General features: G+C 45.3%; 1 protein-coding gene across 1 annotated transcript; it reads left to right on the top strand.

Annotated features, from left to right (window-relative positions):
- Positions 1-35,129: 35,129 nt before the first annotated feature.
- LOC143989161 (vomeronasal type-2 receptor 26-like) lies at positions 35,130-66,531 on the top strand. The gene is made up of 2 exons (XM_077489190.1): positions 35,130-35,249; positions 62,856-66,531. Exon 2 carries the CDS (start codon positions 62,858-62,860, stop codon positions 63,761-63,763), a length of 906 nt encoding a protein of 301 aa, XP_077345316.1. The 5' UTR covers positions 35,130-35,249; positions 62,856-62,857; the 3' UTR covers positions 63,764-66,531.
- The last annotated feature ends 5,558 nt before the right edge of the window (positions 66,532-72,089 follow it).

Below are 72,089 nucleotides of genomic sequence, written 5' to 3'. Positions count from 1 at the left end.
GTTTGCCCCCACCCACCCCCCCTGGTATCCCTAGGAACTACTGACATCTCTGGAATTCCCCACCTCTTCCTTGGCAACATTTGGTCAATGATGTCACCATCATCTTCGTCCCTTCCCAAATATAGATAATGACAGCTTTCAATGGGGTTGCCTCCTGCAGCTAATTACTGGGATCCCCCGCTGGAATTCATGCATATATTCACAAATGGTCCCATTCGTGTTTTGTGAAAGGAGCCTAATAAATACTGAAAATTCAATAGAGCTCCAACGGAAGGCAGGCCCAGGGTGGAATATTAAAAATAGAGCAAACAGAAAAACCAGGCCTGCACAAAATGAAACTCTTGGGCTGGCACACTTGGCCTTTTAGATCTTACAAAACAATATCAATCAAGATAGACATCTGGTATGTTGTACTCATTACTATATTCATAGATAATATGCATCCATAAAAGGTACACTCTAAGCCCTTGTACACACGGTCGGACATTCCGACAAACAAATCCGTCGGATTTTGTCCATCGGATTTTGCCCAAATCTGGTGTTGCATACACACGGTCGGACAAAGTTGTCGGCAAATCCAATCGTTCAGAACACGATGACGTTATTTCGTTACGATGGGACAACGTTCAGGCTAGTAGCCAATAGCTTTGGTCTAGGAATTTAATCAGAGCATGCGTGGCACTTTGTCCGATCGGAATTCTCTACACACAATCGGACAAAGTCTGATCGGACCATGTTGTGGGAAAGTTTTACAGCCCAGCTCTAAAACTTTGTCCGTCGGATATTCCGATGGAAACAGTCCGATGGAGCCCACACACAGTCGAATTATCCGACAACATGGTCCGATCGAATATTTTCCGTCGGAATGTCCGACAGTGTGTACAAGGGCTTAGGTATTCCCTGATATCCCAAAAAAAAAAAACAGCCACCAATGGCTACAATAAGGTTTTTGACTACTCCTAAACTCAATCTTGTTTGATTACAGATTAGCTATGGAGCTATGGATCCAGTCTTAATTAATAAGTTCCGCTTTCCATCATTTTACTGCACAGTCCCTGATGAGAGAGATCGGTTTAATGCCATCATCCTTCTACTGAGACATCTTGGCTGGAATTGGGTGGGCATTGTGTCTCCACAGGACCATGATAGTGAAAGAGTCATAACAGAGCTGAAGAGTCTACTGTTGCAGAACGAGATCTGTGTTGAGTTTGCTATCACTATCAATGAACATATTGCACCTTATCATCATTTAAAAACTATGTACAGAATTTTACAGGCTACCGGCAGTGTTATAATCATTTATGGTGCTGTAGAAATCAAGTATATTTATGATGTCATTCATTTTAATTCCAAGCAAAGGAAAATTTTCATATTGTTTGGGACTTTTCAGATATATGATGAGTTAAACATTACTCTTAATGGTTCTCTGATGGTCCATTTGCACAGCGGGAACATTCCAGGACTGAAGAATTACCTGCTCAGTGTGAACCCTGAGAAATATCCTGACAACCCCATGTTACTGAATGTTTGGAGACAACAATTCTTCTGTGTGCCTGAATCTCTTCTGAATGTCTCCGAATTTCCAGAATTTCCTTGTGGAGAGTCTCATAGTTTTCAATCTGTGGATCTATTTGAATATGATGTGGAAAGTTTCCGCTTCTCTTTCAATGTCTACTCTGCAGTTTACAGTCTGGCACATGCTCTGCATGATACATATTTACACAAGGAAGGGAATGTCTTTAAATCAGATATCTCAAACTGGCAGATGTGGCAGGTAGGGCATATGTTTGGTGTAATATCACACTACAATCTCCTTGCTAGGTTTTATATTCTTAAAACCTCTTATTGATCCTTTTTATTTTAGATGTAGAACATACCACCCCCCCCCCCCCCCCCAACAAAACCTCTTCCCATGTTCATATCCCCAGTTATTCCCAAAACATTCAAAATGTAGGATTTCAGGTATGAATATAGTGGCTAGTGTCAAGCACTAGAATATGCAGCAAATAAACATTACTGAGCAGTGTGTTGTATCTTGCTCCAACATTGTGGGCCGTAGACTCTGCCTGCAGTGTGGTAAAAGTATTAGCAATTTGGGTACCACATGCATGAGAACACATACAACTCTACACCACAGACAATCACACTTCCATTCTCAGCCTGCATTTTCTAGCTCACTGGGTTCCATTCAGAAAATGTGGCTGTCAAAAAGCATAGGATTTTTTTTACTGAACAAGCCGGATGCTGTCTCCCTTGCTATGGAGGGTCCCCCCCCCCCCCACTTGTGTAAGTGGGGGAACATTTGCAAGCATTTGCAGAAGTATGGCGATGGCTATTATGTAATGTATGGGTCCATTGAACGATTGCTCTCGCTTGCAAGTAATCATGTCAGTTCTAGAGCATGAAGGGTTCTGAGGTTCTGCTTAAGTCTTGTTACTATTTCAAAGCTGAACGATGAGGTTCATCTAATAGTGAAATGTCAAATGGAGCAAGCACATGGAGTAGTGGCATTTCAGGAGTGTTTTTTTTTCTGGCATCTTAGGACAAAATTATACTACCTAAATGCCCCAATCTTTGTTTCTTCTCTCCAGAGGTTCTTTCACTTGAAGTGAAGGATGGGCATTTTTGGTTTGTGGTTCGGGCCCTGACCCACAAGCCCAGGCTTTCCCGGGCCTGGGTGGTGCCCCAAGCATTTTGGGGTTCCCCCTTCTCCTTTCCGGGCCATCCATACATGCAGTGCCGGGACAAGGTCATCCAGCACCCAGGGCAAAGATGCCAATCTGCGTCCCCCTTTCCCTTTGGGTTAGGGTCAGGGTGCCCCCTATCCCTGCAATAAACCATTGTGCTAGGGGCAGCCATCCCTCCTGCCCACCCCTTGTCCCGGCCCTGCATACATGGGACAGACACCCTGATGGCCTATCCACAAATCCAGAAAGGTGGATGATGGTCTATTTTCGGGCCTTTTTAAGGGTACCTGAACAAGTTGCTCAGGGTACAGTCTTTTCAGCACCTGGAGCACATTGCATCTTTGATAATGTACTCTCTGGAGAGGCTGGCTGGTTCTTATTCTCTAGTGTTTGGCATTGGTGCCAGCATTAGGTACCTGGGCCTGCTTCTGGACATGGTCCAGGTGAAGCTGGCTCTTCACAAGATGGCTTTCACACCAAGCCGCCCTTGGCGTCGGCAGTAAAACGCTGCTATTTTTAGCGGCGTTTTACCGTTGAATTTGCAGCGCATTTCGGCCGCTAGCAGGGCGCTTTTTACCCCCGTTAGCGGCCGAGAAAGGGTTAAAACTGCCCACAATATGCCGCAATAGTGACGTTTTGCTGGCGGTAATGCAGGAACTCTGCCTTTGCCTTCGTCACATCACAAGAAACTATCTCCTGTGTTCCTGTTTAAAGACTGGCTTTGCTGACATCCCTTCTGGCTACAGATCCTGCTTGCTCTTCCACTATTGGATCCCTGACTCCTGGCTTGGCTGGCTATCCTTTACGATTACTGAACTTTGGCTATGTTTTGACTACGTTTGTTCTTTTTTACTTTTATTATTGAACAAGTGTGATTTAACTGTACTTCTGTCTCGGTCTGTTTTCATGGTTTCTAAAAGGTATCTCTCAATTAATCTCGGCATGCATAGTCATCACCCGGGGGTGGCTATTGAAGCTGTAGCCCGAATCTGGAGCCCATAGCCCTGAGTCTCTTGCTGGAGGGTCCCTGCCTAACCATCAGGTCTCAGCTGTGGCGAGCTGGCAGGCTACATTAGTGGTGGAGGAGAGAGAGACGAGCGTGTGAATGAGCAAGAGATGACATCATCTCGCTCCAACCGCTCCACGTCACTACTCTTCCGCCCTCACAGCTGTGCCACTTCAATGTGGGAGCGATGTGCAGTGGAGAGCAGAGAGATGACATCATCTCTCACTGCCCGCCACACATTAGTGATCTTCTGCCCTCAAAGCGTGGGCATCTTCAATGTCAGAGGTGCGACGGGGAGCAGAGAGATGACATCATCTCTCACTGCCCACCCTGCATTTCCGCTCTCCTGCCCTCACTAAATGGACCACTGCTGCTAGCCTGCCACCAATGCAGCGACAATGCACATTTGGTGGCACTGGCTGGCATGGCAAGTGACAACCCACATCAGTTGGCAAGTGATAACCCACATCTATTGGCAGGTGATGTGGCAAGTGACAATCTGCTAATGGGGGCAGGTGATGTGGCAGGTGACGTGGCAAGTGACAATCTGCTAATGGTGGCAGGTGATGTGGCAGGTGACGTGGCAAGTGACAATCCGCATCAAGTGGCAGGTAATGTGGCAAGTGACAATCTGCAAATGGTGGCAAGTTATAATCTGCAAATGGTGGCAAGTGACGTGGCAAGTGACAATCTGAAAATGTTGGCAAGTGACAATTTGCAAATGGTGGCAAGTGACAATCTGTAATTGGTGGCAGGTGACATGACAAGTGACGTGGCAATTGACAATCTGCAAATGGAGGCAGGTGATATAGCAAGTGACAATCCACATCTGGTGGCAGGCGACATGGCAAGTGACAATCCACATCAGTGGCAAGTTAAAAAGCTACATCTGGTGACAGACGACGGTGGCGTGTGACATGCTGAATCTAGTGGCAGGAGATGTGGCAAATGTCATGCCCAGGGCTCCCACTGATTCAGCATTATGGTGCGTTGAACCACTTCATTGTATATTAGAATGTAACAATAGAAACAATGCGCTTTGATCACCCTGACACCATATCAACCATGGTGATTATGGTCTAGACCAGTGATTCTCAACCAGGGTTCCTCCATAGGTTGCAAGGGGTTCCTTCAGCATTGGGCCATTTCTGCCTCTCGGATAAGTTCCCACTGACACCATTGATCTTTTTAGCTATCTGTAAAGAGGTAATTCTTTCCAATGACCACAAGTATAAGGACCATTCTTCCCACTGACCATCACACTAATGTATCATGAGTTGTAGATTTCAAATTTTTAGCAGAGGTTCTCCGAGATTGGAGAACTTTTTCAAGGGTTTCTCTGTGTTAAAAAGGTTGAGAAAGGCTGGTCTAGACTGGTGGATGTCTCCCCTAAAGTTGAAGACAGGAAGATCTTTTCTCACTTTTCCAGGACATCCAGGACTTTAAGAGACTGGATAGATGAGTTACCAGATCCAGGGATCCTTGAGCATTAGCAGTGGATCCTTGCAACATTGTGGGATCAGTTCTCCCTGAAATAGATATTTTTCTACTGTACAGTTCTTCCATATCTGCATTCACAGGATCTGGGTGAAAAAATAAACTGAGGTTTATCATTACACCAGCTTGCCCCAGGAGAAAATAGTATTGTGGTCTTCCTCTCATCCTTACATTTGCTGGCTTGGACAACAGGGCTATTGAAGAGATTCAGTTGAGAGATGGGGAAGTGCCTGATTCAGTCATCTTTATGCTTTTTAGAGCTAGGATAGCTGCTTTGTGGAAAATGTACCACATGTTAAGGAACTCCTGTGTTGTGTGATATAAGACTATGATGCTCATCCTCACAAATTTGTTGGAGGACAGATTTTTTTTCATCCGGTTGGAGTGGATACAAATCAGTCCTTGGCCTTCCTATTTCTAAGACCAATTGCTTCTTATTGCTTAGGGGGCATTGTTGCACTTTTCTCTTCTACCACTAGTTGACCGGGAACTTGGTGGTACTAGATATAAGAAGGGCAACCCAAGGTCAGGTTATGGGTATATGGGGTTTCTCAGCCAATGAGGGGGGTTTTCTTGAATCCATTTATCTGCTGGGAGAACCTATATATTTGGGTGAGGTCGGGTGATCTATGCTCTGTGCCACCTAGCGGCTGTTTCGTGGACATGTGTTGTATGCCCTGGGCTGCTAGGCCAGAGATTGGGCCTATCCCAGGGGCATCTGGCTACCAGGCTTTGTAAGAGCCTATCCAGAAGTAAGAGGGTAGTGCAGGGTTGGGACTGTGGTTTGCAGTCCAACCAAAAGTGATGGTTCTATCCGCTGGAGAATCTGTCAAGTGGTTGGAGGTAGAAGCTCTCGCCACAAAGGGACCAACTACCTTTACCAGGGTCCAGAGTGAGTAACTGAATAAAGTACCAGAACCATATTCTCACCGAACGACACGGTGGAGAATCGGGAAACTTCAGGCAGTGATCATGTCAGGGACCCAACCCGCATAGGAGAGGCTTGCTGGACAGCCTTGTGAGTCAAGTCAGAGACCTTGTCGGTTAGCAGGGGTAAAGCTTGAGAAGTATCTGGAGTGCCAAGCTAGGGACCCAGCAGAGAAGCAGGGGAGACCGCCAACTTTGGAGGAGCTCAAGTGATTCAGAGTTGATGAATCAGAGGGTCTAGTGAGAGATCGGGAGCTCAGTGTTGAAGAACTACAAGAGGCAGTTGTAGTGGATCTGAAAGGATGTCACATTTGAGTTAGGAACTGTTAAAGACTGATACCATAGGAGGAGACAGCATTCCTGCATGTGCAGAACTGACACTTTGCTGGGGCCTTTCCCTGCACGGCTGTCCTCCTATTGAAGTCTGAGTCTGCCAATTGAATCTATAACTACTTAAGGGTGTCCTGGCCCTAACCCTCTGTCCCCCCAAAATACAAAAAGGACTGTCAAAAGAAATAAAATCTCTTTTACATCCAAGAAGTGTCTGGCACCCAATGACTTTCACCATCTTTGCACCCACTATGCCTCACATCCCACTAAATATTGAAGGATGTCAGCTAGCTTTAGTTTTGGAGATCCTCATTAGACTGGACAAGGCCACATTAGTGTTATGCTAAACATTTACATAATAAATGAATTTCTCCAACTAGCTATAAAATCACTACTGAATCCTGTGATGACATGTGACGAATGGATCTAAGCACAGCACCCAGTGTGGGACCAAACATCCAATATACCTGTAAGTGTGCTGACTGTTGAGTTTCTGCAACTTTAGCATACATTTACAGTAAATCAACCCCTGACAGAGATGTACAGTGCCTTGAAAAAAGTATTCATACCCCTTGAAATGTTCCACATTTTGTCTAGTTCCAATCAAAAACATAAATGTATTTTATTGGGATTTTATGTGATAGACCAACACAAAGTGGCACATTATTGTGAAGTGGAAGGAAAATGGTAAATGGTTTTCACATTTTGTTAGTAATAAATATCTGAAAAGTGTGGCGTGCATTTGTATTCAGCCCCCTTTACTCTGATACCTCTAACTAAAATCTAGTGGAATTGCCTTCAGAAGTCACCTAATTAGTAAATAAAGTCCACCTGTGTGTAATTTAATCTCAGTATAAATACAGCTGTTCTGTGAAACCTTCAGAGGTTTGTTAGAAAACCTTAGTGAACAAACAGCATCATGAATGCCAAGGAACACACCAGACAGGTCATGGATAAAGTTGTGGAGAAGTTGAAAGTAGGGTTAGTTTATAAATACATTTCCTAAGCTTTGAACATCTCACAATGCACTGTTCAATCCATCATCCGAAAATGGAAAGAGTGTGGCACAACTGAAAACCTACCAAGACCTGGCCGTCCACCTAAACTGACAGGCCAGGCAAGGAGAGCATTAATCAGAGAAGCAGCCAAGAGGCCCATGGTAACTCTAGAGGAGTACAGAGATCCACAGCTCAAGTGGGAGAATCTGTCCACAGGACAACTATTATGCCGCGTACGTTAGAAAAAACTTGGATGGTTTTTCTGACGGAATTCCGCTCAAGCTTGGCTTGCATACACACGGTCAAACAAAAGTCTCTGAACTTTGAACTTTCGACCATCAAGAATGCAGTGACAACACTACAACGAGCTGAGAAAATCAAGTTCAATGCTTCAGAGCATGCATTGAGTTGTTTCTGAGCATGTGTAGAGATTTTGCACTTTGAAATTGCTACAGATGGACCGAAAAATTGAGAACCTGCTCTCAATCTTTTGCTGGCAGGAATTCCGCCAACAAAAGTCCGATGGAGCATACACACGGTCGGAATTTCTAACCAAAAGCTCACATCTGACTTTTGCTGGCGGAATTTCCGATTGTGTGTATGGGGCATAAGTCATGCACTCCAAAAATCTGGAAGAGTGGCAAGAAGAAAGCCATTGTTGAAAAAAGCCATAGGAAGTCCCATTTGCAGTTTGCAAGAAGCCATGTGGGAGACACAGCAAACATGTGAAAGAAGTTGCTCTGATCAGATGAGACGAAAATTAAACACTTTGGCCTAAAAGCAAAACACTATGGTGTCCATTAAATTCTCCGGGATTCTCAGAAGATATCTTTATCCTCTGTGTGCCAGCTTATGAAGCTTTGTAGACCGCTTCTCCTTTGGATGAGTGAAGTAATCTACAAAGGCTTTAAACAGGGAAGAATGGCCCCTGATACTGGAATCTTGTGAGACTTTACGAGATTACAGTACCAGAAATTCACAGAAAAAAGATGTCAGTTTATTAAGCAGTGATAAATTATCACTGCTCAGTACACGGACAGACAGCATGGTTAATGCTAATAAAATAAAGAGTCCCCCTACATGGTGAATTGGGGAGAGTGAATTCTGCCACAGACTGCCACTGAACTGCTGAGATCGCAGCTTCATAAACTGGCCGTTTCTGTGTCAGTCAATGAAGATTCTCAGTGTGCGGAGATCATCGGCGGGAGAACGTGTTCAAACTTGTTCTCCCCCCGATTATCTTTGTTTCATCAACCATTTATGGGCTGTGATCAATGGTGATCCTCGGGATCACTGCTGTTCACTGCTTCACAAACCAGGGGTCTCATACTGGTGACCCCTCAGCTTTTGCAGAACTACAAGTCCCATCATGCCTCTCCCTGAGGAAGTCATGCTTATAACTGTCAGCCTTGCAATGCCTCATGGGACTGGTAGTTTTGCAACAGCTGGCGGGCCGCCAGTTTGAGACCCCTGATATAAACGGACACCTATGCGTGTTAGCAAACTAACACTGCACATAATTCTGAACATACCATCCCCATTGTGAAAAATGTGGTCGCAGCATCATGTTGTGGGGATGCTTTTCTTCAGCAGGGACAGGTAAGCTGATCAGAATTGATGGGAGGATGGATGGAGCCAAATACTGGGCAATCTTAGAAGAAAACCTGTAATACCTTGTACATACAGTCGGACATTCTGACCACAAGATTTTTTCCGATGGATTTTGTTCGAAACTTGTGTTGCATACACACAGTCGGACAAAGTTGTCAGAATTTCCGATCGTCAAGAACGCGGTGACGTAAACCGTGTACGACGGAACTATAAAAGGGAAGTTCGTGCTGTGCAGCGGCTTGGTGTTGGGCTTTTAGCTTCGACCCAAGCCCAGTCCATGAACAGGGCGAGTAGGAGTTCATGGAGCAAAAATTGGTTGCTCCAGCGTGACCAGTTCTCGCACGTGCCTTTGCTTTGTGAGATCTGGGAGAATAATCCTGATGATTTCAGGAATTATCTGAGGATGACGGACCCGTTTTTCACCATCTGTTGGCTTTGCTGACCCCTTATATCAGCAGGCAGGATACCTGCCTGAGGCAAGCCATCACTCCGGAGCAGAGGCTCATTGCCACGTTGCAGTACTTGGCGACAGGGAGAAGTCTTCAGGACCTCAGGTTCTCTACAGGCATCTCCCCCAGGCTCTGGGGATCATTATTCCAGAGACCTGTTCTGCTATCATTCAGGTCCTGCAGAAGGACTATATTAAGGTAAGATTTCTCTTTTAACATCACATTCTAGGTATTTAATGTTTGCTAATGTATTGTATTTCTTTCATCGTTCCATAATTACCATGATTTCAATATGCTGTAATATGCTGTGCCCCTTTGTCCTCATGCATGCTGGAAGCTTTTAAAGTTCCTTTTTTGTCCTTCATGCATATTTGCCTTCACTAGCCTCCCCAGCATGCTCTTCTGGGCCCATAAACACCTGTAGCCTATTCACTTAGCAATGTATTTTGTCAGCTCCATAGTAGTGCTTTCCCCTAAACACCTCCTAAAATGTGTACAAATGTTATGTGTGTCCTTAAATTCATGCAGAATGCCAGAGGCTTTTTTTGGTGGGCCAAACTCAATAGGAACCCCCTCCCCCAACTGCTAAGTCAGCTGATAGCAATCCTCTATCTGCTGACTTTGCCAAACCCAATACAGACTTTACCTACCTCTTTTGTGGTCAGATTTATGGATGAATTCACCAAAGCATGTAGTGCAAGGGCCTGCCTCAGTACTTTCAAATGCTACTGTTTAAAGTTTTTTTCTCCTATTATTATCTTGATAGGCAAGAGCAGAATGTAAAAATGTACTTTCATTTGTTCATTGTTTTTTTTTTTTTGGATTATGACACTTCTTAAATATCCAGTGGGGTACCAATAGTGTAAGTAAGTAGGGGCTGGCCAAAAGTATCACACATTATTTATGCATTCAGCTGTCAATGAAGTGGAGAGGGTTACCTGTCCAAAACATCTCCTCCCCTAATTTTTTGCAATAGGCCATCAGATGGGGTGAGGAATCTGATAAGGGGACCTTATACTTTTGGCTTTAAATACTCATTTCCAAAAATGTTATACTGATCTTTGCCAAAAATGTTTGTGTCTAATCTGCTTGCAATGTTGATGTGCAAAATGACTAATTTTTTATTTCTTGTTTGACTCCACAGTTTCCTTCAACGCTACAGGAATGGCAGACTGTGGCCTCCCACTTTGCCATCTGTTGGGACTTTCCCAATTGTGGAGGTGCAATTGATGGGAAACACGTCCGCATCGTCTCACTCCCCAACTTGGGGTCCTACTATTATAATTACAAGGGATATAATAGTATCGTGATGTTGGGGGTGGTGTCAGCGACATACAACTTACTGTATGTGGACGTGGGGAAAAATGGCTGTATGTCAGATGGTGGAGTGATTGCACAGATGGAGTTCTACTGGCGTCTCCAGAGTGGCAGTTTGGACTTGCCACCTCCAGAGGAGAATGTGGAAGGACTCCCTTCGTTTTTGTCGTGGATGAAGCGTTTGCGCTGGGGACCATCTTATGCGGCCTTTCCCGATAAGGACCCGGACCAGAGGGTTTTTAATTTCTGGCTGGCCAGAGCCAGAAGAGTAGTGGAGAACACTTTCAGGATAATGGCCAGCCGGTTCTGCCTATTTTTGACTCCAATCCACATGGCGAAATATAAAGTGAACCATAAAGTGCTTTCCTGCTCCATTCTGCAGAATTTTTTAAAAAAGTACTCTCCAAACTATGTGGACTCAGTTGGGCCTGACGCAGACTTATTACCAGAACATGCCAACCTGACAGCCCTTGAAGCTGGCCGATACATGGATTACTTTGCCGGGTAGGGGGGGCCATTGTTATGCCAGACAATGTCTGAGAGGCATTTTTAAATATATTTCACTTTCAAACTGCAATAATATTTGTTTTAGTTTACTGATTGGGTTTGTTTTAGGTGTATTCTAGCTTTTTTTTTTTGGGGCCTTTTTCTTCAACAGTGCAAACCAAATTTCTGGGCGAGATGAGGTGACAGTCTCTTCTTCAGATAATATTATTATTATGTTGTGGGTCTGCTACGCAACCTTGTTTTTGTTAATGCATGTAGTGCATCTCTGACAAAAATATTCCTCATTTTCAGCACCAGGGCAGAAATGAGTGAAGTTATGAAAATGGCGTGATTGGGGAAAATTATAAAGCACTGTGGGTGTTATTTACTAAAGACAACTCCACTATGCACTACAAGTGCACTGCAAAAGTGCACCTGAAACTGCACTTGGAGTGCAAAGTGGATGTGTCTTTAGTAAATAACACCCACAGTGCTTTATAATTTTCCCCAATCACGCCATTTTCATAACTTCACTCATTTCTGCCATGGTGCTGAAAATGAGGAATATTTTTGTCAGAGATGCACTACATGCATTAACAACAAATTGTTTATAATTTAACTTTTTACTCAAAGCACAATCACATGTGCGTTTATAAAAGGGTTATACATTTTTGGTAACATTAATATAACTTGCTGTTTTTGTGGAAACAGGCATGTATCAAAGCATGACATACAGAAAACAGGAACTTACAAAGTTCAACTTTGAAAAGTGAAAACAATATCAGACATGAGTATGTCCAAACTGTGTTGATATTGCCTTCATCACATGGGGTGTCACCAGTGTAAAAGCCACATTTGGATGATGCACACAAATTGTGATTCAAACTGGACATTTTCCTTCTGATCCCATGCCTAATGTCAACATATACTATCTCCCATCATGGGGGATCAATGTATGTGTTTTGGGGGCACCCACAAAACGCGTACATTGATCCCCCATGATGGGAGATAGCACATGTTGACACACTGATTTACTAATATGAATGCGCTGCGCCGTTTCATACCTTATTTTGTGTGCCAGATAAAGTGAGCGTATGAACCAGCGCATGGATAAGCCCAGATGATAATATGCCGGCGCACGCGATAATAATATTCCATTAATAATAGCGCACGCCGTATCATTAAAAGTCCATTCACACATGGAAAACACGACTTCCAGCGCGACTTTGGGAGGCAACTTGGACACGACTTGAGTGTGAATCGCAGCACGACTTGGGGCGACTTACAACACGACTTGGGGCCCATCAGGGCAAGGCGACTTTCATTTAAAAAAAAAACGACATGGGTTCCCCTCCAAGAGTCCCCTCCAAGAGCATACCAGGCCCTTCAGGTCTGGTATTGATATTAAGAGGAACCCCGCGCCAAAAAAAAATAGCGATGGGGTTCCCCTCAAAATCCATACCAGGCCCTTCAGGTCTGACATGGATTTTAAGGAGAACCCCGCGCCAAAAAAAATGGCGTGGAGTCCCCCTCAAAATCCATACCAGACCCTTATCTGAGCACGCAACCTGGCAGGCCGCAGGAAAAGAGGGGGGATGAGAGAGCACCTCCCCTACTGAACCGTACCAGGCCACATGCCCTCAACATTGGGAGGGTGCTTTGGGGTCCCCCCCAAAGCACCTTGTCCCCATGTTGATGAGAACAAAGGCCTCATCCCCACAACCCTGTCTAGTGGTTGTGGGGGTCTGCAGGCAGGGGGCTTTTCGGAATCTGGAAGCCCCCTTTAACAAAAGGGACCTCCAGATCCCGGCCTCCCCCTCTGTGTGAAATGGTAAGGGGGTACAAAAGTACCCCTACCATTTCACCAAAAAAGTGACAAAAGTGTTAAAAATGACAAGAGACAGTTTTTGACAATTTCTTTATTAAAGTCTTCTTCTTTCATCTTCTTTCTTCTGGTCTTCTTCTGGTCTTCTTCCTTTCTTCATCCTTTGGTTTCTTCCTCTATCTTCTTCTTCCTCCATCTTCATCTTCCTCCAATCCTCTTCTTCTTGCTCCGGTGTTCTCGTCCCAAAGCACCCTCCCAATGTTGAGGGCATGTGGCCTGGTACGGTTCAGGAGGGGGGGCGCTCTCTCGTCCCCCCATTTTCCTGTGGCTTGCCAGGTTGCGTGCTCAGATAAGGGTCTGGTATGGATTTTGAGTGGGAGCCCCACACCATTTTTATTTTTTTGGGTCGCGGGGTTCCCCTTAATATCCATACCAGACCCGAAGGGCCTGGTATGGAATTTCAGGGGAACCCCCACGCATTTTTTTTTCTTAATTTTTTTTCTTAATGCTAACATGACCTGTGTGCAAATAGCCTTAAAAAAAACAGAAGTGAACCAGCGCAAAAAACAAAAAAGTCAAGTTGAGAGGTATGCCTGTTCAACTTATGCGAATTAATCTATGCGGCTTGACATTTACTAAGATTTTGCCGGCACAGTGAACCAGAGCACTTGAATGCGCGCAAATGCCGCTTGCGCATGCGCAGTGCATAAATTTGACCTAGTGCAGTTCCAAGTGTATTTTCAGGCGCAGCAGGCTTGTTCACAGAAAGTTACTTTTCCGTTCTATTTTGGGCATATTTGTTACTTGGACAGTTATATCTATACTTCCTCACATCCCCCACATCACCCCCATAATATTGGCACTTCCAGCTTCTTTTAATTCTGAGTTGAAGCATGCGTGCGCCAGGTCTATAGCGGCGCACAGATGACGACCGCCTGTGACCCGGCTGTGTTACAGGTGCAAATGCTTTGTGAATAGGGATGGCCGAACGGTTCGCCCGGCGGCCGGTTCGTGGAGAATTTCAGCTGTTCGCGGTCCACCCGATCGGCGGACTATTGCCGCTGTTCGCCCGGCGGACTCACGTGTTTACTGTGTAAAAGAACTTTGACCTATGATGACACATCCATCATGGGGTACAGGACAGCCAATTGAGACATTACAGCACAAGGACAATTGGACATCCCCCCTAACTTATAAATAGACCCGATCCGGCGGCCATTTTACATTCTTTCTACTGTCACTATAGGGAGGGGTTGCTGTGTGGAGCAGGGAGAGACTGCAGTGACCCAAATCGCTAGCTATTAGGTCCACAAAAGTCCTTTTAAGGACTAGAATGGTATAGGTGTAGTTCAGGATATAGGTTTGAGGCACTGCTATTCAAGTCATTGTTGCAGCAGATTGTCTTTTCTCAGTGCAGATAGGGACAGACAGGACGCTGTGTGTAGCAGAGAGGGACAGTCAGTTTAATCATTAGCTGTCACTATTAGGTCCACAAAAGTCCTTTTCAGGACTGGTATGGTGTAGTACAGGATATAGCTTTGAGTGCACTGCTATTCAAGTGATTGTTGCAGCAGCCTGTGTTTTGTCAGTGCTGAGAGAGGGACAGACAGGACGCTGTGTGTAGCAGTGAGGGACAGTCAGTTTAATCATTAGCTGCTACTATTAGGTCCACAAAGGTCCTTTTCAGGACAGGTATGGTAATAGGGTTGTACACGTATAATATTCTTTCTTCCAAATATAGAAAGAATATTATACTTGACTGCTGCCCTTCTGCTGCAGTAGTCCTTTATCAGTATAGGGACTGAGGTACAGTCTGCTAATCACAACCTACTAGTTCCACAAAGGTCCTTCTAAGGACTGGTAAGGTATAGCGTACTACAGTATATAGTATAGGGTTGAGTGAGGTACGGTCTGCTAATCACAACCTACTAGTTCCACAAAGGTCCTTCTAAGGACTGGTAAGGTATAGAGTACTACAGTATATAGGGTTGAGTGAGGTACAGTCTGCTAATCACAACCTACTAGTTCCACAAAGGTCCTTCTAAGGACTGGTAAGGTATAGCGTACTCTACTTATAGCGGTGGGGAAGGTGATGTCGATGATTACTTGTCTGGTGATGTCACGTGGGTGCCCACAAGAGAGGAAGAGGAGGGGAGTTCAGAGGGAGATATGGACCATCAAATAGGGAGGAGAAGCAGGAATAACTTACATTGCACAGGAGGGACAAAGCAGACTGCTAATGTATCAGGAGCGAGTCATCGACCATGTACGGTCACATCTGGCTCTCCCAGGATGCCGGCACATGGCTCCGCAGTGTGGGCTTTTTTTAACGTGTCCGCTGCTGACAATAGTGTTGCCATCTGCAATCTTTGCAGTCAACGCATTAGTCGCGGTAAGCCCAACACTCACCTAGGGACGACCGCCTTAAGAAGGCACATGAGCTGCCATCACCGAGCCCAGTGGGAGCAACGGAACACACAAAGCCACACTGCAGGCTCTCACCATCCAGCCTTGTCTTCTTCTTCTCCTTCTCCTCTCTCCTCACAATTGTCTTCCACTCCACCTTCCATCACGCCAAGCTCACGTTTTTCTGCAAAAAGGCAGGCTTCCGTCGGCCTAATGTTCGAGCGTAAAAAAAGTATGACGCCGGATAACCCTCTTGCCCAACGGTTGACGGCTGGCTTGTCAGAACTGATAGCCCGCCAACTACTGCCATATAAACTGGTGGACTCGGAGGCCATTCGAAAATTTGTGGCCATTGGAACACAACAATGGAAGGTCCCAGGAAGGAAGTATTTCTCATAGAAGGGCATCCCAGAGCTATATGGCCATGTTCAGCGGCAAGTGAATGTATCTCTGGCGCACAGTGTCGGTGCCAGGATACATCTGACCACAGACACGTGGTCTAGCAAACACGGGCAGGGAAGGTATATCACTTTTACTGCCCACTGGGTGAACCTTCTGATGGCCGTCAAGCATGTAACCCGTGGCACCCGTGTAGATTTGGTTTTACCGCCACGGATTGCATGCAGGCCTGGCTCTTCTCCTCCTCCTCCTACTCCATCCTCCTCCCTCTCCTCCTCGGCTGACTCCTCCTTTTCCGCTGCTAACGTCTCTTCCGCTGCGCCGCCCAAGCTCCCCAGAACCTATTCGACATGCCAGGTGAGACGTTGCCATGCAGTGCTGCGTCTGTTGTGCCTGGAAGCCAAGAGCCACACTGGCCCGGCACTCCTTTCAGCTTTGCATTCACAGGTAGATCAGTGGCTAACACCGCTCAATTTGACAGTTGGTAAAGTGGTGTGTGACAACGGTGCCAATCTGCTTAGCGCATTGAAACAGGACAAAATTGTGCACGTGCCATGCATGGCACACGTCTTAAACTTGGTCGTGCAGCGATTCGTTGTCAAATACCCTGGGGTCCAGGACATCTTGCGGCAGGCAAGGAAAATCTCGGCCCATTTCAGAAGATCTTACACAGCCATGGCTCGCCTTGCTGGCATTCAGTGGCGAAACAATCTGCTGGTCAGACGTCTTATTTGCGATTGCCCGACGCAATGGAACTCAACCTTCTATATGCTTGATAGGCTGCTCCAGCAGAAACGTGCAGTTAACGTCTACCTGTATGAACTCTGCGGCAGAACAGGTTCTGGGGAGCTAGGGTTTTTTTTCACCGCGCCAGTGGCTGCTCATGCGCGACGCATGCAGACTTCTGCTGCCATTTGATGAGATCACCAAACTGGTCAGTCGCAGCCATGGCGCCATCAGTGACATGGTACCTTATGCCTTCTTTATGGAGCGTGCATTGCATCGTGTCATTGATCAAGCTGTGGAGGAGCAGGAGCGAGAAGATGAGGAAGTCGCAATGCTGGATGAATTCCCTGGGGGGGCTACTCTATCTGAGACAAGTGAACAACAGGAGTCTGAAGAGGAGTCAGAGGAGGATGGTGTCGGGGCGGATGAGGAGGAGCAAGAAGAGCATGCTTTAAACCTTTCTGGGATTCCTGTTGTGCATGGATGGGGAGAGGAGAATGAAGAGGACAGCATTATCCTGGATGATGAGCAGGAGCCAGGCCACCACACCGCTTCCAGTTTAGTGCAAATGGGGGCCTTCATGCTCCAGTGTTTTAACAGGGACCCCCGTATAAAAAGCATAAGGGTCAAGGACCAGTACTGGGTGGCAACGTACTTAGACCCCCGGTACAAACACAAAATGGCGGAAATGTTACCGCGTCACTGAGGGCTGTCAGAATGGAGCACTTCCAGGCCTTGCTTCGAGAAACGCTGCATTCTGCTTTTGCGTGCGCTGGCAGAGGAGCAATTCCCACTCCCAGAGAAGGAGTTGCGGGTACCAATCCAACAGCGCCTGCAAGAAGAGGCCGGTTTGAAGATGTGTTGGTGACTTCTGATATGAGGTCATTCTTTCAGCAGACCCATCGACAGGTGTCATCCGGATCCAGCCTCAGGGAATGCCTAGACCGACAGGTGTCCGACTACATCGGGTTAATGGCCGATGTGGATGCTTTGAGGAGTGATGAACCCCTGGACTACTGGGTGGGCAGGCTTGACCTCTGGCCAGAGCTTGCCCAATTTGCAATGGAACTGTTGGCTTGCACCTCGTCCAGTGTCCTGTCCGAAAGGACGTTCAGCGCAGCAGGGGGGATCGTGACCGATAAGCGTACTCGCCTAGCTCCCGACAGTGTTAACTACCTCACATTTATAAAAATGAATGAGGCATGGATCTCGGAGGAATTCAACACATGTGACCAGTAGACCATGTATATGTCTATAAACTATTTTTTTAATCGAGCACACAGACCTTCTTTCTTCATTTGGCTCACTTCCTTGTACAAAAAAAGCACACCGTACTATATGCCCGTACCCTCCTGTTTGAAGAGTTTGAGCGGTGTCATATTTTTGGGGCCCAGCAGCAAGTTGCTGGTATCAGTGCTGCTGTTAGTGCTCTCTATCTTGGTGCTGTTGCTGACTTCCTCCTGGGGCTGTACCTCTGCTGTGCATATTATGAGGGGCTCCCACCATCCCTGTGCTATGCTGACATCCTCCTGGGGCTGCTTATTATAAGGGGCTCCCACCATCCCTGTGCTGTGCTGACTTCCTCCTGGGGCTGTACCTCTGCTGTGCATATTATGAGGGGCTCCCACCATCCCTGTGCTATGCTCATTATGAGGGGCTCCCACCATCCCTGTGCTATGCTGACATCCTCCTGGGGCGGCTTATTATGAGGGGCTCCCACCATCCCTGTGCTGTGCTGACTTCCTCCTGGGGCTGCTTATTATGAGGGGCTCCCACCATCCCTGCGCTGTGCTGACTTCCTCCTGGGGCTGTACCTCTGCTGTGCTTATTATGAGGGGCTCCCACCATCCCTGTGCTATGCTCATTATGAGGGGCTCCCACCATCCCTGTGCTATGCAGACATCCTCCTGGGGCTGCTTATTATGAGGGGCTCCCACCATCCCTGTGCTGTGCTGACTTCCTCCTGGGGCGGCTTATTATGAGGGGCTCCCACCATCCCTGTGCTGTGCTGACTTCCTCCTGGGGCGGCTTATTATGAGGGGCTCCCACCATCCCTGTGCTGTGCTGATTTCCTCCTGGGGCTGCTTATTATGAGGTGCTCCCACCATCCCTGTGCTGTGCTGACTTCCTCCTGGGTCTGTACCTCTGCTGTGCATATTATGAGGGGCTCCCACCATCCCTGTGCTATGCTCATTATGAGGGGCTCCCACCATCCCTGTGCTGTGCTGACATGCTCCTGGGGCTGCTTATTATGAGGGGCTCCCACCATCCCTGTGCTGTGCTGACTTCCTCCTGAGGCGGCTTATTATGAGGGGCTCCCACCAGCCCTGTGATGTGCTGACTTCCTCCTTGGGCTGCTTATTATGAGGGGCTCCCACCATCCCTGTGCTGTGCTGACTTCCTCCTGGGGCTGTACCTCTGCTGTGCATATTATGAGGGGCTCCCACCATCCCTGTGCTATGCTCATTATGAGGGGCTCCCACCATCCCTGTGCTATGCTGACATCCTCCTGGGGCGGCTTATTATGAGGGGCTCCCACCATCCCTGTGCTGTGCTGACTTCCTCCTGGGGCTGCTTATTATGAGGGGCTCCCACCATCCCTGCGCTGTGCTGACTTCCTCCTGGGGCTGTACCTCTGCTGTGCTTATTATGAGGGGCTCCCACCATCCCTGTGCTATGCTCATTATGAGGGGCTCCCACCATCCCTGTGCTATGCAGACATCCTCCTGGGGCTGCTTATTATGAGGGGCTCCCACCATCCCTGTGCTGTGCTGACTTCCTCCTGGGGCGGCTTATTATGAGGGGCTCCCACCATCCCTGTGCTGTGCTGACTTCCTCCTGGGGCGGCTTATTATGAGGGGCTCCCACCATCCCTGTGCTGTGCTGATTTCCTCCTGGGGCTGCTTATTATGAGGTGCTCCCACCATCCCTGTGCTGTGCTGACTTCCTCCTGGGTCTGTACCTCTGCTGTGCATATTATGAGGGGCTCCCACCATCCCTGTGCTATGCTCATTATGAGGGGCTCCCACCATCCCTGTGCTGTGCTGACATGCTCCTGGGGCTGCTTATTATGAGGGGCTCCCACCATCCCTGTGCTGTGCTGACTTCCTCCTGAGGCGGCTTATTATGAGGGGCTCCCACCAGCCCTGTGATGTGCTGACTTCCTCCTTGGGCTGCTTATTATGAGGGGCTCCCACCATCCCTGTGCTGTGCTGACTTCCTCCTGGGGCTGTACCTCTGCTGTGCATATTATGAGGGGCTCCCACCATCCCTGTGCTATGCTCATTATGAGGGGCTCCCACCATCCCTGTGCTATGCTGACTTCCTCCTGGGGCTGGTGCAGGTGTCAGTTCTGTATATCACGGTGCTGGTGTCAGTGCTTTATGTCACGCTGCTGATGTCAGTGCTCTCTATCACGGTGCTGGTGTCAGTGCTCTATATCACGGAGCTGGTGTCAGTGCTCTCTATCACGGTGCTGGTGTCAGATGACTCTATCACGGTGCAGGTGTCAGTGCTGTATATCACGGTGCTGGTGTCAGTGCTTTATGTCACGCTGCTGATGTCAGTGCTCTCTATCACGGTGCTGGTGTCAGATCACTCTATCACGGTGCAGGTGTCAGTGCTCTATATCACTGTGCTGATGTCAGTGTTTTATGTCACGGTGCTGATGTCAGTGCTCTCTATCACGGTGCAGGTGTCAGTGCTCTATATGACGGTTCTGGTGATCATCTCCTGCACCCTCTTCTTTGCCTACCCCAACCTTCCCTCTCCTCCATTGCCTTCACGCGCTCCAGAGTCCTGAATTGTCAGAATTTCACATATAAAAAAAGAATGCTTGTAGTTGTCGATCCCAGATTCACCTCATACATGTGTTATGTCATTGGCCATGTGGTGGGACTATGTGTGCACAGCTAGTAATTATTTTGTGGCTGAAAATATGACCTGTAGGTTTGTAAAGTTCGCCTCCCATTGAAGTCAATGGGGCCTGCCGCGAACGGTACGGTTCACGAACTATCGGCCGCTTTCGCGTTCGCGAAACGTCTCGTCGGAAGTTCGTCCATCACTATTTGTGAATACAAAAACGGCCGTTGCGCATCGGCGTGTGCCCCAACTCATGGCGCAAACCCTTTGTAAATCAACCCCACTGTGTGCATCTTCCAAATTTGTCTTTTTAAAAAATATAAAAGTGTTTTTTTTTTTTTAAATGGATGCTAGCTAGTTTTGGGTGTTTCAGATTCTCCCTAAAACATCAATGATTTTCTGCATTTTTTGTTGAACCTCATTGATGTTTTCTTGAGATTATCTAAATTGCAATTGAACCCCATTATCTCCCCGATGATGATCTGGTAAAATGTGATTCTTCTTCCACAACATCCACATCACCTAAAAATAAACCAAAAAAACACGGTGTATTAAGAATATGCAGGCATACATTGATTACCTTACCTGAAGCTGTGGTCTCAGATACTCACCTGTTGTGGTGCCAATTTAGCCAATTTCAACAATCTCTCCTTCCTCCTCCTCTGCTTGTGATTTTGGAATTTCCCCTTCTTTGGGAGATGTGGGGTCCCTGGTGTCCTCAGACGTTCCGAGTCTTCTCTGCCCTATGAGAATGTAAAAAAGGAATACTTAACACACTGATATTTTAGGGCTGAAATAGGAATATGAAACATTGCTTGGAAGTGTTGTACAATTGTATTTTTTGGCAGAGTTCAAAGCTGAAAACATTATTTTTGATACTTTCTAAAGCTGCAATACTTACCTGTTTTGTGCAAGTTTGACAGATGGAGACACCCCTATAGCATCCACTGGAGCACGTGTGTGGGACACCCTAATAAAAAGGGTGTTCTGGTGTCCCACACTAGTGAACCTGAGTCCAGATGTGTAAAAAGCTACTGAGTGTCCTCTCCTTTACACTGAATCAAATTTGCATTTCATTCTATTACAATGCCCTCTAGACAACAAACTTCCTTTGACTAGAAATAGGCCTGAACAAATGTAGTTAACTACAAGTCTGAAACTTGCCAAAACATTGTTTTTCATTGTAGGTGGGCGAACAAACGATGTTTACTACGAACGTTTGAACCCATGAACATGAAAGTGGCCATTTTAAATTGTACAACATTAAATAAGAGAACATGGAGCAGTATGCAAGCAATAATAATAATATGAACACACGACAACTACTTACTTTTTTGAAGAACTCGCTTGATCCTTCTGTACTGATCGTGCTCCCTCGGTTTCAGGTCTGACCAGCGTTTCCTCAGATGATCCTTGGATCGTCGTACCCCAAAATTCTTCTGAAGACTCTTCACAACTTTAGTCATGATCTTGGCCTTTCTGATATATGGGTTTGGGTAAGGCCCATGCTTCCCATTACAGTTGTTCCTTTTCAATATGTCCACCATCTCCAACATCTCTACAAAAGACATATTTGAGGCATTAAATCTTCTCCGGGATCAGGATGTTTCTGGCTCCGGGCTTTCGTCGTCCTCCTCCTCGTTAGTAGAATAATTAGTGTGCACCTGCTGTGTCTCCGCCATGTGCTCTCCCCACTGCGCCGAAAGAGAAGGGGGTGGGGAATAGACTAGAAAATACGTCAGGGGTGGGCGGAGTTTCTCGCAAAACGTAACACGCGTGTATCGTACATAAATCTGTGAGCGGAGGAAGGAGGAAATGAAATGCCGATCGTTCGAACAAAGGTACAATTTTAACTTGTACATCACTAGCCTATACTGCTTCTAGATTGAGGCTTATATTGGGACAAGATTAGGAGAGTTTAGCCTGACATTAGGGTTTGTCTTGTGTTGTGTCTTGCAGAGAAGATGGATCCCTTCAAGGAACCACATTTTCTGGGGCTATACATTGATATGCTCAGGGAGCTGCCCTGCCTGTGGCAGATGAAGAACCGCTTTTTATAAGGACCTAAGAAAGAGGAAGGCAGCGCTGGAGAAACTGCTTGCTTTGGTGAAGGCGATGGTCCCCACGGCAGACATCACCTATGCGAAGGCCAAAATTGGTGGCCTGAGGAGTACATATTTGATGGTGAGCTAGTCCGGCAGTCCAGGAGATCAGGAGATGCAGATGACATTTATTTCCCCAGGATGTTGTACTATGACAGGCTGCATTTTCTGGCAGACCCAAGGGAACCCAGGGAAGCATTCTACCGTCTTCCTTCAAGGCTTCCTTCACCCCCAGCTGAGGCTTCCAATGTCCAACTTCGACCTTCTAGGCAGCAACATGTGGAGGGGCCCAGCTTGAGACAGGTAGAGCATTGTTCAACTTATTTATTGTCGTACATTTTTTGATGTTAACTAGATGTTACTATTGATCAGTAAGTTCTGATTTAACAAAGTGTTTTACATATCAATAGACAGTAGTGACCAAACATGATTGGGACAAGAAGGAAACATGCTGGGGTCAGAATGATAGTCTGTTCTATTTATTAACATTCAATTTGCAACAGTCATGATATGAGAATTGTGTGATTGATGACCAAAATCTAAAACTATGTTCTATTTTCATACACAGGAAGACCTCAGACGGGAGGAGGCTGTGGCAAGTGGCAGCCGGGAGGAGCCTGTGGTAAGTGGCAGCCGGGAGGTCAACCATCGCCCTCCTCTTCCTCCACCTCCTGCCACAACTACAACAGCAGAGCCACAGCCTGGAAGCAAGCCTGGAAGGAAGTGTCTAAAGTAAGACCAGAGAGTGATGGCCTGGGTTCAGTCTGGTCTGACAGAAGATGCAGGCTCTTGTGTGACCACAGCCTGGGGACATAGATGTCATCTGCTCTTCCTGATCGCTTGGACTTCTGGGCCAGACTTTTCTCCCTTAGATATGGACTCCTCAGGCCACCGATTTTGCATTTAAATAATTAATGTCTGCCCTGGGGGCCAAAGGCTTCGCCAAATTTACCAGTTTCTCCAGCATTGCCTTCCTGTTTATTTGTTTGACAGCTAATAAAGTTTTTTTGGGTTAAATAAATACTTGCCTATGTGTTTTACTTCAAAAAGGACAGTTTATTTGTGAGTAGGCAGGTATATTTCAAAAATGCAAAGTCAAATTAACAAGGGACACCAACACCAAACAACCTCCTCGGGATTAAAAAATAAAACAATAAAATAAAAAGATAATAATGGTGTTGTGGTAAGTTGACACACAAAACACACCAAAAAAATTACAAAGATGACCAAATGTAAAAAAGGGAGATCTTGATTTATTCGGGAGATCTCACGAATAAAAATATTCTATTCATGAAATCAGGAAAAAGAATAAAGAAATAAGTTTTGGAGAAGTCTGTGTGAATATGAGCAGGAAAAAAATTTCATTCTTCAAGCATTATACAGAAAAAGAGAATGCGCTGTATTAAAGAATTTTTAACATTGCAGCGTGATGAGTGTGCTATATCCATTACGAACGCTAGTTTTACCTGACCGAGTGCTTCCGTCTCATAATTTATTCTGAGCCTGTATGGCACTTTGTCCATCGGACTAGGCTACACACGATCGTAATTGAAGTGATCAGATCATGTTGTCGGAAAATTTGAGATCCACCTCTCAAACTTTGTGCGTTGGAAATTCCGACGGAAAAAGTCAGATGGAGCCCACACACGGTCGGATTTTCCGACTACATGATCTGATCGCACATTTTTCACCCCGTGTACAAGGCATTAGAGTCTGCAAAAGACTTGAGACTGGGGTGAAGATTCACCTTCCAGCAGGACAATGACCCTAAACATACAGCCAGAGCTACAGTGGAATGGTTTAGATCAAAGCATATTCATGTGTTAGAATGGCCCAGTCAAAGTCCAGACCTAAATCCAATTGAGAATCTGTGGCAAGACTTGCTGTTCACAGACACTTTCCATCCAATCTGACAGAGCCTGAGCTATTTTGTAAAGAAAAATGAGCAAAAATGTCACTCTCTAGATGTGCAAAGCTGGGGGGGGGGGCTGAATACAAATGCATACCACACTTTTGACATATTTATTTGTAAAAACTTTTGAAAAACAGTTATCATTTTCCTTCTATGTCACAATTATGTGCTACTTTGTGTTGGTCTATCATTTCAAGGGGTATGAATACTTTTTCAAGGCACTGTAAGTATGCACAGTCTTTTCACACTGGCATATTCTTCAAAAATGTTGATCGAGTATCTTTAAAAACTGTTCATTTACATATTCAGCATTTATTGTATAATAATTTTTCCCTTTAGATTAACAGGTATCTAAGGAGAGTGCATATTATAACCAAAGGAGGAGAGGAGATAAAGTTCACTGAAGGAAAAGTTTCACCCAGGTTTGACCTAATAAACATCGTCTTTAGGCCTAATAAATCTTTATCAATGGTTAAAGTTGGATATTTCCACAATGACGCAGAAGAATTTAAATTTAAAATGAATAAGACAATGATCCAGTGGAATCCCAGGTTCTTCAAGGTATCTAGAACAGTGCTTTTCAATCTTTTTCAGTCAAGGCACCATTTAGAATTGTGAACAATTCCGAGGCATGCCAGTCTGAGGGCTCGTTCACACCAGGAGGTTTGTCCGAGCACTCACTTTTTTTGCGAGTTCATGGATGTCACATGTTTTAATGAGTGCAAACGTACACACATTTGCTAGAGGCGTGGGAGATGTCATTAAAAAATATTGGCACCCATGTGCAACTGCAAAAGGCAGCACATTTTTGTGTGGTACAGGAAAACATGCGATTTCGCATGTTACCACACTGTACTCCCAAGAAGCCCAGATTACACAAGAAAATACTATCCCTCCCAAAACAGCACGGAGGCCTAGCAATGCCAGACGTCCGCACCTACTACCATGCAATATATCTAAGTAGACTGATCAACTGGTGCCGACATGGCGAGACCAAACTCTGGACGCAGCTAGAACAAGCTCAGAGTGAAGTCCCGCTACGTAGAGCTCCATGGTGCCATGCAGACATGCCACCAGCCATCAAACGACAAACACTGATAGGTAACACCATTAAAACCTGTGCACAACTGATATCCAAAACCTCCCTATCCTCCTGCGACTCGCGACTCTGACCAATTCTGGGCAACCCTCGATTTAACCCAGGCGTGCGAGACGTGAGATTCTGCGCCGTGAGTGAGTCCAGTATATACCAAGAATCTCACTTCAGCACCAGAGGACAATGGAAAAGAATAACAGACTTTTTGGACCCTGCAGGCCAATACAGACTTTACTTCCTGCGAGCCCTACAGCTATACCAATTTCTCAACACCATGAACCCCTCCAAGTGTTACCAACCAATCCCTTACAGCTTTGGAAGAGCTTTGTACAGAATTGGGAGTTATTTCACATACACTCTCCCTTACCTACAACATACTAATTGCGCCATTGGACGAATACCAACTTCCATCCCTTGCCAAGTGGGAAAGAGACTTGGACTGCAAATTCACTGACAGCAAAAAACAACATATTCTAACATTCACACACAAGTCATCCATATGTACCAAAATTCAGGAGACCAACTATAAGCTCCTGACAAGATGGTACAGAACACCAGCGGTACTAAACAAAATTTCCCTGCGATGTCAGATTTATGCTGGCGCTGCTGAGAAGAAAGAGTGACACTGCTACACATCTTCTGGTCCTGCCCCCGGATCCAAAGTTTCTGGGGAGAAGTCCGCCAGATAATACAGAAATTTACGGATCACAATGTTCCAAATGACCCCGCATACTTTCTCCTCCATGCAAACGACATCCCCAAGCGGGTCTACAAAATGTCAATAGTATGACATGTGGTAGACACAGCCAAGGCATGTGTCCCTCTTAATTGGAAATCAACAAACCCACTGTCAGGGCTGGCTTAGCCCTTCCTTCTCTGGGCTGGTTGCTCAGCTGTCGGCTAATTGCCAGCTCTCATCTCTCTCCACAGTTACCAGCTGTTCCTTACCAGCTCATCTGACCTGCCTACTTAAAGCTGTCCAGCTCACTTCATATCTGCCTTCGCTTGGTCACATCACAAGAAACCATCTCCTGTGGTTCTGTTTAAAGACTGGATTACTGACATCCCTTCTGGCTCCTTATCCTGTTTGCTGTTGCTCTACTTAGATCCCTGACTTCTGGCCTGGCTGATTACCCGAATTGGTTATTGAACTCTGGACTGGCTGACTACTCGATCCGGTTACTGGACTCTGGCTATGCTTTGAATACGCTTACTCTAATTACCCTTTTATTTTTAATAATAAGCAAGTGTGATTTAATTGTACTTCTGTCTCGGTCTGATTCATGGATTCTGACACCCGCCGACTATAGATTTATGGCTCAAAAAAAGATTAACAAGATGGAGGACCTTATCCTTACAAGCCAAAACAGAGAGGAGATATATTCTAAAACATGGCAACTGTGGAATGTGTTTAAATACTCGGAGGAGGGACAAGCACGTTGAGCTGCCATCAGAACATACCTACATAACTCCCTTCCCACCGAACCGATGTTGATATGTTACAGACTGAAACGAATGTGCACCCTGAAATGACCTATAGACTAAGACCATATTTCCCCCCATTCCGCCCCCCCCCCCACACCCACCTACACCAACCTATTACCTCTGCCCTCCTGCTCCCAGTATCCTGGAGCACTATCTGTATTTATTTTTTATTTTTCCCACCTTATTCTTTGCGAACTAGAAAAAAATAGGGGACGGGGCCCACCGGGCCATTGCAACCTACCTAACCACAGTTAGATACGAGAGACAACATTTTGGATGGAAAACCCACATTAGAAGACATACAAGAATACCGCTGATAGATGCAAAGAAGGAAATTATTTGTCGGCCATGCTTTTATTTCAACAGGTGAAACTATAGGACCATGTTTATTGACTGACTTTGTCCCCATACTATGTTCTCTATGTATGCACTTTTATTTACATCTGTAACATTGTTATTTGTGAGTTGATTGTTGTAGTGGTCTATTTAGACCGACCCCCCCGTTATAAATAAAAAAAGTGCTACTTTGTGTTAACTCCCATGTAATGCGGTTCTGCAAGGAGAGAGAGCACAGCCCACACGGCTCTCTCCCCCTCCACCCTACAGATACAGTATGTGAATAGCTATGTGAACTTTTGCAGGCAAAGCAGAAAGCTGTAGTGCCACCTGTAATGTCCTTAACAACCAATGATGTCATCAGTTGGTAGGACGTGGACGGACGGCCAGCACAGATTTATACTTTGCCAGCAATAGTTCACATAGCTGTTCACAAAGTATACATAGATGCAGGAAGGGGGAGGAGGAGAGAGCTGTGCAGGCTTTGTTCTCACTATCCTTGCAGAGTCACAGTGCACGGGAGTTAACACAAAGTAGCACTCAGATCAGAATGTGGCTAAGGCACCCTTGAGGACTCTTTGCAGCACCCAGGTTGAAAAATCCTAATATAGAACATGAATTACACTGAAAAAGTTTATAATGATGGGATGCAAAAAGCAACAACATAAAATGAACCAGATAGGAAACATGATAAATATAACATGCCACATACAGTAGGGTAGGAGGCTAAGAGGCTCATCATGGCATATATACAGGATATAAATTTTGCATTTATTAAGTTGATCATTTATTTCCTTTTCTCATTATGAAGAATGCACCAGAAGGAACAGAAAAGTAAATCTCTTTTGCTTCTGCTAGATTGAGGTTAAATGTGGATAAGAAACAAAATAAAGAAAAAAGGCACCTTAAGAATAACAGGATACCATCAGAAGTGATAACTTACTGGAACTCTACACCAGAAACCATGAATCAGACTGAGACAGAAGTACAGTCAAATCACACTTGTTTAATAATTTAAAAAAAAAAAAAAAAAGGTAAACAGAGTAAACGTAGTCAAAACAGGAACCAAAACGGATAGTCAGACAAGCCAAAATGTCAGGGAGCCAGAGAACAGCGTAGTAGAACAGCAAGCAGGATCTGGAGCCAGAAAGAATGTCAGCCAAGCAAGTCTTTAACAGGAACACAGGAGAGCGTCTCTAGAGATGTGACCAAGGTGAAGGCAGAGATCATTTGGACTGGACGGCTTAAGTGTGCAGGACTGACAAGCAGGATATCATCAACAGGTGAGTCACTGTGGAGAAATAGGAGCTGGCAATTAGCCGACAGCTGAGCGGCCAGCTCAGAGAAGGAAGGGCTGAGCCCATCCCTGACACTCTGCTCCAGACTCTGACCCCTCTTTTTTCTCTATTTTCCATCCTCTCCTGCTCCCTTTTTTTTAATTTTTCACATCCAACATCTGCAAAAAGTCCAATACTAATCCAATCATCATTGTGAATCATGATGAACACTGATCCAATTGACTCAAAAATTATGATCCATGCCAATGATTTTCTCCCAATGTACTATCATTGCAGCTTACAGATCTCTGTCTAGCTGCTGAATACAGTGGGGCTATGTCCATTTTGGTCAATGATCTCAGCCAGTATAACCAGTCCTTTATTTTACAGTCAGCAGTCAGCCAGGGAATCCCCTAGTTGGCAATTGAATGGAGATGTGCTATATGTTGTTAGAACACAGACGCCCACCAGTATCCTAGCTCTGAGTAAGAAACTGTGTCACATTTAGAAGATGATATTAATACCACCACTAAATCAATGACAACTACACAGCCAGAGGTTCAATTTGGCAAGACCTCGTGCCTAGTCAAGTGCACAGTACTGTGCAAAAAATTTAGACAGGTGTGAAAAAAATGCTGTAAAGTAAGAAGGCTTTCAAAATATTAATTATTTTTACAAATGTATTTTTAACCATTTACCAAATCCAAAGTGGATGAACAGAAGAAAAATCGAAATCAAATCAACATTTGGTGTGACTATCCTTTTAGCATCAAACCAGTAACAATTCACTTTCACAACCACTTGTACACTTTGTACACATGCACAAAGTCAGGGATTTCGTAGGATTAGAGTCAGAGGTATGATTAACCAATTATATCAAGCTAATGATCATTCATTTTGTACGTAGGAAAGAGAAAGAACTGTGTAGGAGGTTTAAAACTGGTTAAGGAACAGCCAAACTGCTACTAAGCTAAGGTTATAGAGGACAGTTTCATGTCACAGGTTATACACTATGGCAAGACTGAGCTGTAGCGCCGACAGTTTGCCCAGTGCTCTACATCATTAGGGCGGACAGTACAATTACAATACAATTCAATACAGGGGGAATCAGAGAGCCCTGCTCGTTAGAGCTTACAATCTAGGAGGGAGGGTCAAGTTATACAAAAGGGTAATAGCTGTGGGGGATGAGCTAAGATGGAGTCAGGATAGGCTTCTCTGAGGAGAACAGTTTTCAGGGATTGCCTAAAAGTGGATACATTTGGAGACAGTCTGACAGATTGGGGTAGGGAATTCCAGAGGACAGGCAAGGCTAGGGAGAAGTTCTGGAGGTGGATATGGGAGGAGGTGATGAGGGAGCTAGAGAGCAGGAGGTCTTGGGAGGAACGAAGAGGGTGATTAGGTTGGTATTTTGAGACTAGGCTGGTGATGTAGCTGGCAGCAGACTTGTGGATGGCTTTGAAACTTATTGTTAGTATTTTTACTTTAATATGTTGGGCGAGTGGCAGTCAATGGAGGGATTGGCAGAGAGGGGTAGTAGACACTGAGTGGTTTGTAAGGTGGAAGAGTCTAGCATCAGCATTCATGTAGGACTGAAGGGGAGATAGTCTATTTAAAGGTAAGCCAATGAGGAGGGAGTTGCAGTAGTCAAGGCGAGAGATAACCAGGGAGTGAATCAGGAGCTTTGTGTTAGAAGGGGATGTTGTGGAGGTTGAGGCGGCACGCATTGGAAAGTGATTGGATTTGGGGCCAAAAGGAGAGTTCAGAGTCCAGGATAACACCTAGCACCCTGACATGTGGGGATGGGTGGATGGTTGTGCCATTTCTCTTGACAGATAAGTCAATGGAAGAGGCACTGGGGGAAGGCAATTTTATAAGCTGGGTTTTGGACAAGTTGAGTTTGAGGAAGTAGTGTGACATCCATATAGATATGTCTGTTAGTAAGTTAGTGATGCAAGAGGAGACCGATGAAGTGAGTTGAGGGGTGGAGAGATAGATTTGTGTGTCATCAGCGTACAAATAATATTGAAAGCCATGAGAGGTTATCAGCTGACCCAGGGAAGAGGTGTAGATTGAAAATAAAAGAAATCCAAGAACTGAACCTTGGGGGTCCCCAACGGAGAAGGGAAGAGGAGTGGAGGAAGTAGAATTGTAAGTGACACTGAAGGTGCATGGGGATAGGTAGAATGAGAGAGACTGAAGAGCACAGTCACGGACACAGAGGGACTAAAGTTATTTGAGAAAGAGGGGTGGTCAACAGTGTCAAAAGCAGCTGAAAGGTCCAGAGAAGTAGGAGTACAGAATATTGTCCATTGGTTTTTGCAGTTTGTAGGTCATTTGTGAGTTTTAAAAGAGCAGTTTCTGTGGAGTGTTGAGGGCAAAATCCAGATTGAAGGGGATCAAGAAGGTTATTCTTAATGAAGTGGTCACTCAGTTGGTTGTAAACCAGGCGTTCAAGGATTTTAGAGTTTAGTTATACTGTGTCACCAAGGTTTCTTCCATGCAATAATTTCAAAGTAGACTGAGGTTTCAAGATGTGCTGTTTAAGTTCTTTTGAAGAATCACAAAGAAACTGGCGATGTTGAGGATCGTAGATGTAGTGGTTGGCTAAAGAAACTTAATACAGCAGATGCATCCCTTCAACATCTGAAAATGTTCAGTGCCATCAGCAGAGAACTAGCAGAAACCAGTGGGACCCAGATACACCCACCTACTAGTCTAGCCAGAAGTGGTGGTCATGGAAGAATTATGGCAAAAAAGCCTTACCTCCGACATGGAAACAGGGCTAAGCAACTCAACTATGCATAAAAACATAGGACATAGGGTGCAGAAAAAAGATGTAAAGGAAATCCTGCTAATTTAACACATGTTATGGGTCCTAGTAGATGATAGGCTCAGCAATGGCATGCAATGCCAAGCTGATGTTAATAAAGCAAACAGAATATTGACATGCATTAAAAAGGGGATCAACTCCAGAGAAAAAACGATAATTCTCCAGCTCTACAAGACTCGGCCGCACCTGGAATATACTGTCCAGTTCTGGGCACCAGTCCTCAGGAAGGATGTACTGGAAATGGTGCGAGTACAAAGAACGACAAAAAAGCTAATAAATAGTCTGGAGGATATTATTAGTTATGAGGAAAGGTTGCGAGCACTGAACGTATTCTCTCTGGAGAAGAGACACTTGAGAGGGGATATGATTTCAATATACAAATGCTATACTGGTGACCCCACAATAGGGATAAAACTTTTTTGCAAAAGGGAGTTTAACAAGACTCGTGGCCACTCATTAAAATTGGAAGAAAAGAGATTTAACCTTAAACTACATAGAGCGTTCTTTACTGTAAGAGCAACAAGAATGTCAAATTCCCTTCCACAGGTGGTGGTCTCAGAGAGGGGCATTGAAAGTTTCAAGAAACTGTTAGATAAGCACCTGAATGACCGCAAAATACAGGGATATACAATGTAATACTGACATATAATCACACACATAGGTTGGACTTGATGGACTTGTGTCTTTTTTCAACCTTACCTACTATGTAACTATGTAAGATGCCCTAAACTCCATCGCTACTGGCATGGGGTTGTATCTATGATTAATAACATCTTTGGGACCACGCTGTCTCCAGAGCCGCGCGGATGTCTTTTGAGCATCCTGGATGATTCCGAGAGCCCGGATGACATCATGTTAGCAATAATAAGGAGCCTATTTCAGGCCCGTAAGCTTATAGCACAAAAATGGGTATCCCCATATCCACCAGCAATAGTGGAATGGGAAACACAAATAAGGGAAACTTTAATTAGAGAAAAAAAAAATATTTTTACATAGAGGTTGTATAAGGAAATTAGAAAAAATATGGGGAAGGTGGTCTAAAATTTTGGATGGATGAAGAGATGGGAGTAGATATTTCTATGAATAAAACTTTGGGGTTTATTTTGGACGGGTTTTTTTTCTTGGGGGGGGGGGGGGTTCTGTGTGCTATGTATTTTTAATATATATATGGGTTGTATGTTGTGAGTATTGTTTGTGTATAAAAGCAATAAAAAGATGATCTGATTAAAAAAAAAAAATGTTGAGAAATAGAGGCAGATAATAACCAATCATGCCATATCATCAGGGAGGTGTATGATTGGCTCCAAATTTATTATGCAGCAGGAGAATGACCCCAAACATAAAACCATTGTCATTAAAAACTATCTTCAGCGTAAAGAACAAAGAGTCCTGGAAGTAATGGTCTCAGCATCATGGAGTCTGGGATCACATGAAGAGACAGAAAGATTTGAGGCACCCTACATCCATAGTAGATGTGTGCTTAGTTCTATAATATGTTTGGAACAACCTACATGCCGAGTTCCTTCAAAAACTGAGTGCCTAGAACAGTGATGGCGAACCTTGGCACCTCAGATGTTTTGAAACTACATTTCCCGTGATGCTCACCTACACTGTAGAGTGCATGAGCATCATGGGAAATGTAGTTTCAAAACATCTGGGGTGCCAAGGTTTGCCATCACTGGCCTAGAAGAACTAATGCTGATTTGAAGGCAAATGGTGGTCACACCAAATGCTGATTTAATTTGATTTGATTTGCATTTCTCTTTTGTTCATTTGCTTTCCATTTTGTTGATTGATAAAAATAAACCATTAACATTTCATTTTACAGCATTTTTTCACACCTGTCTGAAACTTTTGCACAATAGTGTCTGTTTTATTTATTTTTTATGCAAGCACAGAAGTACATTTGTTTCTTTGAGTGCTTTGCATACTAAAAAGGTTTTCTTCACAATTAAAGTGGTTGTAAAGCTAAAGATTTTTTACATTTTACACATTCTATGCAGAAAGGTTAAAAAAAGTCTGTGTTCTGCTCCATCCTCAGCCCCCCCAGTACTCACTCTTGATCAAGCAATGTGCATGACACCTCGGCTGTCCCTGGTCTCTCTTTCCTCATTGGCTGAGACACATGAGCTGGAGCCATTGGCTCCCATTGCTGTCAACCACAGCCAGTGAGCCAATGAGGAGAGAGCGGGGGGCGGGCAGAGCCACAGATCTATGTTTCTTATGGACAAATAGAGCAGGACTCGGGAGCGAGCATGCAGCAGTGCCCCCATAGCAAGTGAATTGTTATTGGGGGCACTGGTCAAGGTGGAAGAGTCAGGAGTACTGGCAGGGGACCCGAGAAGAAGAGGATCGGGGCTGCTCTGTGCAAAATCATTGCACAGAGCAGGTAAGTATGACATGTTTGTTATTAAAAAAAAACACTGATCCTTTAAGATCACTTTAACCGGTTCCCGACCGGTGCACGTGCGCTCGTGTACGTCGGCAGAATGGAACAGGCAGGCACATTGGCGTACAGGTACGTCCAATCTTCAATGTCGCCCTGCCATCGCGAGCGCACCGCCGGCGGCGTGCTCGCGTGCCGGTCGGGAGCCCCGTGAGTCCGGTAGCGGATCCGCGGACTCGATCGCGGCGGGCATACCCGCGATCGTCTCACGGGGCGGTTGAATGGAGGAAATGCCGTGTAAATAGCATTTCCCCATTCTGTCTAGCAACTAGTGACGCTGATCTCTGCTCCATGTGATTGGAGCAGAGATCAGTGTTCACTAAATGAAAGCCAACCCCCCCACAGTTAGTAACATACCCCTAGGAACACTTAACCCCTACACTGCCACCCACTGGTTAACCCCTTCACTGCCAGTGTCATTTACACAGGAATCAGTGCATTTATATAGCAGTGATTACTGTATAAATGACAATTGTCCCAAAAATGTGTCAAAAATGTCCGATGTGTCCGCCGCAATGTCACAGTTACAATAAAAATCGCTGATCACCGCCATTACTAGTAAAAAAAAATAATAATAATAAATTATTAATAAAAATGCCATAAAACTATCCCTAGTTTGTAAATGCTATAACTTTTTCGCAAACCAATCAATAATCGCTTATTGCGATTTTTTTTACCAAAAATATGTAGAAGAATACGTATCGGCCTAAACTGAGGAAATTTTTTTTTAAATTTATTTTTAGGGGATATTTATTATAACAAAAAGTAAAAAAATAATGCGTTTTTTTCAAAACTGTTGCTCTATTTTTGTTTATAGCGCAAAAAAATAAAAACCACAGGGGTGATCAAATACCACCAAAAGAAAGCTCTATTTGTGGGAAAAAAGGACGTCAATTTTGTTTGCGAGCCACATCGCACGACCGCGCAATTGTCAGTTAAAGCGACGCAGTGCCAAATCGCAAAAAGTGGTCTGGTTTTTGACCAGCAAAATGGTCCGGTCTGTAAGTGGTTAAAGAAGCACCAAATAACCAATCTAACCTTGCATTTTCATTGTTTTTACAAGATGGCAACATGATAAAGTAAGATGTTAATTTGTAAAGTTGAATTTCCCTTTAGACTCCACATTTTCTGTGCTCTGAGAGCTGTCTTCCTGGATACCAAAAACATTTGCAGGAAGGAAGACCACCCTGCTGCCATTACTGTGTGCCCTGTCCGGAGAACGAGATCACCGATAAATATGGTTGGTGCTCCATATTCTTCATTCACATTTTCTCTAGCTATAGGCACTTCTATAATGAAAGAATGCATATGATTACAACACTTACTTGTATAGGCTCTTCAGCTTCATCTTTTAAGAGATATTCTAGGTGTAAATAGATATTTTTCACAAGAAAGTTGTCAGGAAAAAAGGGACAATTGCAGCTATGATGAGCCATCAACTCTTTATAGGAAGAAATGATGCTGACTATCTGTGTCAGTAAAAAGTTCGCTCACCAAATCTTGCACAATTTCACCCTTTTTTTCTCTTTTACGTGAGTTCTTATATTCAGGGGATTTTTATCTTTAATCTAATTCCATCTTTATCTAATTTTGGTTTGTGATGGATTTGAGGACAGCAGTCACTTTTTGCTGATCTCCCATCCATAGCAAATCACTTTTTTTCCTTTGAAAAATTAGTGTAGTTTTGTTTTTGGAGGTAGATTTTGGGAGTTTTCATTTAATTTCTGGGATTAGTGTTTTTTTTTTGTTTGTTTTTTATAGCGCTTTTTACACAGATGTTTTATCTGAGGGCTGATGCTTGCTTTTGCCCTGTGTTTAGTATATCGATCATGTTCTTGTCAAGTAAAGTTATCCTGTTACCTTCCAATTTCTTATCAAACTCCTAGATACATGTGTGCAAAAGATGGTCAAAGGAAGGAAAGTGTCAATCAGCAAGGATGAGCCCAAATACAGAGACACAAGACATAGGCATGCGCTTTTCTGCAAGATTTAGGAGTGTCAGCCCTCAAATGATACAGCTGCATAAAAATTGACCAGTGGCAGGATAGATTGCACTAGCAAGAACAGGGACAGTGTCAGAGAGCTGCTGGTCAGTATCTATCAAAGTAGATCTGGCAATGCTTAATGAAAGGACATCTGTCTTTACTAAAACTACCAAAAAAATAAATAAATCATGATTTGAATAAAAAAGGGAATTGGAGTGCTGCCAAGATACTATAATTGTAAATGTAGCGGCCTTAACCTGTTGCAGTGCGGCCTTGACTTAATGGGCTTACCAGTTACCTTCTCCTGGCTGCTCCTCCATGTCTAGGGGTTCCCAGGGTTGATACCCAACGACTTGTACACTGACACAGATAAAGTCCTTTCAAAAGGTTTTGCAGTAGAACTTTCACAGCCTCTTTGGGAACGGGTGAAGAACTCGGTACCTTGAACTGCAGGTTTAACAAAGCCTCTACTTCCACCCAGAGAGTAGCCACTCACAGCTGGGTACTTCAAGGCTTAACAGACCTCTAGTCAGAGGTCATGGCAGTCAGCACTCAAACTTGAACAATCAACTGAAGATAAACAGGAACCTTTTTCCAACTGTATCTGGAACATTTCCTGCTTCCTTTGAGGTACTGGAAAAGTGTGGACTAGTCAATGTCCTTCCCAACTCAGTAACCAGGCACTTCTCAGGATGCCACTTGTCGGCCCTCCTCTGAAGAGTCCTCCCCCGGTCACTTGTATGAGCTGTGGTGCCCCTCCAAGCCAAGAGCACACCCAGACACTCTGAATCCTCCCTCAGTTACAGCGCCTCGGACCAGCAGGTTCCGAGACTCAGAAACAGACGGATCCCTACCCCAGACCAGTCGGGTCTAACAGGGGCCAGTGACAGGAACATGTTGCCGGATGTCAAACACCCCATGACCGGGATCCTTCACGGGGCTACCCCGGTCCTGGAACCAGAACAGACCACAAGGGTCTCACGAACAACTCCGGAACCCCGAACACGTGACCCACACCTGCTTAAGTACCCCCTCCCAGACTCATCAGCGGGGCCGGCACTCCCGCTGATTGGCTCCGAGATGATGACATGGCAGACCAGGCAGAACATCAGTTTCTCGGTTTGGAGACACAGGCTAACATGCAGGAAGGAAGGGGTGAGGGGGAGACAGGAGAGCAGAGGGGACAGCAGCATATGACAGAGGTCCACAATAGTGATGGCCGAACGGTTCGCCCGGCGGTCGTTTCGCGGCGAATTTCTGTCGTTCGCGGTCCGCACGTTTGCTCGCCTTTTCCCGTCGTTCGCCCCGGCGGACTTACGTGTTTAATGTGTAAAAGAACTTTGACCTATGATGACACGTCTGTCATGGGGTACAGGCCAGCCAATTGAGACATGACAGCACATGGACACTTAGACATTCCCCCTAACCTATAAATACACCCGATCCGGTGGCCATTTTACATTCTTTCTTCTGTCATTATAGGGAAAGGTTCCTGTGTGGAGTAGGGAGAGATAAAACGCTAGCTATTTGGTACACAAAAGTTCTTTTCAGGACTGGTATAGGTGTTAGGTGTATATAGGTTTGCTGTGCTACTGATTGTTGCAGCAGCCTGAGTGTCTTTTGTCAGTTTAGAGAAAAGGAAAGGACGGTGTGTCTGCTGCTATTTTAGGGACAGCCAGATTAGTCTTTCATCATCATCATCATCATCATCATCATTAGCTGTTACTATCAGGTCCACAAAAGAGCTGTTCCAGTAACCACTAATCGTTCCAGTATACTCTTTTTTGCCACTTTGTATAGGGACAGAAAGGAAGCAGTGTTGTCAGGCAGTGAGGGTCAGATTAAAGACTTGCTGTTACTATTAGTTCCACAAAGGTACTTTTCAGGACTGGTATCAGTGGTACGGTAATAGGCTTGTACACGTATAATATTCTTTCTTCCAAATATAGAAAGGATATTATACTTGACTGCTGCCCTTCTGCTAAACATTCACAACTCACTTGTTCCACAAAAGTTCTTATAAGGACTGGTAACTTGGTCTATAGGGACTGACGTACAGTCTGCTAATCAGTCACACACAACCTACTTGGTCCACAATGGTCCTTATAAGGACTGGTAACTTGGTGAAGGGTGCTACAGTACATAGGGTTGAGTGAGGCACAGTCTGCTGTTCTGTAAGGACTGGTATCGGTCCACAATAGATAGGGTTGAGGTGCACCACTGCTGACCGCTGCCCTATACTGCAGCAGTCCTTCATCGGTATAGGGACTAAAAGTTTTGTCACAGGGTCATTTAAAAAATGACAGGCAGAGGAAGAGGCAGGCCCTTCCGCAGGGGTGGTAGGGGTAGGGCAGGAGCAACAGGCTTGAGCCAAAGTGGGAAGTTGCAGAAGGTGCGTTCAATTACTTTAAAGGACGCACCAGACTTGGTTGAGTGGCTCGCTCAGCCTTACTCTTCTGCACCCTCCTCATCCTCTTGATCTGCACCCTCTTCTTCACTCTCTGCTATGTGCACCCCCAAAGACACTACCACCAACAACACCACCACCACCACCACCACCACATACCTTCCGCTTGAGTCACTGGAATTATTTTCCGATCCATATCAAGAGGACATTTCTGATGCGCAGCCACTCTTGGTATTGGATCAGGAAGAGGAGGCAGCAACAACCGCTACTCAGCAGTCTGACGACAGTACCCAGATCAGCCCAAGGAGGAGGTTGGCCCCCGGTGTTGCTGCCTACTCCGAGATCTCTACTTATAGCGGTGGGGAAGGTGACGTTGATGATGACGTGTCTAGTGATGTCACGTGGGTGCCCACAAGAGAGGAAGAGGAGGGGAGTTCAGAGGGAGATATGGACCAGCAGATAGGGAGGAGAAGCAGGAATAACTTACATTGCACAGGAGGGACAAAGCAGACTGCAAATGTATCGGGAGCGAGTCATCGACCATGTACGGTCACATCTGGCGCTCCCAGGACACCGGCACATGGCTCCGCAGTGTGGGCTTTTTTTAACGTGTCCGCTGCTGACAATAGCGTTGCCATCTGCAATCTTTGCAGTCAACGCATTAGTCGCGGTAAGCCCAACACTCACCTAGGGACGACCGCCTTAAGAAGGCACATGAGCAGCCATCACCGAGCCCAGTGGGAGCAACGGAACACTCAAAGCCACACTGCAGGCTCTCACCGTCCAGCCTCGTCTTCTCCTTCTCCTCTCTCCTCACAATTGTCCTCCACTCCACCTTCCATCACGCCAAGCTCACGTTTTTCTGCAAAAAGGCAGGCTTCCGTGGGCCTAATGTTTGAGCGTAAAAGAATGATGACGCCGGATAACCCTCTTGCCCAACGGTTGACGGCTGGCTTGTCAGAACTGATAGCCCGCCAACTACTGCCATATAAACTGGTGGACTCGGAGGCCTTTCGCAAATTTGTGGCCATTGGAACACCACAATGGAAGGTCCCAGGAAGGAAGTATTTCTCGGAGAAGGGCATCCCAGAGCTATATGGCCATGTTCAGCGGCAAGTGAATGTATCTCTGGCACACAGTGTCGGTGCCAAGATACATCTGACCACAGACACGTGGTCTAGCAAACACGGGCAGGGAAGGTATATCAGTTTTACTGCCCACTGGGTGAACCTTCTGACAGCCGTCAAGCATGTAACCCGTGGCACCCGTGTAGATTTGGTTTTACCGCCACGGATTGCATGCAGGCCTGACTCTTCTCCTCCTCCTCCTACTCCATCCTCCTCCCTCTCCTCCTCAGCTGGCTCCTCCTTTTCCGCTGCTAGCGTCTCTTCCGCTGCACCGCCCAAGCTCCCCAGAACCTATTCCACATGCCAGGTGAGACGTTGCCATGCCGTGCTGCGTCTGTTGTGCCTGGAAGCCAAGAGCCACACTGGCCCGGCACTCCTTTCAGCTTTGCGTTCACAGGCAGATCAGTGGCTAACACCGCTCAATTTGACAGTTGGTAAAGTGGTGTGTGACAACGGTGCCAATCTGCTTAGCGCATTGAAACAGGGCAAAATCACGCACGTGCCATGCATGGCACACGTCTTAAACTTGGTCGTGCAGCGATTCCTTGTCAAATACCCTGGGGTCCAGGACATCTTGCGGCAGGCAAGGAAAATCTCGGCCCATTTCAGAAGATATTACACGGCCATGGCTCGCCTTGCTGACATTCAGCGGCGACACCATCTGCCGGTCAGACGTCTTATTTGCGATTGCCCGACGCGATGGAACTCAACCTTCTATATGCTTGATAGGCTGCTCCAGCAGAAACGTGCAGTTAACGTCTACCTGTATGAACTCTGCGAAAGAAACGGTTCTGGGGAGCTGGGGTTTTTTTCACCGTGCCAGTGGCTGCTCATGCGCGATGCATGCAGACTTCTGCGGCCATTTGAGGAGATCACCAAACTGGTCAGTCGCAGCCATGGCGCCGTCAGTGACATGGTACCTTATGCCTTCTTTCTGGAGCGTGCATTGCGCCGTGTCATTGATCAGGCTGTGGAGGAGCAGGAGCGGGAAGATGAGGAAGTGGCAATGCTGGATGAATTCCCAGGGGGGGCTACTCTATCTGAGACAAGTCAACAACAGGAGTCTGAAGAGGAGTCAGAGGAGGATGGTGCCGGGGCGGATGAGGAGGAGCAAGAAGAGCGTGCTTTAAACCTTTCTGGGATCCCTGTTGTGCGTGGATGGGGAGAGGAGAATGAAGAGGGCGACATTATCCTGGATGATGAGCAGGAGCCAGGCCACCACACCGCTTCCACTTTAGTGCAAATGGGGGCCTTCATGCTCCAGTGTTTTAATAGGGACCCCCGTATAAAAAGCATAAGGGTCAAGGACCAGTACTGGGTGGCAACGTACTTAGACCCCCGGTACAAACACAAAATGGCGGAAATGTTACCGCCGTCGCAGAGGGCTGTCAGAATGCAGCACTTCCAGGCCTTGCTTCGAGAAATGCTGCATTCTGCTTTTGCGTGCGCTGGCAGAGGAGCAATTCCCACTCCCAGAGAAGGATTTGCGGGTACCAATCCAACAGCGCCTGCAAGAAGAGGCCGGTTTGAAGATGTGTTGGTGACTTCGGATATGAGGTCATTCTTTCAGCTGACCCATCGACAGGTGTCATCCGGATCCAGCATCAGGGAACGCCTAGACCGTCAGGTGTCCGACTACATCGGGTTAACGGCCGATGTGGACGCTCTGAGGAGTGATGAACCCCTGGACTACTGGGTGGGCAGGCTTCACCTCTGGCCAGAGCTTGCCCAATTTGCAATCGAACTGTTGGCTTGCCCCTCATCCAGTGTCCTGTCCGAAAGGACGTTCAGCGCAGCAGGGGGGATCGTGACCGATAAGCGTACTCGCCTAGCTCACGACAGTGTTAACTACCTCACATTTCTAAAAATGAATGAGGCATGGATCTCGGAGGAATTCAACACATTTGACCAGTAGACCATGTATATGTCTATAAACTATTTTTTTTAATCAAGCACAGAGACCTTCTTTCTTCTTCATTTGGCTCACTTCCTTGTCCCAAAAAAGCACACCGTACTATATGCCCCTACCCTCCTCTTTGAAGAGGTTGAGCGGTGTCATATTTCTACTGGGGCTGCTTATGAGGGGATCACACCATCCCTGTGCTGTGCTGACTTCCTCCTGGGGGTTCTTATTATGAGGGGCTCCCACCATCCCTGTGCTGTGCTGACTTCCTCCTGGGGCTGCTTACGGTGCTGCTGTCAGTGCTGCATATCACGGTGCTGGTGTGAGTGCTTAATGTCACGCTTCTGATGTCAGTGCTGTATGTCACGGTGCTGCTGTCAGTGCTGTATATCACGGTGCTGATGTCAGTGCTGTATGTCACGCTTCTGATGTCAGTGCTGTATGTCACGGTGCTGCTGTCAGTGCTGTATATCACGGTGCTGATGTCAGTGCTGTATGTCACGCTTCTGATGTCAGTGCTGTATGTCACGGTGCTGCTGTCAGTGCTGTATATCACGGTGCTGATGTCAGTGCTGTATGTCACGCTTCTGATGTCAGTGCTGTATGTCACGGTGCTGCTGTCAGTGCTGTATATCACGGTGCTGATGTCAGTGCTGTATGTCACGCTTCTGATGTCAGTGCTCTCTATCACGGTGTTGCTGTCCATGCTGTATGTCACGGTACTGGTGTCAATGCTTTATGTCACGCTGCTGATGTCAGTGCCCTCTATCACGGTGCTGTTGTCAGATGCCTCTATCACGGTGCATGTGTCATTGCTGTATGTGACGCTGCTGGTGATCATCTCCTGCACCCTCTTCTCTGCCTACCCTGGTCCCTGACCTTCCGTCTCCTCCATTGCCTTCATGCGCTCCACAGTCCTGAATTGTCAGAACAATTTCCCATATAAAAAAAGAATGCTTGTAGTTATCGATCCCAAATTCACTCCATACATGTGTTATGTCATTGGCCATGTGCTGGCACTGTGTTTGCCCACCTAATAATTACCCTGTGGCAGCAAATTCGCCCTAAAGGTTCAAAACGTTCGCCTCCCATTGAAGTCAATGGAGCCCGTGGCGAACGTTCGGTTTCGCGAACGTTCAGCCCGTTCGCGGTAAGCGTTCGCGAAACGTCCCGTCGGAAGTTCGTCCATCACTAGTCCACAAGTAGACCATGGTGATCAGGACGGAGCTGCCCTGATTGGACATATTATGTACCAGACATTGCATTTTGTGTATCACAAAAATAAACCAATTGTATCAAAAACAATTGTCACCTCTGTATGAGTGGTCAGGGAATATAATTTGGTGTAGTGTTACATGTAGCAGTCCCCATTGCTATAAGCCAGACAAACAAAAAGTAGGAGATATAGGTATCTCCAAAAGAAGGTTACCAATGAACACTATAATCAATACAGAGTCAATTCTTATTACAAAAAAATTCCACTACTTTAATTAATTCAACACCAAAGGAAAGGGAGGTTTTTACAAAAATCACAGACTTGTTTAAAAAATATTGACAACGTTGTCAATTTGTTTAAAAACAAACAAAAAGGGCCGCGGCTGCATTCATCACACTCATACCACAGTCACTATCCCTAAGATAATAATACTGAGTTAATACTATAGTGTCCAGAGGAACATCTATCCACTAGATTCAGTCAATAACGGGTGGTATATCTGGTATACTGGGTGGGTGAACAACTCACTTCAATGAAGATCTCTGCCATTAAATATTTTGATATACAGCTATTGTTGGTAGCACAGGGAGCAGCTTCTTCGAGATAATTATTTTTGTAAAGTACACATAGATCTAAGGAGTCACCATTAGATTATGAATAGTTCATTTTCCGGGGGAGCACTAAAAGCGGGGGATGCGTTTTCAATGCTGAGTAATATAAAAAAACAGCTTATGATACTCTCACCACCTCCGCTGTATTGCACTTCCATCCATCAAGCATATTTCTCTACCCCGTGGTGTCTCCAGATGAAAGCAGCTGCTACAGTTTATACTATCCTTGGATTGCACTATAGACACATCTTTCCACATCTTTGTATATCAGCAATCCTCATCTGATAAACATCCACGCCAACCACCACCATCACTGTATGCAGAGAGCTTCAGGTCAAACAGCGCGTGGTTCCGCTATAGCGTGCTGACGTCACTGTTGACGCGTTTCACCGACCAATTACCATCGGTTTCTTCAGAGCAAGGAGGCGTTAGCAGGACCTAGTATAAATAGGCCGTCAGTAATACAATTACTATCTTCTGCCACTAGATGTCATATCTGCCAACTTTCACAGCCAAACATTCAGCAACATTTTACGTTTTGCAACATGGAATGATCGTTTATACGGGAGAACCACGGAAAGTATAGTAGCAAATAGAGATGGCTTTGCGGTTCGCCTGGCGGGCGGTTCGCGGTGAATTTTGCGTGCTCGTAATTCGCCAAACCGGCGGACTTTTGGCGCTGTTCGCCCAGCGGACATATGCGTTTACATTATGAAAGCACTTTGACCCATGATGACACATCCTCATGGGGTACAGGACTAGTGATGGCCGAACGGTTCGCCCGACGGTCGTTTCGCGGCGGATTTCGGTCATTCGCGGTCCGCGCGTTCGCTCGCCTTTTCCCGTCGTTCGCCCCGGCGGACTTACGTGTTTAATGTGTAAAAGAACTTTGACCTATGATAACACGTCTGTCATGGGGTACAGGCCAGCCAATTGAGACATGACAGCACATGGACACTTGGACATTCCCCCTAACCTATAAATACACCCGATCCGGTGGCCATTTTACATTCTTTCTTCTGTCATTATAGGGAAAGGTTCCTGTGTGGAGTAGGGACAGATAAAACGCTAGCTATTTGGTACACAAAAGTTCTTTTCAGGACTGGTATAGGTGTTAGGTGTATATAGGTTTGCTGTGCTACTGATTGTTGCAGCAGCCTGAGTGTCTTTTGTCAGTTTAGAGAAAGGGAAAGGACGGTGTGTGCTACAGGGACAGCCAGATTAGTCTTTCATCATCATCATCATCATCATCATCATTAGCTGTTACTATCAGGTCCACAAAAGAGCTGTTCCAGTAACCACTAATCGTTCCAGTCTACTCTTTTTTGCCACTTTGTATAGGGACAGGAAGGAAGCAGTGTTGTCAGGCAGTGAGGGTCAGATTAAAGACTTGCTGTTACTATTAGTTCCACAAAGGTTCTTTTCAGGACTGGTATCAGTGGTACGGTAATAGGCTTGTACACGTATACTATTCTTTCTTCCAAATATAGAAAGGATATTATACTTGACTGCTGCCCTTCTGCTGCAGTCTGCTAAACATTCACAACTCACTTGTTCCACAAAGCTCTTTATCAGGACTGGTAACTTGGTCTGTGTAGGGTGCTACAATACATAGGGTTGAGTGCGCCAGTGCGGTACAGTCTGCTGTTCTGTAAGGACCGCTATCGGTCCACAATAGATAGGGTTGAGGTGCACCACTGCTGACTGCTGCCCTATGCTGCAGCAGTCCTTCATTGGTATAGGGACTGACGTAAAGTCTGCTAATCACTAACACACAACCTGCTTGGTCCACAAAAGTTCTTATAAGGACTGGTAACTTGGTCTAGGGTGCTACAGTACATAGGGTTGAGTGCGCCAGTGTGGTACAGTCTGCTGTTCTGTAAGGACCGCTATCGGTCCACAATAGATAGGGTTGAGGTGCACCACTGCTGACTGCTGCCCTATACTGCAGCAGTCCTTCATTGGTATAGGGACTGACGTACAGTCTGCTAATCACTAACACACAACCTGCTTGGTCCACAAAAGTTCTTATAAGGACTGGTAACTTGGTCTAGGGTGCTACAGTACATAGGGTTGAGTGCGCCAGTGCGGTACAGTCTGCTGTTCTGTAAGGACCGCTATCGGTCCACAATAGATAGGGTTGAGGTGCACCACTGCTGACTGCTGCCCTATACTGCAGCAGTCCTTCATTGGTATAGGGACTGACGTACAGTCTGCTAATCACTAACACACAACCTGCTTGGTCCACAAAAGTTCTTATAAGGACTGGTAACTTGGTCTAGGGTGCTACAGTACATAGGGTTGAGTGCGCCAGTGCGGTACAGTCTGCTGTTCTGTAAGGACCGCTATCGGTCCACAATAGATAGGGTTGAGGTGCACTACCTTCTTTCTTCATTTGGCTCACTTCCTTGTCCCAAAAAAGCACACTGTACTATATGCCCCTACCCTCCTCTTTGAAGAGGTTGAGCGGTGTCATATTTCTACTGGGGCTGCTTATGATATCCCTGTGCTGTGCTGACTTCCTCCTGGGGGTTCTTATTATGAGAGGATCACACCATCCCTGTGCTGTGCTGACTTACTCCTGGGGGTTCTTATTATGAGGGGATCACACCATCCCTGTGCTGTGCTGACTTACTCCTGGGGCTGCTTACGGTGCTGCTGTCAGTGCTGTATATCACGGTGCTGGTGTGAGTGCTTAATGTCACGGTGCTGCTGTCAGTGCTGTATATCACGGTGCTGATGTCAGTGCTTAATGTCACGCTTCTGATGTCAGTACTCTCTATCACGGTGTTGCTGTCAATGCTGTATGTCACGGTGCTGGTGTTAATGCTTAATGTCACGCTTCTGATGTCAGTACTTTCTATCACGGTGCTGCTGTCAGTGCTGTATATCACTGTGCTGATGTCAGTGCTGTATGTCACGCTTCTGATGTCAGTGCCCTCTATCATGGTGCTGCTGTCAGTGCTGTATATCACGGTGCTGATGTCAGTGCTTAATGTCACGCTTCTGATGTCAGTACTCTCTATCACGGTGTTGCTGTCAATGCTGTATGTCACGGTGCTGGTGTTAATGCTTTATGTCACGCTGCTGATGTCAGTGCCCTCTATCACGGTGCTGTTGTCAGATGCCTCTATCACGGTGCAGGTGTCATTGCTGTATGTCACGCTGCTGGTGATCATCTCCTGCACCCTCTTCTTTGCCTACCCTGGTCCCTGACCTTCCCTCTCCTCCATTGCCTTCATGCGCTCCACAGTCCTGAATTGTCAGAACAATTTCCCATATAAAAAAATAATGCTTGTAGTTATCGATCCCAAATTCACTCCATACATGTGTTATGTCATTGGCCATGTGGTGGCACTGTGTTTGCCCACCTAATAATTACCCTGTGGCAGCAAATTCGCCCTAAAGGTTTAAAACGTTCGCCTCCCATTGAAGTCAATGGAGCCCGCGGCGAACGTTCGGTTTCGCGAACGTTCAGCCCCGTTCGCGGTCCGCGTTTGCGAAACGTCCCGTCGGAAGTTCGTCCATCACTATACAGGACAGCCAATTGAGACATTTCAGCACATGGACAATTGGACATTCCCCCTACCTTATAAATAGACCTGATATGGCGGCCATTTTACATTCTGTCTTATGTCAGTGTAGGGACAGGACACTGTGTGGAGCAGGGAGAGACTGTAGTGACACAAATCACTAGCTATTAGGTCCACAAAAGTCCTTTTAAGGACTGGTATAGGTGTAGTACAGTATATAGGGTTTGGTGCACTGCTGTGCTGGTGATTGCTGAGTGCACTGCTGACTGATTCTGCAGCTGTCTTTTGTCAGTGTAGGGACAGGATGCTGTGTGGAACAGGGACAGTCAGTTTAATCACTAGCTATTACTATTAGGTCCACAAAGGTCCTTTTAAGGACTGGTATAGGTGTACAGTATATAGGGTGCTGGTGCACTGCTGCTGTCTGCTGTGCTGGTGATTGCTGCCCGATTCTGCAGCTGTCTTTTATCAGTGTAGGGACTGAGGGACAGTCTGCAAATCACTAGCTACTAGGTCCACAAAGGTCCTTTTAAGGACTGGTATAGGTGTACAGTATATAGGGTTGTACACGTATAATATATTTTCTTACAAATATAGAAAGAATATTATACTTGACTGCTGCCTGATTCTGCAGCTGTCTTTTATCAGTGTAGGGACTGAGGGACAGTCTGCAAATCACTAGCAACTAGGTCCACAAGGGTCCTTTTAAGGACTGGTATAGGTGTACAATATATAGGGTTGTGGTGCAATGCTGCTGACTGTTGCCCGATTCTGCAGCTGTCTTTTATCAGTGTAGGGACTGAGGAACAGTCTGCAAATCCCTAGCTACTAGGTCCACAAAGGTCCTTTTAAGAATGGGTATAGGTGTACTATTTGGTGTGCAGTATATAGGTGTGTAATACATGTATAAAATACTTGCACATATAGAAAGCATAGTATAGTGCATTTCCACTGTGCAGCATTGTGACTGCTGAGTGGTTCTGCAGCGATACTACAAAGAGTGACAAACGCAATAAAAAAAAGTATTATAACTGGTGTGATAGACCAGTGGCCCCCAAAAACGACAGATTGAAGCGGGGTGTTATATACCTTCTTCCACATACATACTGCACTTCTCTAGAGACTTTTGTCACAGGGTCATTTAAAAAATGACAGGCAGAGGAAGAGGCAGGCTCTTCCGCAGGGGTGGTAGGGGTAGGGCAGGAGCAACAGGCTTGAGCCAAAGTGGAAAATTGCAGAAGGTCCGTGCGATTATGTCAAAGGACGCACCAGACTTGTTTGAGTGGCTCACTCAGCCTTACTCTTCTGCACCCTCCTCATCCTCTCGATCTGCACCCTCTTCACTCTCTGCTGTGTGCACCCCCAAAGACACTACCACCAACACCACCACCATATAACTTCCGCTTGAGTCACAAGAATTATTTTCCGATTATCGAGACATTTCCGATGCGCAGCCACTATTGGCACTGGATCAGGAAGAGGAGTTAGCAACAACCGCCACTCAGCAGTCTGATGACAGTACCCAGATCAGCCCAAGGAGGAGGTTGGTCCCCGGTGTTGCTACCTACTCCGAGATCTCTAATTATAGCAGCGAGGAAGGTGACGTTGATGATGACGTGTCTAGTGATGTCACGTGGGTGCCCACAAGAGAGGAAGTGGAGTGGAGTTCAGAGGGAGATATGAACCAGCAGATAGGGAGGAGAAGCAGGCGGAACTTAGATTGCACAGGAGGGACAAAGCAGACTGCTAATGTATCAGGAGCGAGGCATCAACCATGTATGGTCACATCTGGCACTCCCAGGATGCCGACACATGGCTCCGCAGTGTGGGCTTTTTTTAACGTGTCCGCTGCTGACAATAGTGTTGCCATCTGCAATCTTTGAAGTCAACGCATAAGTCGCAGTAAGCCCAACGCTCACCTAGGGACGAACGCCTTAAGAAGGCACATGAGCTGCCACCACCGAGCCCGGTAGGAGCAACGGAATCCAAAAAACCACACTCCAGGCTCTCACCGTCCAGCCTCGTCTTCTACTTCTGTTTCTTCTGTCTCCTCACAGTTGTCCTCCACTCCACCTTCCATCATGCCATCCCCACATTTTTCTGGTAAAAGGCAGACTTCCATGGGCCAAATGTTCGAGCGTAAAAAAATAATGATGCCGGATAACCCTCTTGCCCAACGGTTGACGGCTGGCTTGTCAAAACTGATAGCCCGCCAACTACTGCCATATAAACTGGTGGACTCGGAGGCCTTTCAAAAATTTGTGGCCATTGGAACACCACAATGGAAGGTCCCAGGAAGGAAGTATTTTTCACAGAAGGGCATCCCAGAGCTATATGGCCATGTTCAGTGGCAAGTGAATGTATCTCTGGCACACAGTCACATCTGACCACAGACACGTGGCCTAGCAAACATGGGCAGGGAAGGTATATCACTTTTACTGCCCACTGGGTGAACCTTCTGACGGCCGTCAAGCATGTAACCCGTGGCACCTGTGTAGATTTGGTTTTACTGCCATGGATTGCATGCAGGCCTGGCTCTTCTTCTCCTCTTCCATCCTCCTCCCTCTCCTCCTTGGCTGACTCCTCCTTTTCTGCTGCTTGCATCTCTTCCGCTGCGCCGCCCAAGCTCCCCAGAACCTATTCGACATGCCAGGTGAGACGTTTCCATGCTGTGCTGCGTCTGTTGTGCCTGGAAGCCAAGAGCCACACTGGCCCTGCACTCCTTTCAGCTTTCCGTTCACAGACAGATCAGTGGCTAACACCGCTCAATTTGACAGTTGGTAAAGTGGTGTGTGACAACGGTGCCAATCTTCTTAGCGCATTGAAACAGGGCAAAATTACACACGTGCCATGCATGGCACACGTCTTAGGCCGCGTACACACGGGCGGACTGTTCGCCCAACCTTGTCCGCTGAACAGTGTTTGGGCGGACAGTCCGCCCGTGTGTGGGCTTTCAGCGGACAGTTTCAGCGGACAGTTGGACGGACAAAGTCTTTCGGAAATTCCGAAAAACTGTCCGCTGAAACTGTGTTTGAGCGAACAGTCCGCCCGTGTGTAGGCTACTTTCGAAATGAGCAAACTGTTCCCGCTCGGAAAGTCCGCCCATTTCGAGCACGTGTACAGGTAGGCGGGGCCCGCGAAGGAGACGTCGCGGGCTCCGCCGCCTGGAATGGGCTTAAAGGGGAACCCAACGCCGAAAAAAATCGGCGTGGGGGTTCCCCCAAAGTCCACACCAGACCCTTGTCCGAGCACGCTACCCGGCCGGCCAGGAAAGGGGGGCGAGCGAGCGCCCCCCCCCCCCTCCTGAGCCGTACCAGGCCGCGTGCCCTCAACATGGGGGGTGCCTTGGGGAAGGGGGGGCCGCGCGGCCCCCCCACCCCAAAGCACCTTGTCCCCATGTTGATGAGGACAAGGGCCTCTTCCCGACAACCCTGGCCGTTGGTTGTCGGGGTCTGCGGGCGGGGGGCTTATCGGAATCCGGGAGCCCCCTTTAAGAAGGGGGCCCCCGGATACCGGCCCCCCACCCTATGTGAATGAGTATGGGGTACAATGTACCCCTACCCATTCACCTGTGAAATAAAGTACAAAAAAAACACAACACAGGGAAAAAATATTTTATTGCACAGCTGCGGGGGTCTTCCGTCTTCGGGGGTCTTCTCGCCGGACTCCTCCGCTATCTGTGTGTAGCTCTTTTGCTAGCGGAGGAGTCCGGATTTCTTCCTCCCCGCCGCCGGCCTCTTCTCCCGACTTCGGGGGTCTTGTCCCCCTCTTCGGTTCTTCTGCCGGGCCACCGAATTCCCCCTTCCCCAAGGCACCCCCCATGTTGAGGGCACGCGGCCTGGTACGGCTCAGGAGGGGGGGGCGCGCTCGCTCGCCCCCCTTTCCTGGCCGGCCGGGTAGCGTGCTCGGACAAGGGTCTGGTGTGGACTTTGGGGGAACCCCCACGCCGATTTTTTTCGGCGTTGGGGTTCCCCTTTAAGCCCATTCCAGGCGGCGGAGCCCGCGACGTCTCCTTCGCGGGCCCCGCCTACCTGTACACGCGCTCGAAATGGGCGGATTTGCCTCCTCCTTACGTGGGCGAGTCCGTTCATTTCAAAAGTTGAGCGAACTGTTTGGCAAACAGTTCGCTGAAACAGTCCACTCGTGTGTGGGCAAGTCCGCTCATGCAAATTTTGAGCGGACTGTTTGCCGAAACTGTTTGACGAACAAGGTTGGGCAAACAGTCCGCGTGTGTGTACGCGGCCTTAAACTTGGTTGTGCAGTCCAATACCCTAGGGTCCAGGACATTTTGCGGCAGGCAAGGAAAATCTTGGCCCATTTCAGAAGTTCTTACATGGCCATGGTTCGCCTTGCTGACATTCAGCATTGACACAATCTGCCGGTCAGACGTCTTATTTGCGATTGCCCGACGCGATGGAACTCTACCTTCTATATGCTTGATAGGCTGCTCCAGCAGAAACGTGCAGTTAACGACTACCTGTACGAACTCTGTGGCAGAAGGAGGAGCAAGAAGAGCATGCTTTAAACCTTTCTGGGATCCCTGTTGTTGTGCGTGGATGGGGAGAGGAGAACAAGGAGGACGACATTATCCTGGATGATGAGCAGGAGCCAGGCCACCCCACCGCTTCCAGTTTAGTGCAAATGGAGGCCTTCATGCTCCAGTGTTTTAACAGGGTTCCCCGTATAAAAAGCATAAGGGTCAAGGACCAGTACTGGGTGGCAACGTACTTAGACCCCCGGTACAAACACAAAATGGTGGAAATGTTACCACCGTCACAGAGGGCTGTCAGAATGGAGCACTTACAGACCTTGCTTCGACAACTGCTGCATTCTGCTTATGCGTGTGCTGGCAGAGGAGGAATTCCCACTCCCAGAGAAAGAGTTGTGGGTACCAATCCAACACCGCCTGCAAGAAGAGGGCGGTTTGAAGATGTGTTGGTGACTTCTGATATGAGGTCATTCTTTCAGCCGTCCCATCGACAGGTGTCATCTGGATCCAGCATCAGGGAATGCCTAGACCGACAGGTGTCCGACTACATCGTGTTAACGGCCGATGTGGACACTCTGAGGAGTGATGAACCCCTGGACTACTGGGTGGGCAGACTTGACCTCTGGCCAGAGCTTGCCCAATTTGCAACGGAACTGTTGGTTTGCCCCTCGTCCAGTGTCCTGTCCGAAAGGACGTTCAGCACAGCAGGGGGATCGTGACCTATAAGCGCACTCGCTTGGCTTGACAGTGTTGACTACCTGACATTTATAAAAATGAATGAGGCATGGATCTCAGAGGAATTCAACACATGTGACCAGTAGACCATGTATATGCATAACTCTATAAATGATTTATTTAATCGAGCACACGGACCTTTTTTCTACCTTTGGCTCACTTCCTTGTACAAAAAAAGCACACCGTACTATATGCCCGTACCCTCCTGTTTAAAGAGGTTGAGCGGTGTCATATTTTTGGGTCCTGAAGTGAGTTGTTGGTATCAGTGCTGCTGTCAGTGCTCTCTGTCTCGGTGCTGGTGTCAGTGCTCTCTCTCTATCACAGTGCTGGTGTGGTATCAGTGCTCTCTATCACGGTGCTGGTGTGGTCTCAGTGCTCTCTATCTCGGTGCTGGTGTGGTCTCAGTGCTCTCTATCACGGTGCTGGTGTCAGTGCTCTGTATCTCGGTGCTGGTGTCAGTGCTCTCTATCACAGTGCTGGTGTGCTGTCAATGCTCTCTATCTCAGTGCTGGTGTGGTCTCAGTGCTCTCTATCACGGTGCTGGTGTGGTGTCAGTGCTCTCTAACTCAGTGCTGGTGTCAGTGCTCTCTATCTCGGTGCTGGTGTCAGTGCTCTCTATCTCGGTGCTGGTGTCAGTGCTCTCTATCACGGTGCTGGTGTGGTGTCAGTGCTCTCTAACTCGGTGCTGGTGTCAGTGCTCTCTATCACAGTGCTGGTGTGGTGTCAGTGCTCTCTATCATGGTGCTGGTGTCAGTGCTCTCTATCACGGTGCTGGTGATCATCTCCTGCACCCTCTTCATAGCCTGACATGACCTTTCCTCTCCTCCATGGCCTTCATGTGCTCCTGAATTGTCAAAATTTCACAGATAAAAAAAGAATGCTTGTCGTTGTCGATCCCAGATTCACTTCATACTTTTGTTATGTCAGTGTCCATGTTGTGGGACTATGTGTGCACAGCTAGTAAGTATTTTGTGGCTGAAAATATGACCTGTAGGTTTTTAAGGTTCACCTGGCATTAAAGTCAATGGGGCCCGCCGCAAACTTTGCGGTTCGCAAACTTTTGGCCGCGTTTGCGTTCACGAAATGTCCCATCGGAAGTTCGTCCATCTCTAGTAGCAAATAGATACAAAGTAAAAACTAAAATTAAACAAACAGAGCACTTTCCCATATTTAAGTAACCAGTTTAAACTATTACAACCATCTGAGTACATTTCACAGGGAGTTTTATATACAGAAACTTATATAGGAGATCACATCTACAGCGAATCAGAAGTTCATTTTTCTAAGAATGGCTGCAGACTGCTTTGCGTGTTTAACCCTTTTGGCACTAGGGAGTCTAAATAGTATGTCCACATCTTTTCCTTCCGAAGAAGTATATTATCAAAGTCTCCCCTTCTAGTAGGTAAATTAAAAACATAGATACCTTTTACTATAAGGCCCTTGGGGTTGTCATTGTGAAATTTTGCAAAATGTAGGGGGATCGGACGATCATCATCTTTTTTCTTCTTTTATCTTTTTTTTTTTACTGTAATAATTTTTTTATTGATTTATAAAATACTGTTACACATATAACATATCAAAGGCAAAAATAACAATATAGATAACAAATATAAAAGAGTATATTCTACCTAACATATATGCTATAGTTTTCTGGCTTATAATACATAACAACACTATTTCCTCATCTAGCCATACCCACCCTCCCTAACCTTAACCTACCCGGCCCTACACCATCCAAATTATACCTGTATTTGCTTCTTGTACATTACAGAAACGATCATATTGAAGAACATGGGGAAGTGAAGAGAAAAAAAAAACAAGGGGAGGGGAATCCTCCTCTCCGCCCTCCGACAGGGACAACTGACCCATGTGCCCTGTGTAGCTCACGTCCTTAACCTGGTGGTGCAGCGGTTCTTGGGCAGGTACCCCGGCTTACAGGATGTCCTGAAGCAGGCCAGGAAAGTCTGTGTGCATTTCCGCCGATCATTTAATGCCTGTGCTCGGCTGGCTGAGCTCCAAAAGGAGTTGAACCTGCCCAAGAACCGCCTTATATGTGACATGCCCACCAGGTGGAACTCAACGTTGGCCATGCTGCAGCGGCTGCACACGCAGCAGAGGGCCATCAATGAGTACCTGTGCGACTACGGCACCAGGACAGGGTCAGGGGAGCTCGGTTTTTTCTCACCACGCCAGTGGGGCATGATCAGGGATGCATGCACTGTCCTGTCACCGTTTGAGGAGGCCACAAGGATGGTGAGCAGTGACAGTGCATGCATCAGTGACACTGTACCTCTTGTCCACCTCTTGGAGCATACGCTGCGTGGAATAATGGACAGGGCACTTGAGGCAGAACAGAGGCAGGAAGAGGAGGACTTCCTTGCCTCTCAAGGCCCCCTTTATCCAGACAGTGTTCCTGCTGTGCCACCCATCACACAGGAAGAGGATGAGGAGGAGGAAGAGGAGGAGGAGGATGATTGTGTCAGCGTGGAGGTGGAGGCTGGCACTCAGCATCAGCAGCAGCAGCAGCAGCAGCAGTCTTGTAGGGAGGATTTACAGTCCCAAGAAACACGTGGACTTGTACGTGGCTGGGAGGAGGTAGCTGCGGATCATGTTGTCCTTAGTGACCCAGAGGACTCCGGACCGAATGCCTCAGCTAACCTACGCTGCATGGCCTCCCTGATCCTGCAAAGCCTGCGGAAGGATCCTCGTATTCTTCGGATCAAGGAGAGGGACCATTACTGGCTGGCCACTCTCCTTGATCCATGGTACAAGGGTAAGGTTGCCGACCTTATCTTGCCATCGCAGAGGGAGCAGAGGATGAGACATCTCCGGGAGGCCTTGCAGAAAGGTCTGTGCAACGCGTTCCCAGAGACTGGGAGGTTACAAACTCCTGGTCCTGGACAACGTGTTGCTGAGGCATCGGTCAGAAGAAGCGGTGGAGAAGGTGGCCGTCTGACTGATGCTTTCAGACAATTTTTTAGTCCGCAGTCCCAAGGTATGATCGGTTCCAGCAACCATCGCCAGCGTCTGATTTACATGGTGCAGGAATACCTAGGGGCAAGGTCAGACTTGGACACCTTTCCCACCGAAAATCCTCTGGCTTACTGGGTCTTGAGGATGGATCACTGGCCAGAGCTTGCACAGTATGCAATTGAGCTACTGGCCTGTCCTGCATCCAGCGTTCTTTCGGAACGCACCTTCAGTGCTGCTGGTGGCTTTGTTACCGATCACAGGGTGCGCCTGTCCACCGAATCAGTTGATCGACTGACCTTCATCAAGATGAATCAGTCTTGGATCACCCACAGCTACCAAGCACCTGAAGCTGATGTAACCAAATAATTTTTTTTTAAATATCACATCCCTTCAAGACTGCCTATGCTGATGCTGAGTGACTGTCCTGTTATGTTGATTGTCTATCCTCTTCCTCCTTCGCTGATATGTTGGAAGAACATTTCTGGTTCTGGGTGATGCCATCAGCCCAATGTTTCTGCCCCTGTTTAACAGGAGCGTTTAATTACAATATTTGATGCAATGCTTTGCAGCAGGGCTAATTCCTGCAATAAAACTAGAGTATATGGGAGAGGTTGCAGTGTGGTGGCACCAGCACCAGTGCCTAAAGCCCAATTTTTCTGCCCCTGTTTAACAGGGGCGTTTAATTACAATTTTTGATGCAATGCTTTGCAGCAGGGCTAATTCCTGCAATAAAACTAGAGTATATGGGAGAGGTTGCAGTGTGGTGGCACCAGCACCAGTGCCTAAGGCCCAATTTTTCTGCCCCTGTTTAACAGGGGCGTTTAATTACAATCTTTGATGCAATGCTTTGCAGCAGGGCTAATTCCTGCAATAAAACTAGAGTATATGGGAAAGGTTGCAGTGTGGTGGCACTAGCACCAGTGCCTAAAGCCCAATTTTTCTGCCCCTGTTTAACAGGGGCGTTTAATTACATTTTTTGATGCAATGCTTTGCAGCAGGGCTAATTCCTGCAATAGAACTAGAGTATATGGGAGAGGTTGCAGTGTGGTGACACCAGCACCAGTGCCTAAGGCCCAATTTTTCTGCCCCTGTATAACAGGGACATGTAATTACAATTCTTGATATAATATTTCACAGGCGGGCCCGTTCATGTGCCCACCCAGAGTAACTGTGAGGACTTATAGTGTTGTGGCACCAGCACCACAACCACCAAAGGTCAATTTTTTTACCACTGTTCAACAATGGGATGTAATTACAATTCTTGATATAATCATTCACAGCAGGGCGCTCCAGCGCCCACCAAGAGTCACTTTCAGGGCTTACAATGTTGTGGCAAAACCAACACCTTGTTCCGCCATTTCTGCAGAGCGTATAGGGCAGGCCCCTACTTTCAAACATCCAACTTACAAATATCTCCTACTTGCAAACGGAAGGAGACAACAGCAAGTGAGATGAAAAAAGATGGACAACAAAACAAATTATGCAGGGGTGATAACCCTTCCCTATGTTTTCCAAAAAGCTTAAAAATAGTTTTTTTGACTGGAGCTACACTTTAAAAATGTACCAGTTGAAAATTACAAACAGATTCAACTTAACACAACAAACCTACACAGTCCCTGTCTTGTTTGCACCGCCTGTATACTGCTGTTCTGAGTATATAGGACCTGGGGGCCACACGCATTTCCTTTTTTAATATGGATACTGGGTTCCCCTTAATATGCGTACAAGACCCAAAGGGGCTGGTAATGGGCAGGGAGGGCTACCCATGCCATTTTTCTCAATGATTTTCAACCATATTGCAGGAACCAGATATAACATTAAAACCGCAAGCAGTTTTCAATCATGTTATTTCCGTTTAATGTAATTTTGTGCAGGGACTGTTCTAAACACGGAAAACACGTGGCACTTCACAGGCATACTACAGACCCCCCCCAGGTACCATATTTAAAGGAATATTTCACTTTTTTTTTCACTTTAATCGTCATTAAAATCAGTGCTCCCGCCAAAAAGGCCATTTTTAAAAACATTTTAGGCATTGATACATGTCCCCTGGGGCAGGAGCCAGGTCCCCAAACCCTTTTTAGGACAGTATCTTGCATATAAGCCGTTAAAATTATCACTTTTCATTTCGAATGTTCGAGTCCCATAGACTTCAATTGGGTTCTAAAGTTCGTACGAATTTGGGGTCCGTTCGAAAGTTCTGGTGCGAACCGAACCGGGGGGTGTTCGGCTCATCCCTAATGGTGACATTGTACTGATGTAGAGGAGATCAGGGGCACTGTTGATGGCTCCACTGGCTTTAGTGACAATGGCACTGGTGGGGCTAGTGAACACAAACATTGTTGCTGGCTGCACTGATCTGGTGACATTGCCACTGGTGTGGCAGGGAACAAGAACGCTGCTACTAGTGTGATGGTGATCAGGAACACTGACTGGCTGGTCAGTGGTCACACTGCCTGTGTTCAACACTGTGACTATTGTGCTGGTGATTGGGGACATAATGACTAGTTGGACATACTGTCTGAATTCAGTGCCTTGCACCCACACTCACACATATGTCAGATTGGGAGCAGTGACTATGTCTTTGCAGCTGCTGTGTCCAAAGGGACATTGATGGAACAGGGATGCATGGAATATCTGTGCATGCCCCTGTGGGTAAACATGGCCCTGACACAGGGTAGGCATTGATACGCCCCATGTAAACAAGGTCTTATGGTGACACTGGGATTGGTGTGACAGTGATCAGAGACACTATAAATGGCTGTACTATTATGACTCATTCACACAGCGTGTATCAATGCATACCTCAAGTGAGTCCCATGTTTACTCACACAGGGATGCACAGGTGTCCCATGCATCCTCGTGTAGGCAATCCAATTTATGTCTTTTGGGATGCTACAGCTGCATGGACACAGCTGCTGCTCCCAATCTAACATCAGTGCAGGTGCATGTCCCCAAGCTCACACTGTCTGTGTTTGGGCTTTGCACATGCACACGTGTCAAATTGGTGATAGTGGCTGTGTCTGTGGAGCTGTTGTGTTCCAGTAGATATGAACATCACTGCCTGCACAGGGATGCAGGGAACACCTGGACTTCCCCATGTGGGTAAACACGGCAAGTACACATTGATACTTGCTGCACTGGCACGGTGAGTGTGTAAGGACACTTGTAGTTGTGGAGTGATAAAACCCAGCCTCATCGTAACCAACCCTCGACCACTTCCTTTTGGCTGGGAAAGTAATGGCTGGGGGTGTACACACACATTTATACCACCTGTCACGCTTGACAGGGACTACCACCCACCAAGTATTACCTTAGTAGTTAATGGGGCTGCAGAGGGTTGCGGCATGGTAGTTCATCATTTGGCAGATAGGATCACTTTTCAGAGAGCACCACAAGTGTATATGCCCTAATTTAAAAAAAAAGACCACTATCACCAGAGCAGTGCAGTGTCACTACTGTGATATTTTAATGCTCTGGCCAATTATTAGAGACACTGTATGCTGCACTAGCATACTGTGTTTCTGATCACAGATCAGAGCAGTACATAGTACTCCTGTAATGCTCTAGTGACAGTCCTTTTTTTTTACTTCCTTTAACCACTTACAGACCGGACCATTTTGCTGGTCAAAAACCAGACCACTTTTTGCGATTCGGCACAGCATCGCTTTAACTGACAATTGCGCGGTCGTGCGACGTGGCTCCCAAACAAAATTGACGTCCTTTTTTTCCCACAAATAGAGCTTTCTTTTGGTGGTATTTGATCACCCCTGCGGTTTTTATTTTTTGCGCTATAAACAAAAATAGAGCGACAATTTAAAAAAAAGCATTAATTTTTACTTTTTGTTATAATTAATATCTCCCAAAAAATCATAAAAAAACATTTTTTTCTCTCAGTTTAGGCCGATACGTATTCTTCTACATATTTTTGGTAAAAAAAATTGCAATAAGCGATTATTGATTGGTTTGCGCAAAGTTATAGCGTTTTACAAAATAGAGGATAGTTTTATGGCATTTTTATTAATAATTTTTTATTATTTTTTTTTTTACTAGTAACTAGCGATTTTTATTGTGACTGCGACATTATGACGGACACATCTGACATTTTTGACACATTTTTGGGACCATTGTCAGTTATACAGCAATCACTGCTATATAAATGCAGTGATTCCTGTGTAAATGACACTGGCAGTGAAGGGGTTAACCAGTGGGTGGCAGTGTAGGGGTTAAGTGTTCCTAGGGGTGTGCTACTAACTCTGGGGGGGGAGGGCTTTCATTTAGTGAACAATGATCTCTGCTCCAATCACATGGAGCAGAGATCAACGTCACTAGTTGCTAGGCAGAATGGAAAAATGCTGTTTACAATGACACTTCTCCATTCAGCCATCCCGTGAGACGATCGCGGGTATGCCTGCGGCGATCGAGTCTGCGGGACCCGCAACCGGACTCACGGGGGTCCTCATCGGCTCACGATGGCAGGGCGGCATTGAAGGTTGGACGTATCTGTACTCCAATATGCCTGCCGTGCCATTCTGCCAATGTACATCGGCATGCGCTGGTCGGGAACCGGTTAAAATACAGCACACTCTATCTTCTCTCACAGCCTATCATTTTTTAAAAGAGAGGCCTAAAAAGCTGCAGCATTGCAGCCCTTGTTTATGTTAGTGATTTCTGTGGTTGGTCACAGCTATCACATGGTACAAAACCAATGCCTGAGGGACACAGTGATCACAGACTGCAACTTTACAGCCTTTGTTTATGTTAGTGATTGCTGTGTTTGGTCACAGCTATCACATGGCACAGAGCCAATGCCTGAGGGACACAGTGATCACACACTGCACCTCTTTGTGACCCTGCATGAGTGACAAGATTGGGAGGACGTACCTCCAAAATCAAGACAACTCCCTCCCAGCCATATATATATATATATATATATATATATATATATATATATATATATATATATATATATACATGTATTGTAGAGATAGACTACATATTTGTAGATGTATATTTTGCCTTGACACATACCTTAAAGCAAGGTCCCTACACTAGCCTGTAGACCTTAGATAAGATATTCTCCATCCACCATTTATTGGTCCATCTCAAATTAGAGCCTTATGTCCATGGCACAGACAGTCACCACCGGATGACCAATATCTTAGGGGTGTTTGGGTCTCTTCTCTCCACCATCCTTCCTAGACATAAACCTGAATTTAAATGACCTGGAAGGAATGCAAGTTTTTTAAATCAGTAATAGAACTTCTGAAACTATTATATAAAGCTAAAGAAAAGCAAAGCCAGAATTGTCTGATTGCATTTAGGCTTTCAGATAATTTTTACCTTGATTGGAGTAAAATATTTCCATGCTCTGCTTCTCATAAAGGGTACCAATGATACGCGTAGACTATCATGATATCTCCAACTTATTAAGGAGAGCCACATGAAATAGAAACTGACATGAAAAGTGGAAATAAGTAGTAACTGTATCTGTGAACATGACACAGTCATATGTGAAACTGTGTGAATAGATTCAGAAGAGAGGTCATCAGGTGTACCTGGAAATTTAAAGCTGGATCAGGACTAGAGTCAACACATTGGGGCTTGCAGGTACATGGCCATTGGTGGCCAAAGCAACAACCCTACTCTAGGATCACATCTTTTACAAAAAAAATGTCTGGTGTTTGTTTTGTTTGTCCGCTAGTCATAGCATGGTCAAGATTATTATGAAATGTCTAAATATGCCCATTGAAAGTAATTGCATTTCTACTGATCACAGATACGAAATGTGTAGCCAAAAACTATGCAGAGCAACATGCCTTTTTTCCTTTTGCACTAAAGTCAAAGGTGTGAGTTAGATAAATGAAGGTTTTCACTTGGAGCAAACTGGAATAATAAGTTAAAAGTCTGAACAAGCAAAAAGCAAGAATTTCTTTGTTCTGGCACAGATAGATTTCACCATGCAATTCTATAAAATCAGCAGCCTTTCAAAGTGACAGACATGCAATAATTCTGCAAGGAGAAAGACACATGCTTTGGGACACTCTGCATGGCTCACAGAAGACAATGTGGTGGATTTATTAAAGGCAAATAGACTGTGCACATTTCAAGTGCAGTTTCCCCAAAACTCCTGAACTTCGGCTGACCATACCTGATTCTTTTTGTTTTTCATTCAACCAAAAAAATTGAGCCAATTTCCCTGTCTACACACTTGAGGTGGATGGGGGAATCCTTCCCTCTATGGTATTGTATTGACAGTGGGAAGCCTTCTCTGTCTTCAGAATACAATGATCAGTGTTGCTAGCTATATCATTCGGGAAGAAATTCTGCTGATTTCTATCATCCAATCATGTACAAGCAAACCAGATTTTTTATTTGCACTTGATTAGGTAATGTTTACAAACTGAAGATTTAACCACATTTACTAAACGTTTCTTCAATGAGAGCAACTAAACTTGCAAAGTGCACAGTCTTTGCCTTTAGTAAATCCACCCCAATGGCAGTAAGCTGGATCTGCCGGCTCCAGCACTTAAAGTGGAGTTGCCCCCCAAAAAATAAAACGACTTAAAAATCTTAAAAAAAATCAAAAAAAAATAATTGGCAAAAAAAAAAATTTTTACTCACCTCTAAATACCGGTTGCTAGGGGGTCCCTCGTAGTCTGCCTTCTTCATTGCCCGGGCTGGTGACATCACTTCCCCTCGCGCCGCACATTCACCTGGGACCTGTCACGTGTTCCAGGTGACTGTACGGCGTATCACGGCGCCCTGCGCCGCTCGCGCATGCGCAGTGGGTGCCCGGCTGTGAAGCCACAGCCGGGTGCCCACAGTATGCATGACGGCGCCGCGAGCGGAGCGAGGAGCGAGGGGGGGGGCTTCGTTCCCCCGCATCGCTGGAACCCGGGACAGGTAAGTGTCCGATTATTAAAAGCCAGCAGCTGCAGTATTTGTAGCTGCTGACTTTAAATTTTTTTTTTTTAGGGGGTACCCCACTTTAATTTTGGTTTTTGATGGATTATACAACCCACTCTGTTTGGCAATGGTAAGTGGCAGATGGCCAGGAAAAATGATAGGTGGGAATGTAAGGCAAAAGAATTTACAAAAGATCACAAAGCAAATGACACCAATTGTTTAAATTCAATTCAAAATAAATAAATAAATATATAAATAAAATAACTGCGTCAGATTTGGAAATATCAATGTGGAACTCAAGTTTTCAAAAGTCTGAAGTATCCATGCTTTTTGCTCAATTTATGCCACGTACAAACGAGCGAAATGTCAGAATCTTTTCATCGTATAGTCCGATCGTGTGTGGGCCTCATCTGACTCTTTTTTTTTTTAACGAAAATTCTGGCGGACCTAGAAATAGAACATGTTTTACATTTTTCCAAACTGAACCAATTCCTATCAGGATAACCTCTGGCCTATATGCTGTTCCGACGGACCAAAAACAACACATTCTCTGAAGCAAGTACGAGACAGAAGCTACTGTATTGGCTACTGTCTATTGAACTTCCTTTTTCTAGTCCCGCCATACCTGCTGTAGGTCACTACATTCTTGAGGATCAGAATTTGGTGTGATCGTGTGTATGCACGACAGTTTCAGCGGAAAAACCTTCGGAGTTTATTCCGACGGGAAAACCGGTCGGGTGTACGCAGCATTAGTCTGTCTTCTTATCAGTCTAATGATGTAATAAAAACATTCAAAATGAATACTGGTATTTGGAAGACTAGGTACACCAGAATGCTGAAATAACAGCTATAACTTGTATTCGTTTTCTATTTGTCTGCTATGTCTACGTTTTATCATACTACCAATCAAATACATTGCCTTATGACATTTAAGAACCCTTTTATTCAACTCTTTCAGACATGGAAAGGTGTTATAAGTGTGCGGAGGATAAATGGCCCAATGAGAGAAGAGACACCTGTATACAAAGAACAACTGAATTCCTGTCCTATGGAGATATAGTGGGATTGTCTCTCATTTTAATCTCTGTTATTTTATGTTTTGTAACTATTATCATATTTGGAATATTTGTGAAATACAAAGACACTCCAATTGTAAAAGTGAATAACAAGACCCTCAGCTTCATCCTTCTCCTCTCACTAATCCTGTCCTTTCTATGTCCTCTGCTGTTCATCGGACATCCTACAAAGGTTTCTTGTCTCCTTCAACAGGCTGTCATTGGGATGACTTTCTCTGTTGCCATTTCTTCAATGTTGGCCAAAACAGTTACTGTCATTGTGGCTTTTAAAGTTACCAAACCTAACAGTATGCAGACAAAATGGCTGGGCAAACATTTTTCCACATCTATTCTGATCATCTGCTCTGTTGGGCAAGGCGTGATCTGTGTCTTCTGGTTGATCTTCTCTCCACCATTCCCAGAGTATAACACCCAAGTGATGGAGGGGAAAATAATATTACAGTGTAATGAGGGATCCGTCACTGCTTTCTACATTATGATTGGCTACATGGGAGGTCTGGCTGTCTTAAGCTTTATTGTAGCATTTTTAGCCAGGAAACTTCCAGACACATTTAATGAAGCTCACTACATAACATTCAGCATGCTGATCGTTAGCAGTGTTTGGCTCTCCTTCATCCCAGCCTACCTCAGCACCAAAGGGAAATACATGGTGGCCATGGAAGTCTTTGCCATCTTGTCCTCCAGTGCTGGAGTCCTGGGCTGCATCTTCATTCCTAAATGTTACATCATTCTGCTGAGATCAGAGATGAATGTGAAGACAAGTGTAACCCAAAGAAATGTTTTTAAGTAATCATTCAAACAAATGCTAAATGATATAATGGTATGGATAATAAAAGAAATACAATCATTGTTTTGTGAATTTAGAACTTACTTTGGTAAAAAACACACAATTATATGCAATGGCAAAAATCTAGGGATAGTAAAAAAAAAAATTATCAACAACTAGCCACAGCTACAAGCCCACGTGCTTTTATATAGGGCCTCCTTGCCAGTGTTGGGCAACTCAGAGCATGGCCAATATAGATCTATAGGGGTTCACTTCAGCCAGCAATTTGGAAGCTTTCAGCTGGAGGATATTAAAGCCCAATTCCAGCTTGGGTACAAAAAAAAATTGGGTTCTCCATCAGCTCCTAACAAAAAAGAAACTCCATCTGCTATATCCACTCCCTTTCAGAGATGTCTATACATTTGAATGGGGCTAGAATCATTTGAAACATTTGCTGTGAGCTCAGGGCATCACGTCTCTGCATTTTAGGTTGCACCTAATTCAAGGGGAATAAAAGGCAAAAGGAGGATCGGTAACATCATTGGACCAGACCATAGGCCCCTGTAAGAAGGATATGTACTGTATAAAGATTTTCTTAGCGATAAAGGGGTTCTCCAATTGGCGGGGGAAATGGGTGGGACTCAAATGTGGAGGAGTCTCCTGAGAGAGAAAGTAATATTCCTGCTGAAACCAAACCTGTCCCAAAAATGTCCCCCCAACACCTAGGTGGACTAATCATTGTGTCTTTTCTACACAGGTTAATCAGCATGGGTGTTAGGAGGGGAGAATAAACATTGTTAAGACTAGTTAGGTCTAGGCAGGACACTGGAGCAGGCTGCAGATGTACTCCTCAAGCAAGTATGAAGCTGGGAAAATGATTTTTTCAATTTAAATCTGGTGGGCTAGGGAAGGTTGGAAACTGAAGTTTTAATGAAAGCACATTCCCATTTGCTTGCAGCCCTCTTGCTTTATGTTCCACAAATACTGAACCCTTTCACAGGACCTAGAAATCTCTTTATCTTGGTTCTTAGGGTAGGAATTACCTCTACTTTCCATACAAAGGGTTACAAAAAATACCTGTGGGGGTTTTAGCTGCTGGCTAAATCTTTCAGCTCAGATCAGTGCATTCAGAATAAAGTACCTAAGCAGGGAGGATTTCATTGCACATTAAGTGTGAGGATGGGGGATCTATGTAATTTTTTGCAGGTTGAATGAAAAGATATAGTATATAGTATATATAAGTATATATATATTTAAACTCCCTTACATTATGCATTGCACAAGTTTGGCTGCTGACAACAGTCACAAGCAAAGCCTAAAGTGTACTCTTCGCTGGTTCTCATCCTACTTATTCAAATGCTCCTTTAGCATTACTTACAATTCTACTTCCTCATCTCCTCTTTCTTTCTCTGTTGGGGTCCCCCAAGGTTCTGTTCTTGGACCTCTCCTAGTCTCAATCTACACCTCCTCCCTGGGTCAGTTGATAGCCTCCCATGACTTCCAATACCATCTCTATGCTGACGACACCAAAATGTATCTCTACCCCTAAGCTCACTCCTTCAGTCTCTTCTTGTATCACTCATTCCCTTACAACATATCAGCCTGGATGCCACACCACTTCCTCAAACTCAATCTATCCAGAACCTAGATCATAAAATTTCCTCCCCATGTGCCTCTTCCCCTGATTTTCTTGCCAAGTTTGATGGCACAACTATCAAACCCTCCCCAAGTGCCAGAGTTATAGGTGTAATCCTCAACTCTGAACTATCCTTTTAGTCCACACCCAATCGCTGTCCAACTCTTGCTGCCTCAACCTCTGCAACATCTCCAAAATATGCCCCTTTCTAACCAATAACACCACAAAGCTCCTAAACCACTCCCTGGTTATCTCCCTCCTCGACTACTCCCATTCCCTCTTTACTGGATTACCTTTACAGTGGCTATCCCCCCTTTAGTCCATCATGAATGCTGCTGTTGCCAGATTCATCCACCTTACCAACAGTTGAGTGTTTGCTACTCCTCTCAGTCAGTCCCTCCACTTGCTCTCGCTCCCCAAATAATTAAATTCAAAATACTAACAACAACTTACAAAGCTATCCACAACTCAGCTACATCACTAACCGTGTCTCAAAATACCAACCTAATTGCTCTCTTCACTCCTCCAAAGACCTTCTACTGTCTAGCTCTCTTGTCACCTCCTCCCATGCTCACCTCCAGGACTTTTCAGAAAGCCTCTCCCATCCTATGGAACTCCCTACCCCATCTTACTATCCCCTACTCTGTTCACTTTCAGACGATCCCTGAAAACCCTTTTCTTCAGAGAAGCCTATTCTACACACAAATAACAACTATACTTTTATTTTCTCCATCAACTCATCCCCCACAGCTATTAACTTTTGTATCACTATACCCTCCCTGCTAGATTGTAAACTCTAATGAGCAGGTCCCTCTGATTCCTCCTGTATTAAATTGTATTGTGACTAATGGTATCCACCCCTTTCACTTCTCCCTTCCTTCCCCTATCCCTCCTTTCCCCCCTTCCAGATCCCTTTCCTCTTGGGGAACTGGAATAATCCCTAAAGCTTGGTGCGCTTGTTCGAGCTATATGCTCTTTGCTATTGTTGTTTATGGACATTATGTCTTGCCTATGTTTTGTTCGCAATTTTCCATGTCTCAATCTGTACTTTATTCATCATTTTCAATAAAACTCTTTGAAAATCGAAAAAAAAAAAAAAAAGAATTGTATTGTGACTGTACTGTCTACCCTCATGTTGTAAAGAACTGTGCAAATTGTTGACGCTATATAAATCATGTATAATAATAATAAAGTATATGATCTTTGATTATATGGGTTTCAGGGTGGTTGTGTATACCCTTGGAGTTAATTACCTCCTTGAAATTTGGGTGTCGAAGATGGACCATTGGTCCATAGTTTGCTCAATGTACAACCAAACTGTGGGCTGCCCTGTGGCCAGTGTGCTTTGAGAACGTGCATTTGTCTCCAGACAAAATATAAAACAGTACTGGATCAGCAATACATACCAAACCCCTGCAGCTGATGCTGCCTAAACAGGAAGTGAGAGGAAATCCCTGCAAATTAAGGGAATCCCTTGGGGCACCCCTATGGGGCCTTTACAATAGTTCATAAAAAATATATTCTAAATTGTATTTAACTTTAAATTCTGCTTCATCACTCATTCTTCCATTACAGCCTAGTAAAACCTTTTACCTGATGTACAGCGTGTGGGTGCAAAAATTCTGGCTCTCGTTTCTGACCTGGTACACTGTTATTTTTATTTCTTGATAAAAACTGCCCCTTCTCTCCATCTTCCAATGCAGTCAAGTAAAAATGCTTACAGTACATAATCTGCAGCTAGGCTTTGCAATATTTCTGACTCTTGTCTCTGACATAATACACTGTAATTTTGTTGCTGGATAAAACATGACTTGTCTTTCTATTGTACACCTAGTATAAACACTTGCATGATTTACAGTGTCTCTGTACAATATTTATGGCTTTTGTCTCTGTCATAATACACTGACATTTTTATTTCACCAAAAAACATCCTCCTTCCATTGCAGACTAGTAAAACCTCTTTCATGATATACACCTTGTCTCTGCAATGTTTTAGGCTCTTATCCCTGACATAAAGCACTGTAATATTTATTCAATGATAAAAACTGTCTCATCCCTTCCTCTACAATTGCAGTCAAATAAAATGCTTACATAATCTGCAGCCAGTCTGTACAATATTTCTGACTCTTGTCTCTGACATAATACACTGTAATTTAAAATCTGGACTAAAATGCTACTGGTATACCCTCCAGCTACTGTGCTATTTGTCTGGCTATTTTCTCTGAAATATAGATCTGTAATTTTTATTTCAGCATAACAAATGTCTCATCTCTGACATGTAGGGATGTGGCTTTGAAGTGATTGTGTGCACTCAGTTTTGACATTTCTGCACTAAAGGAAGACAAGCTATGCCATTAAACATGTTTTGCCACTGTTTAACAATTGCTAAGAAATAGAGATCTTTATCTTTGTTTTTTCTTCTGTTAATCAAACATATGTGTTGCTATTGTCTTTATGAAATCTGGACTATGGCGTCTGTACAATACTTTTGGCCTTTGTCTCATATACTTGAAGTTGTATTTTACAATTAAATCTGATTGTGTGTGTGTCTCTCTCTCTCTCTCTCTTAATTTGCAGCCTAACAAAACCTCCTATGTGATGTGCAGAGTGTCTGTGCAATCATTTTGGCTCTAATGTCTGATATAACACTCTGTCATTTGTATTTTTAGATAAAGACTAGCTTTTCCCTCTGTCTTCCATTGTGCCTTGTAAAACCAATTACATGATGTGCCTGTGCAATATTTTTGACTATTGGCTTTGACATAATACACTGACACTGTGATCAGAATCAGAGCAGAAATATGAAGGAAAAGGTGATCAGGATTAGAGCAGACTGAGGAAGAGGTGGTCAAGATCAGAGCAAGCTGGAAAATGGGTGATCAGAATTGAAGAAAGCTGAGGGGGGGGGGGGGGGTGGGGGGGCTGGGATTGGAGCAGGCTGAGAAAGAGGTGATCAGGATCAGAGAAGGATGAGGAAGAGGTGACCAGATTTGGAGCAAGCTGGGGTAAAGGTGGCCAGGATTGGAGCAAGCTGAGGGAGAGGTGACAAAATCAAAACAGGCTGAGGGAGAGGAGATGAAGATAGAAGCTGGTCGAGGTAAAAATTACATGGCCACGATCAGAGAAGGCTTGGCAAGTGCCCGCCACAATCAGAACATGCTGGGGGAGAGGTGACCAAGATAATAGCAGGCTTGGGGAGAAGTGAGCAGAACGTGATCAAATTTGGAAAAAGATGACCAGGATCAGAGAAAGCTGAGGTGGGGTGACCTAAACTGGAGCAAGCTGGGGAAGAGGTGTCTGGGGTTGTAGCAGATGCTGGTGGAGAGAACTAGAGCAGCAGAGGTAACTGTAAACCCAGTTAGTTGTTACTAGATGTATGGGCCAGAGGTGGATAAATTCTCAGTACATCGTGCACTATTTCCCCAACAAAAATACACAGTCTGTGCAGGGATAATGAACATGAGGACCGAGTAGATTTTCATAGTAATCCAGAACTTTTTATTATACATGTAATGTGTAACTGACAGTCTCACAATGTATGGTGGCTAAGTGCTGCCCTTCTATCCGATTCGGTTGCAAATATGTGGTAGAGACAGCTCTTACCCATTGCACTTTAGCTTACTCCATTAGATATCCATAGCGCAATCTCACCTTTTCTCTTTATACATTTTAGTTAGTGTTCTTTATTCCTTGTAATAATGTTTAAAAATATGTACTATATAATCAAAGGGGTGAACAGCGCTAATCAACAGACATAAACAGGACCCTCAGAGGCAAAGTAAAAACTTTTTATTAGTGTTAAAAAAAAATGTTCACCAAGGCATGCAGCTGTCAATTGATGGCCTTGCAGAGACTTGGATTAAAAAAATGACAGTACGTAGAGGCTGGAGCCACATGGATGACACAGGGGCTTAGGGAAACCCAGCACAAAGCCGTTGAACAAAGAACACAACAGCACCGCTGACAAGGGGCCCATCCAGGACTGTAAGGCCAGGGGCCTGATGAAGGGGGAATCAAACTGCAGACACAGGAACTGTTGGGGCCAGTATACAGTGGCCGGCTCTCATCTCACTGTGTACAAAGCCCTGAAATGGTGCCACAGCCTGGCGGAAGTCAGCCAAAGGGATCTGAAGCCTATGGGCAAATCCTGCTGCTGGAGCCAATTAGGAACTGCTGATGCCAACGGAGCAAAGAGAGTCACACATCATCGACTGGAGACACACCCCTTCTTCAAGTTATCCAGAAGTTATTTGCTGATCTTGTTAGAAATGCTGTGTCAGTTCCTGTGAGCAGAACATGGATCCTGTCCTTATCTACAGAGCCCCATTGGAAGTCCACCTTATATCGAATAGAGAAACAGCCATTTCCACCATCTCCACCAATGGTGTTGGTGGTTATTTACCTGAGAGAGAGAGAAGATACCACATATATTTTAACTGAGTGATGAAATTGTCAGAATTATATAGGCACACTTAGGAACAAGATCAATATGCCCAATCATGCCTGCAGCAATCTGACCTAGAGAATCAATTAGAAGACCTATATGCAAGATCTACTGATGCCCTGGTGGGTAGGATGGCAATGATAATAGATTGAGACCACATCAGAAGAACAAGGAAGAAGTTAGCCCAACAAAAGGATGAAGGAAGGTTTTACACCTCCCTGAAGTTTGATTGTATTAGTCATTACTTGTTTAGGGTCCATTGTATGCTTGTCTGATGCACCATCATCATTAGAGACTTACAGCTAAATAAACAAACTCCACTGCCAGACAGCATAGAGGTAGCAAAAACCTTTTCACCAACAATATTTAGCGGTCAAGGAAGAAAGGAGGCCACAGACATCCTCCCACTATCAAAGACAGGTAGCAGGAGCAACAAGGACGTCTCAACAGTCTACTCACCACCAGGAGGTCAGGACATTAAAAGGGACAGCAATAGAGTGGTTTTTAGGCTCCATCATTTTTTTTTTTTTATGCAATAAACACTGTCAAATGGGTGATAGACTTTTTATTTCTGACCTTTAATAATTCCATTATTATTACATTCATTTTGCAAATTTACAATATATGCATTTTATCTCTATTCACACAAGAAGGCCTGTAGTCTGAAAATATCCAGAAAATAAAGTTTATATAACTTGTTTATTTTTACTTTTTATCTGCAGGATTTAATAAAATAACTTGTCTGTGTCATTATCTTGTCAGGCGCATCTCGTATTCCCTTGTCGATCTCCTCACCTCTTTGTACGTAGAACTTTTCTATATAAAGAGAACAGATTCTAGCCGGTGTGCTCCACTGCTAGAGATCCCCGGACACCCTGCCGGTAGAGCGCCCTGTAAGTAGAATTATCATCATCCTCTGTGTAAGAGGGAGGGAAGGGAGATACAGAATAGAGAGACACACAGCTCATCACTTCATGACATATTACGCACCGAGTCACCTTCATCTCCTCAATATATTACATAATACAGGGAAGCATTAACATTGCACTGATCAGAGCAGCAGTAAGCCAAGATTGTCAGCAGATCGGCCTCTCCAAATTCAGCACAGTGCCTAAAAACAGAGCAACTGAGCATGTGCAGAGCAGGGGAGACAGTGTATTACTGGAGTTTAAATCGTAGAGACACTTATTTTTAAAGTTTTACATAGCTATACCAGCAAAAGGGACCTGTCTGAGCTGATCTAGAAGGAATTAGTTTATTGACTAAAGTTTTGACTTTAGTTTATTGACTAAAGTTTAAATGTGCTTTACTGCCTTGAAAAATTACTAAAGATTATAAAGATTATATAAAGATTATAAAACCTTTTATTTTTTTAAATCCTATAGAAGAAAAAAAAATAAAGACAATATTTGTATCTACTTTGCTAAAGTTAAAAATCACATTTTTTATAGTGCTCACAAAAGCAAAATATACACCCAAAATGTTAAACTATATATAAAAGATGAGACTGCATAAAGTGAATAAAAACAATATGTAGATATCTTCTTCATTAGAAATGAGTGAATCTGCCTGGTTTCAATACACCGAGCATTCAGCAAATCCTATATGAAAATTGGAGAATAAGGACAAATTTGAATTTCAGGGGAGGATAATCCTGTTACTAAATTCTGCCCATTTGTAAGGTATAATAGGCAAGCTACTGTAAAAAAAAAAAAAAAAAAGTATGGGAAGCTGGGCACTGTCATAAGGCACATGTACTAAAGCAAACAATAAAAAAATAAGTGGCTTCAAGTACAACATTGAAAATATGCAAATCCTTTCAATAAAATGCATACTTAGGGGATGCATTAAAGCTGTATGTGATGTTACATAACAGTACAATTTTTATAGACACTCTCTGCAAACAGGTTACACACGTATTTGACTGTGGAATTAAACTGATCATTGCTTTTCCTTCCCTTTTATTTTGATAGTTTTTTTTTTATTCTTTGTTATTTTATTTTATTATACTTTATCATATGCTAAAATACCCTAAATGACTTAGTTAGAATGTGTTTGTGATTCTAGAATTGTTAAAATGTTAAACTGTAAAATGTTCCAACTGTTCACCCATTCTTAACAATTGCTATTACCGTACGTTAAGTTTACAAATGATTAATATCAGATGAACCGCACATACCGTATTTACCATTCTTCTAATATAAGAGTTATTCGACACATTCTGTATGACAACCTCTTGTTTGTACAAATTATCCAGAAAACAATAAAAA

Source organism: Lithobates pipiens, unplaced genomic scaffold (assembly GCF_037356315.1).
Source record: "Lithobates pipiens isolate NorthernLeopardFrog02 unplaced genomic scaffold, aLitPip1_a1.2 Scaffold_18, whole genome shotgun sequence".
NCBI classification, from domain to species: Eukaryota; Metazoa; Chordata; class Amphibia; order Anura; family Ranidae; genus Lithobates; species Lithobates pipiens.
Note: the sequence above shows the minus strand (reverse complement) of the source record. Positions and strands in the feature narration are given on the sequence as shown.

Coding starts and splice junctions, on each gene's coding strand:
- LOC143989161 (XM_077489190.1), top strand. CDS start 62,858: ATGGAAAGGTGTTATAAGTGTGCGGAGGATAAATGGCCCAATGAGAGA.